Source organism: Copidosoma floridanum, unplaced genomic scaffold, assembly GCF_036245765.1.
Source record: "Copidosoma floridanum isolate Cflo_tuat_1 unplaced genomic scaffold, Cflo_Japanese_pri ptg000001l, whole genome shotgun sequence".
Lineage (NCBI taxonomy): Eukaryota > Metazoa > Arthropoda > Insecta > Hymenoptera > Encyrtidae > Copidosoma > Copidosoma floridanum.
The window spans coordinates 24,789,346-24,861,434 of record NW_028321878.1 but is presented as its reverse complement, the minus strand read 5'-3'; the positions used below and the strand labels follow the sequence as shown (position 1 = coordinate 24,861,434).

General features: G+C 36.0%; 3 protein-coding genes across 3 annotated transcripts; all 3 read left to right on the top strand.

Moving 5' to 3' along the window:
* Nucleotides 1-48,799: 48,799 nt before the first annotated feature.
* Nucleotides 48,800-49,738, top strand: LOC149376110 (uncharacterized). Its single transcript, XM_089593454.1, has one exon. It carries the CDS (start codon nt 48,800-48,802, stop codon nt 49,736-49,738), a length of 939 nt encoding a protein of 312 aa, XP_089449580.1.
* Nucleotides 49,739-49,971: 233 nt separating this feature from the next.
* Nucleotides 49,972-52,255, top strand: LOC149376109 (uncharacterized). Its single transcript, XM_089593447.1, has 3 exons — nt 49,972-50,123; nt 50,305-51,154; nt 51,230-52,255. Exons 1-3 carry the CDS (start codon nt 49,972-49,974, stop codon nt 52,253-52,255), a joined length of 2,028 nt encoding a protein of 675 aa, XP_089449573.1.
* Nucleotides 52,256-52,924: 669 nt separating this feature from the next.
* Nucleotides 52,925-53,896, top strand: LOC149376108 (uncharacterized). The gene has a single exon (XM_089593440.1). The coding sequence runs from the start codon at nt 52,925-52,927 to the stop codon at nt 53,894-53,896; it is 972 nt and encodes a 323-aa protein (XP_089449566.1).
* The last annotated feature ends 18,193 nt before the right edge of the window (nt 53,897-72,089 follow it).

The window sequence follows — 72,089 nt, the reverse complement described above, 5'->3', positions numbered from 1 at the left end:
TAATAACGGTACTAAAAATGATAATAACGATACTAATGTCGATGATAATCATAGTAATAATGTCAATGATCTTAATCATATTGATTATAAACATGGTTATAAATATAATGATGATAGTGATAATAATAATTATAATAATGATGTTAATAATGAAGGTGTTGACGACGTTGACGTTGGCTACGAAGACGATGGTGACAATGTTGACGACGATACATACATAATAATTATGATAATAATCATAACAATTATAGTAACGGCAACGACAACAATGATGACAACGATAATGACAAAGCTGACGACGGACACAATAACGACGACGATGATGATGATGATAATGTTGATACTGATGATAATGATAACGATGATGGTGCTAATAATGACGTTATCGATGATGATGACAATAATTATAGAGATAAGCATGATTATGATGATGACCATGATAATAAATACGATAGTAATAGTAATGATAATAATATGATAATAATAATCATAATATTAACAACGACGACAATGACAACAACGACTTCGACGCTAAAGACGATAGTGACGATCATGACAACTATAATAATAACAGTAATAATAATGACAATCAGAACGTTGATGGTAACGACGAAGACATAACGATGATAACAACGACGACAACAAAGAGAAAAGTGGTACCAATGACAAAGATAGTTAAAATAATGAGAATAATAAAAATAATGACGATAATAGTGATCACGACGACCACGACGACGACAACGGTGACGACAAGGACGACAGCAACGATGACAATTACGACGACGTTGTTGATAATGAGGATGATAATAATAATATGGGCAATGACGACGACAATAATAATAATGATAATGGTGGATTATAATGGTAATAATAATACTAAAGACATTGATGATAATAATAATGTTGACGATGAGAATGGTAATGAGATGATAATGATGACGATGATCATAACAAATTTATAAAAATGATAATAATTATTATGATAATATAAATAATGATAAAAATAATAATGATGTTGATGATAATGATGTCCATAATAATAGCAGAAATGGTAATAATAATAACGATGATTAAAATAATTATGATGATCATAATTATTGTAATAGTGATGATAACGTAGATGAAAAATATAATAATAATAATAATACTGATGTTAATAAAAATTGTTATAATGATGATAATAATAATAATTGAATTATAATGATGATAAAAATGATGAGATGATGATAAAGATTATGACGATTGTGAACATGTTAATGATAATGATGATTATATCGATTTAAATGATTATTATGATGATAATGATGATAATAATGATGATATCGATTGTAATGGTATAGATAATAATGTAAATAATCATGATAATGATGATCAAAATAATCATAATTATAACGATGATAGTGTCAATGATAACAACAATGATAGTATTGTCAATGAATATAATAATAATAATGATAAATTTGATTATGATGGTGCTCATGAGGGTTAAAACGATCATAAAGATAATGATGTTTATACTGATAGTGACAATGACATTGATGACGGCTACGCCAACAAGGATGACGATGACAAAGATCACAACGACGACGCTGACGGCAACGACGCCGACGACAATGACGATGACTACAATGATGATTACAATAATGATGATGATGATGATGATGATGATGATAATGATGATGATGATGATGATGATGATGATGATGATGATGATGATGATGATGATAATAATGATGATAGTGATGATGATGATGATAATGATGATAATCATGACGATAATAATAATAATAATCATAAGAATGACGATAAGGATGATGCTAATAATGCTTATGATGATGAAAATGATGATGATAATTATGACGACAAAGATGACGACCACATCAACGACGACAGCGTAGATGACAGCGACAAGTGTTGACGATAATAACAATGATGATAATGATGATAATTATAACGATAATGGTAACAACGTTGACAACAACGACAACGATGACGACAAAGATGACGAGGACGACAATGACAACGACGACGATGACGATGATGATAATGAGGATAATGAGAACGATGACAACGACAATGACGATGATGACGACAGTCATGATAATTATGATAATGATAATGATGGTAATGATGATGACGGTGATAATGAGAATGATGATTATGATGATGATAATGATAGTGATGATGATGATGTCTGTAATGATAATAATGTTTGTAATGATGATGATGTTTGTAATGATGATGATGTTTATAATGATGATGATGTTGTTAATGATGATGATAGTGATAATGTTAATGATGATAATGATGATAATGATCATAGTGATAATGATTATGATAATGATTATGATAATAATAATGACGATAATAATGATTATGATAATAATGTCAATGATGATGATGACCTTGATAATGATAATGTTGATGATGATAATTATGATGTAGATGATGAAGAACAAGATTGTGATAATTTTTATGATTATGATGATGATAATGTTGATTTCGATGATGATCCTGATAATGATATTGTTGATGATGATGTCAATGATGATAATAATTATGTTTGTGATGCTGAAGATAATGTGAATCATGACGATGATAATTATGCAGATGATGATAATAAAGATGTCAATGATGATAAAGATGATGAGGACGATGATGATGATGACAATGACGATGATGATTATGATGCTGAAGATAATGATAGATTAGTAGGAAATCGTTAGGACTCAGATCTTTGTCTTTTTTTTTAACTATTGTTGCAATTAATACAATAGATGAACACAAGATCGAATTTTATTTATACATATAAAAATATTGGAATTATGTTGTTATTATTAAAAACATCTTTTGTTATAATTAAAAATTAAAAAAAAAAATTTTTTTTTTTAATATCCAAAATGTTTTTTTTTATAGATTTAAACAAAATTTTTTTTGTTATTATTGCATTTTGATAAAGCTTTGTCCAATTGGCTATTAAAAAATAAATATTCATTAGGTATAATTTCACATAAAGAAAACTTCAACCTTGAGTTCTCTTTATAGTCATAGCAAACCATATAACTAACGGGAATCGGTCTTTATAGAAAATTAAATGTCATGACAAATTTTTTTTAATTTTTAATACAATTCTTATAATGAACACTCTATTTTTAATTTTTACGCCAGTTCCTTTTTTTTTACGTTTTACTTCAACAATTTAGTTATTTGCAATCGTGTACCATTACATAATACATTGGATATACTTAACTCTTAAATAAACATCACTAAAGTTCCTTTTTTTAATTCATGTTCATCTAAAAACATTATATTATATAAATAGTTCCGGAAGATCTGGAAAATTTCACTCATATAAGACACTCATTCATAACTTTTTTTTCAGAGGTAACTTTATTTTGTTAATGGTTCCGATAGGAATTTCATCTCTATTACTATGGAAAAGTTTGACTAGTCATACAACTGGCCATTTACTTCTAGACCAAGATAATATTAAGAGTGTATTTTCGAAATTTAAAGCTGAAAAACAAAATTGAGGAAAGTTGATTTAATTATATAGGACGAGGCTTCTATGAGTTTCAAAAAAGCTCTAGAAATTGTTGATTGTACGTTGAGAGACTTGTGTAATACAAAACTTTGCTCTGGTAATTTAATAAGAGTATTAGGAGAAGATTTCTGACAAATTTTTTCAGTGATGAAAAACGAGAATAGAACTATGATAATAAAAGATTGTTTTAAATCGTTATTTATATGAAACTGCTTTAAATTTTTTAGATAACAAAATAATATTTATTCTAGTGTTAAGAAATTGAAAAAATTGTTGTCAAGAATTGTTAAAGGGGACATAGAAACATTTAACGTTTTTTAATTCTGAATAACACATGATGTGTGTACTAAAATATTTGGTAATCGCAGCATTTTTCCTGGTTATATTGTAATACTAACTTTACATAAAAAATATTTTTTCTATTCAGACAATAAGATTTTTAATAAATTAAAATGAAAAACTTAAACTTGTTACAGCATCGATACTGCAACCTATAAAAATGCTTATAAATTAGATGATAATATTTCGATAATTTTTCCTATAGAGATATCAAACATTCATATTATAATAATGTTTATGATCAAAAACATTTATATTATAATAATGTTTATGATAGTACCCTGTTCACTGCCAATTTGAGGCTACACGGAAAGCGTTTTTAACGTCTTAAAGCTCAGAAATATTGCAACTACTAGAGGTGAGAGGCCTTTAAGCTCATCAATGAGTAACTCTGACTTGTCTTGCTTCAAATGCTTAGCTGTAATAGGTAAGATTGAGATTAGCACGCAATTGGTCAAATTTTTGCAGCGCTCACCTCGAAATTGGATATACCACAGCTTGACGTTAGATGAACTGTAGAGCGTTGAGAGTGAAGACGCCACACCTCAGAGTTGGGCACCTGAGAAGCGAAACTTCGGGCTATCGAGTAAAGGCAAGATTTCGAGCTGTAGTATGTTGAACGTTGGATCATTTTAGGTAATAAGTCAATTAGATAATAGGTTTACTGATTTATTTTTATTTTGCATACATTATAATTTAAAATCCAAATCGTGTTTATTAAAAGGGGAGAAAAATTAATTGAGTTTTACGTTGTTCGTAAAATTAAACTATAAAATAAGTCTTAATGCAAAAATTCGTCAAACTCATGTAATAACTATGAAATAATGTTTGTAAAGGTTTTGTAAACCGGTCTTAATGTCGGAAAGTAAAAATTAAAGTAAGTCAATTTTTGTTTTTTTATTTATTTATCTAAATGAACACGTACACGAAACACTTCTAGCGTAATTTTAGCAATAACTATACAGTATATACTATATTTCATACCTCGATACGCTACAATGCTGGCTATTTTTTTTTTAACTAATAGAACTGGGTCTAATCAGGAGAGGTTTTATAAGGAGTACAATGCAGTAGCATTATTGTTCAATAAAACCTTGAAAGCTTGATATTCATGGTCATAATGAATTGTGTTAATTCAATAAAAATTATGTTGACCGACGAGTGACTAATTTTTAATATGTTTCATGTTTGTATTTGGGATGGTAATATTATTAATATGACTGTTGTGTTGATGATAACCTATGGTAGGTTGTTTTTTGGTCAACAATCCGTCATATAAATACTTGCTAGAGTTAAGATAATCAATATTTTAATTAATTCTTTGAACAAAAAATTGATCAGATCGTTTCAAGTGACTTATAAATAGCCGTATAACTTTGACAACACCAGTAGACTGAAAATGAACTAAGAATATTATGTTGATAAAAAAAATTAATTCCATTTCTTGAAACAAGTAAATTTCAGTTAGCATGTTGCTGCAAGATTGTTTATTCATGTTAAATTGGAATGGTATTTAGATGTCAATATCTCAAAAAGTAAATAAGACACAGTGTAAATTATCAAACACACACATAATAAGCTTAACATTAAGTTGTCAATTCAAAACCATTTATATTGAAAATTTTACACTCCATCGTAACAGTCTATTAAAAAATAAAATAATAATTAAAACAAACATAAATTAAATGACACATACCTACTTTTGCATGCTGTTTGCTCATTATTCAAATATGAGTAATTAGGCGTTACTCCAACTAAACAACACTAACGCCATGAGGCATTTGAATTTTGAGTTTTGAAAACACAACTGTAAACAAAAGTATTCAAATACAGTCTCGTGTGTAACCTTATAATACTAAATAATACAAAATTATAAAACGTTTTATTACATAAATACATACAGTAGACGATGGAATTCTATATTTATCGATGGATTTTATTTACGTTGTACTGTAGACCTTACAAAAATAAGTTCACAAAAATTTTTACCTCTGCGAGTCAACTTTCAACACGCTATAGTTCGAAATCTCACCTTCACTCGCTAGCTTGAAGTTTTGCCTCTCAGGTGCCAAACTCTGAGCTGTGGAGTCCCCATTCTTGACGCTTTACAGTCCATCTAGCGTGGAGCTGTAGTATATCCAATTTCGAAGTGAGCGCTGCAAATATTTTACCACTTACGTATTGTTTTTATTTTGACTCGCACAGTACGGTATTCGACAGTTTACATTCTAGAGTGTCCAGATCTGCAAGCGCAGAAAATTTTTGATCCGCAAAGCAACAATATTTCTTTTTGTGTACGGTTATATACAGCAGAAGTAGCCAGTCACAGCAGAAAAATAAAAAAGTCTTCTTACCTCCATTTTAACAAAATACATGTTCACGCTCTCACTTTCGTTATCGAGCAAAAAATTAGTGTTAAATAGTGTTGAGGTGTAATCCACAATGAGAAAAAATCAGAAATCTAATCACCAGAGGGCAGCATGTATTTGTGAAATACTATATCATACCTCTGGCATATATATTTCATTAGATGCCAAGAAATGACTAAAATTAAATTAAATTACAGCATACTGAATAAAAAATTACACACCCATTAGTTGTGTGAGTGATGAACGTCACAATTAAATCTGACGATGTTTTTGACGATTCCAATGACGATAGCATATACGTGCATAGTAACACAACAATGCAGAGCCTTTATATGCACCGTTCGTCAGAATGGTTATAAAATATGAGAAAAATTGTTTTAATTTTCATTTTAATTTTACCAAGTTAATTAGTTTTAAAACTCCTCAGCCACCGTCCGCTACTTCTAAGCTCTACAATATGATTTATTCAATAAAGAATTGTTTAACCGATTTAGAAGTTGGAGAGTTAGTGCACGAAGCGTGCAGGGGAGCAAAGCTCCACTAGTATATATGCATTACATATATATGGATAAGACAAGGTATGGAGGCAAAAGGACGCAGGTGAGTAAATGCACGCGAGACTTTAGGTATAAACGGTAAAATGGCCTTTATTAATACATGACGTCAATGTTAGAGTAACGTGTGTAAACGTTGAGTGCTAGGGCTGGACTGTTGGACAGAGCATGAGTCAGCTCGCGAGACTAGCTGCTGCTTCTGACAGTAGGCGCGCAAGGGCTCTGATGGGAGTCTGGGTGCCACACACACAGAGAGAGGATGGAATGTAAGGCCTGACGTAACCTAATAAGACGTCTGCGTGTATGATGCATCCTTTAACATCCAGGGCTTGTATAGTAGAGAGCAAGTTTATTGATTGCAAGGTCAATGGTCCATGTAGTTGAGTATTTTTGCTCTGCCATCGATAGCTTTCTCGATAAGAATCTGAGTGGTACCTAGGTGCCTATTGGGTGCTCTTGCTTGAGCGCTGCTTTGACGGCTGTGCCGGATGCGTCGGTTCTGGTGGCCAATGCAGCATCGGGACGGAGAAAAGCCATGGTGGCTGCATTGGCGAGTGTGATTTCAGCGCTCGCGAAGGCAGCTTAGGCTTCGAGTGTCCACTTAAGGATGACTTTTTTGCTGCTCTGGGAGGCCCTTGAGCAGATTATTCAGTGGGGTGAGGATACAGAGTATCTCACAGTTTCTGGCTATGACACCAAACCTTACGTGATACCAGCAAAAGTCTACGTCATTGGCGGCTTGCGCCTGGTCAGCCTTGGGTCTCGGCCGAGACTTGAAGTGTTGACGTTGCCAAAGCTGATGGCTACTGTCATTGCTGCGGTTGAGGACTGCCGTACTCAGTTGGCTGACCTGGAGAGAGAGGGCTGTGATGAGTTGTGCCAAGGTGGCGTTAGCTGTCGGTGGTGTGGCCGTTGGGGCTGAGATGACTTTCTGCGTGAGAGAGAAGACGCTGGAATGGAATTTGACCAGTTCATCTGCCGCTGCGCTGAGTTCCACAAGAGTTAATGTTTTGAGGACCTTTAGAAACCTGGCAACGTGAGGGGGCATAAGTTTAAGCCACTTTACTTTTAGCAACTTGTCACTAATTTGGTTGTGGACAGTGGTGCGCATGTACCGCAAGAGCTGCGAGGGCATCTTGTCACGAAGCTCCAGCTTGTTGAAGAGGAGGTCAAGCTATAAGTCCTGTGATAGGGCCATGTGGTTGAGATTGTCCGTCTTAAGGTTCCCGAAGAGGTCCGTGTCTAGCAGGCTGGACAAGATGTCTATCAGGTTGGAGATAGCTGCAGTGTCGAGAGAGGAGACGACAAGGTCATATTTTTCTCTGTCACCTCAGACGCCATGCGCATTGAATGCAGATTCCACAAGAAAAAACCAGGCAGATGGGTTAGACGACCAAAAACGGAGCAGGTTGCAGTGCGTTTTGCTTGCGAGTTGTTGAAGTGCTGTTGACTGGCCACCACCAGCGCCTTCATTGGCCATGGTGGCGAGCGTTTGTTCTTGCTGGTTGATCGGCTAGATCTGTTGTTAGAGGAACCACTCTTTCTTAGCTTGCTCTCGGCGGACGCGCTCTTGTCACACGCTTAGGAGTCCTTTCTTAGGGGTTTGCTCCTCGCTGGAGATGTAGTTGTCACTGTCACTGGCCAGCCTTGACGCCTGGATGCCCGCAATGACAGAGCTGGTGGACTGTGGTGTCAAATGAGATAGAGAGCAACAGCCGATTGATGAAGTGGCCTAACGTGTGCTGGTGACGTGAGAGCGAGCGATAGAGAGTTTTTGCGCAGCACGTGCCATTGCTATCTGTTGGGCACTGCTTTTCATATGATGCTGTCACCTGGCGGCGAAAGTGCGAGATATGATACGCAGTCACTAGTCTGCCGATAAGGTCTCCCGCACTATTGCCACCTTACAAGACAGGCGAGTAAAGTGCTTGGTTACCGGCAGCACCTGGTGCGTGCCAATGCTATTATGCAAGAGAGATAGCGAGAGTTAGAACTGCCAAACGTTAATTTCCAAGAACTGGAGGGGCGGAAGCGGGCATAAACGCGCACGTGGGGAGAGAAAAGTGTCTTAACTAAGGGTTCCAGGCCCTTTTGTTATGAAAGGTTGGCGTAAATACGGCCGATGGCACCAGCTCTAGCGCGAGGTCAAAAATGGGGGACCAAAAGAGACGAAATTTTTGAGCAAGAACGACGAGGCAAGGACGACCTGGGGTGCGGGAAGCACGAAAAAGGTGTTTTGAGACGGATCAAATAGCACTTGTCACATAACACAACGGCTTTTTTTTGTTACCACGCTTTGACACTCAATATAGTTGCTGTCTTTGGCCTTGCTGGCTCATGATGTTGTCACATGCGTGCACTGAAACTCACCTAGGGGTTCTTTTGTTATCTTTTTGATGAATGATTTTGTGGAGGGGTCATTACTTTAAAGAAACCAAGGTATGGAGGGAATAGGATGCACGTAAATACATGCACGTGACACTTTAAGCATAAACGGTAAAATGGCCTTTAATAATACATGACATTAAGGTTGGAGTAACGTGTGTAAGCGTTGAGCGCTGGGGCTAGACTGTTGGACAGAGCATGAGTCAGCTCGCGAGACTAGCTGCTGCTTCCGACGGTAGGCGCGCAAGGGTGCTGATGGGAGTCTGGGTGCCACACACACACACACACGCGTGTGCGCACGGTGTGTGTGTGTGTTTATAAAGAGTGACTCATGCAGACAATTATATGGATGGGGGGGTTATTATGAGGACAAAAGATTAATTATGCGGACATCAACATAGTTTTACCATGTTATTGGTACATATGTTAGGAGCACGTCAAGATGGCATACATCACTTTCGATATATATAACGCATAGACATTTGTCTAATATTGACAAGGGTCCATGCGTTATCCCTTTCTTTCCCTCTCTCTCTCTCTTTCTCTCTCTGAAAATGGATGCTGAAGTGTGTACACGTACTACTGTTGGCTCCGTATTCTTCACGATATTTTTGGCTGTGGTAGTGCCTACTGTTGTTTTAAATGTGACTCTTGTGAGCGTCTTTCTGTGCTGATCCCGTTAGTAGACAAGCTATGCTGGTTCTGGACTCAACCCCCCTAGGGTGGTAGGGGGAAGGAGGAGCTCGTACTGTTGTACGAGTGCTTTTGGCCGTGGTGGTAATGGTGGGGGGAGAGGGATAGTGCGTCAGCTCGCCGACAGTTCACGCTGTTGTACGAGGGCTCCAGGGTACGGTGAAAGGGGACCACGTGAGCAAGGTGTTTCTCTCTCTTGCTTCAATAAAAAATTTGTGGATGGGGACACTGCGTGCATGAACTCTCATTTCTCACTCTTACCTTAGGCAGCATAGATTTATTTATCTTGCTCAGCAAAGTGCTCTCTCTTTCTTCCTCTTACTGTAAGACAAGGGTTCAAGCGCTGCATGTATATGTATGTATGTGTATTTGTTCATCCTCTCATGCACACGCTTACATATACACCTGCACAGTTTCACACTCTTACGGTATATTGTACATGCTCATACGTTACTGTTGTAAAAGTACAAGCGTACAAGCGCAAGCGTGCGCATACATGCGATTGTACACGTACACCACATCTGTGCGTACGCATACATCACGCGTGAGCATATGCGGTCTCACGAAATCATACGCATGCACGACACGTGACCGTACGCCTGCTTGGGCGAGCATATGCGTGCTCACGCGATCGTATGCATGCATCTCGCGCGAGCTTACGCATGCACGCCCAAACATACAAACTGTCACACAAGGATAGATAAGTACATTTATAATCTTACATTATTATACAGAAAGCAACGTAGCTTTGCGTTAAAAAATTTGCATATGTGCATGCCGTTGTTGTGAAAAGTAGATCTCACCCGTGCTCTATAATATGCAAGTCCTCAATAGCTCAGTTGGTTAACTATCTCATTGGTATAAAAGAGTTAATTATATTGATCTTTTAAAGACTTGAGCTTTTCATTTTTATTTATAAATTAACTTCTTTCATATAATTTTTAATTTTTGTTAGCAAGTAATGAGGAAAGGTTGCGTTTAGGTAATTTCAATAAATACATACATAATGTGTTAGTTTATAAAACTTATTGATTATAACTTTACTTTATCGTGTACAAATAAAAATTTTATAGATTATTTCTAACATTTTGCTGCACTATCAAAGACATCTTTACCAATAAACAAGTCTGGATTTTTTATTTTAAATTTATAATGTTTGTATGTACTGTAACACTTTTCACTATCATCCGTCAAGGTTTTTAAAGATAAAGTCTTGATAAACCATTCTTTCAGTGAGTATGCTTTATGTAATGTCCAAAATAGCTGTTTGTTTTCGAAATGCTGTTGTGCATGTGTAAGACATATGGGTGAATAGTTATACTCAATTTCTTCTAAGAAAGGACAAATTGTTGACAAATCATAATCTTCACGTGCTAAGAGTGAACAAATGTACTTAACTTCAACATTGCCGCACACCTAAATTCTTTTGCGATTTGTAGCAAGATAATACTTTAAATCATTTATTGTTATGTCTCCATCATACCACATAATACCATGCACTTCCAGCATCTGACGATTATTATATAATTTCACTTTGTGCAATAATTCATTGTAAGCGCTAGGTGGCTTGATCATCCAATGCCCACATATATTCCCATGTAATGATACCACTGCAACTTCTTTCAGTATATAATTTTTATCTGCACCGCAAAAGCCTTGAATATTTATGATGAAATCCATAATATTAGAACTACTCTCTTATATAACTTTTTTTTATCAGAAAAAAGTTTTTCATTTTGATGAGTATTTATCGGTTGTGATTTTTTTCAAAAATGAGAACAACGATTTATTTTTCTTCTTTTCGTCTTCACCGTTGATGATAGGCTTCTTCTTCTCTTTGCTATCACTTTTACCACTTTTCCACATTGAAAAGCACTGAGGATAATATGTTGAGCAACCATTATTTATAACTTCTTTTTATCAGAGCTAGTGACATCTTCCCATTTCATTTGAAAATGCAATTTTTTTCATTTTCTTAATATTCTGAATGGCATACATGGATTTATACGAACCAATATGATGAGAGGATGCGCTTGCCGAAGCTGGTAGCTCAAATGACGGATAGTCCGCCATATCAGTAACTTGAAAGGTAAATCGCTCGAGCCGTTTTTTTAAATCTCACTGATCACAAAAACATTTGAAGCATCTTTAAGATTCTCTCGAAGCACGTTGCCAATTTCTGTGTCGTTTATACAACCTGATTGTCAATCTATTCCATGATAGTTGAGCTCAAGCCATGAATTTAATCGTTTGTATTTATTACTTACTTAAAGCCAAGAAAATGGTGGCTTGAAGAGAAAAACACATGGCTCAACATTTTTATCAAGCAAAAGAATTGCCAACTCTTTTAACACATAATTATTACCAGGCTTCTTGAAGCCCTGCATGTCTATTACGTACTTCATCACGATAAAGACTAACTTGAATGACTAATGCTGAAGTATTTTAATCTCCAATCAAGTCCAAACGAGTTTTTTTACGTCTCCTCTCACAGGATTATATTTAACTACACGATCGTGTAAAATTAGACAATATGCAGCTGTTCCTTGAGGAAAATTATCTTTTGATTCAAATTGCCACTAGCCACACACATGAAATTCATTCGATTGTCGAGAGGTTGCGAGAAGGTGGTATTATATATAAAGCTGATAATCAATTTTGACTTCAGTATCAGTATGAGTGTTGACGTATTCAGACGTAAGTTGGGTAAAACTGAGGGTAGTAGCGTTCGAAGCCCTCCAGGCATTTGATATGGCCTAACTTCAGATGGCCAGTATGATTTAAATAACAAAAGATCGTGTAATTTAGCAAAACCAATACAGCTTCAGAATACAGTAGGTTACGCTTTTTTTGATGAAAAACTTTGAATTATTGTTGAAAAAATTGACAACATTCGAATTGTCACAGACAACTTGGAAAAAAGATATTTATTTACTTAGGCTTTGATAACAACTATTAATATAGAAACTTAAAACATGGAAGGAGTTGTTGAGGAACTTTACAAGCCCTCTAGACATAGCTATCCTTGCCAGAAATTTAACGTGCGTCGCTTGGATGAAACTTGGCAAGCAGACCTTGTTGAGATGCAACTCTATGCCCATGAGAATAAAGGCTATAGAAATATGCTTACTGTCATCGACATATTTTCGAAGTATGCATGGGCTGTGTCAGTACAGAATGAAACTAGTAAAAATGTAACAGCATCTATGAAATCTATATTAGTTAAAGGACGAGTACCAAAAAATCTTTGAACTAATCGTTAAAAAGAATATGACAACTCAAATTCTTAAAGTCTCATGCAAAAGTATAAAATTAATTTATACTTTATTTATAGTAATCTTAAAGCATCGATATGTGAGAGATTTAATCGTACTCTAAAACATGGTATGTAAAAAAACCTTAGCCTGCGCGGTAGTTATAAGTGAATTGATACTTCACGCAAGTTAATTACAAGATAGAAAAATTACAAACACCGAAAAATTGTGATGAAACCTAAGGATGTGTCAGCTGCTAATCAAGATAAGGTTTCGAAAAAATTTACATCCGTAGCAAAAGTGGAAATGAAGCATGAATTTTAAGTCGGTGATAAAGTTCAAGTGAGTAATAACAAGCAAGTTTTCGAAAAGAGGTAGACACCTAATTGGTCGACAGAGGTATTTAATATTATGACAGTGATACCTACGAAACCACCAACTTACCATTTGAGGGATTACCGAAAGCAGCCAATCTCTGGGGGCTTCTACAAGCAGAAACTGCAGAAGACTAAGTATCCTGATACCTACCTTGTGGAAAACATCCTTTAACGACGAGGAAATAAAATTTTTGTTAAATGACTTGGTTTTGAAATCAGTCATAATAGTTAGATTAACAAAAATAATGTTATATAAATAATATAAGAAAGTAGATAAACGAAATGAATTATATTATGTTAAAAATAAATAATGCAGTTAAAAGTAATATTTACTATATTTTTTTCATAACAAAACTATTATTTTCCACAAAACTATATACTTGAAAAAACGCATCTTTTTATAAAATATTTTATAAGTTTTTCACATGTAATGAATCAATAACAAGAAAGTTTTTTTTAAGAAAGTTTAAGATGTGTACCATTAAACTTGATAAATAACTTAATTTTATTAAATAAATCTTCTAAGCTATTAAATTTTACTTCATTCGTTACTAAATTATCTGAGACACGATCTGGCAAGAATATTTGGAATTTATCCCCCTTAATACTGCTACAACTTTCTCACCGTACTTTGTTTTATTTTTTTTAAGTTTGGTTACCATAAAAGTTTCACCAACCACCATTTTGCTGACTTTTTGTGTTGGAAGAAAACCTTCTCTGGCCAGCTGATTAAGTTCTGGCAAGTCTGCTATCTGTAACTTTAAAAAAAAAAAATTACTAAACGTTTTTTAAAGATTTACTTATTTATTTTTATTTTTCTTTTTTTCTTTTAAAACCACATCATTAAAAAGGATATGACAGTAAAAAAGGAAGTGATAAAAATAACTCATTAACGCAAGGTTTTCTTACCTCAAAGTTGGGTCTGGATTTTTTAAGTAGATTTTCTGCTGATGACTCTAAACTCCTTTTGTAACCCTGATTCAGCAAGCTCTTCACCTTAACAGCTAAAACTGTCGTTGCTTGTGGATGCAGATTGATGTTTCTTATCGAACTGATCTGAGATAGTTTTAGCAGCTCCTTACAAGGAGAGCTCCCCAGCACTTTGCAAATTTTTACTGCTCTTCCATTCATGTCTTCTTCACTTACAATTTTTTTATCATTTCTATTTCCTTCTCCTTCATTTCTATATTATCCTTGACCGTTCATTAATTTGAACAGTTCCCTAGGTAATAATAAGTGAGATGACCTAAATACCTTTATTTGATTGGGCACTTCCATATCATTCGGGTTCAAACTGTGTGGAGATAAAGCGTGTTGTTGCATGTTTTCCTCCCCAATGTCAGATAAATTTTCTGAAACGAACTGGCTTTTATTACTGCCCTTGTGACTATGTATTTCTTGAAAACTTTCTCTCTAATTTTTTCTTCTTCTTCTTTCCTAATTTTTTGTTTTCCTCCGTTATCTTATAATATCCCCAAGGTAATGTATCGGTAAAAGTAGTAAAAATATATCTTTTATCATCATATGAGCTGACAGCTATTTTATTTTGTTTCTCGGTATGGATTTGATGATGGCGGGATCTAATACTTATTTGCTCTCGTATAATACTTTTGTTAAAGTCATGTAGACACCCAATGTAATCGGTAAAATTTATTGTGGTTTTAACAGTATAAGTCTTAACACCTTTTGCTTTTTTTATGATGCTTTGGTCCTGCATGAGAATACTATACATTTTACTTCTCAGACCTGCAAATTTTGTTAAAATGTTACCATTACATTCGTCTTGTATAAGTCCTACAATTTTCTTGTTTTTATGAGGTTTATTGAATTTGTTGTTTTCTGGGTAATTAGAAGTATCAAACTCTTGAATATTCGTTTTTATTAATTCGTAAATGATGTGGTTTGTTATTTTGTATATTAAACCATCTGTAATTTAGAACGCATGTAATCACAATGAAAGCGATATACAAGCGTTTTTGATAAATCTAATACACTAAGCCCAATGTATATGGGCTTTCTCATCATAACTTCTGTTGATTGTAGTTGAACTACTACAAAATAATCATCAAAAATGTCGCTGCTATGCACCATAACACGCTTTCTAATGATTTAGAAGTTTGACATCTCTTTTCTGCGGATTTTTCATGGTCTTGCCAAAAATGGTATTATTAAATAATTTAAAAAGCAATTTTTAAGCTTTTTTCGCTCATTGCTATTTAAATCAATGTACGGTTTGAGCCATGTACTCTGCCAAAATTTTAAAGCTCGATGAATTTTTGTTACTTGTAATCCATGAGCTACTACCTGTTTTAGTGCTCTATGATGCAAAACATATTTATGCGTATTATCTAATGTTGTCATCAACTTCTTGTGTTTTGATCCTGGAGCTGAAATGTGCTCAGAGCAGAATGGTAGATCATTATGGAGATCGTGAAGATCTATGGAATATTCTCAATCTACCTCTAAAATATAACCATAGGCACTATTTTTGCCAAATTTATAAAAGTTATGTAGTAGTTGTTCAATACTTTCACCTTCAATCCACCTGAACCCATCATACGGTTATGGTTGAGTCATAGCCCAACTATACGCATTATTAACATCATAGTAAATAATATATTTTTTAGCTCTATCTTTTTCATGATTATCCATGTAATGATTATTCGTCTCTGAGTATCTGTTACAACGTTGACTTATTCCTCCTCTTTTACTTTTTTCAAGAAACATAAGCATATCAACGTCTGTTATAAGTTCAAGCAAAATCTGTAAAGTAAAAAAATTAAAAATAAAAAATTTTAATGTAAGTCATAAGTTTATTATAATTTGTTGTAAAATAAGTTGTATGTATTTGTATAAGAACTTGCGTTTGTTTTTTTTAACATAGCATTCTACGTAAAGCCCGGTGTAGTATAGTAGTGGGCAGGATCGAATTAATATACTTTGAGACAATTAATCCCAAGGTTTTCAAAAACTGCACATAACAGGAGAACATTGGTTTTAGGGTATAAATCAGAATATTGTCCAAGATTTGCAATATTAAAAGTTTTCCACATAGTTTTTGCATAAACATAATCCTCATTACTTATGTGTAAGTGTTACTCATTATTAAATAATTTACTATAAAAGTGATCTTTTGGCGGAAGCATTGTTTCTTGGAGTTTTTTTAGTGATGTTACATAATTGTATGGGAATACACCTTTTCTCTTAAGCAGCTGGATTTGTTCTACAGAGTAGCAATCATCTTAATTAAAAACATTTCCTAAAATAATATGCTGCTCCAAGTGAAATGCTAACTTTTCTAGAGATGATGGTAGGAATTTGAACGAGTCAATAAAGCGTTAGCTAATACTTGTTCCTTTGACATACTTTGTAAAAGAAGTATACTTTTCTTTTATTTGAGATATGACGTTTACTTAACCCGGAAAACAACTGACGAGTTCTTTGATAATTAAATGAGCATCATCGTTACTGAGATATTAAAATACTAGTGGTAAAGATCGGAAATCTTGATATTTTATATTGCAATCGTTATGAGCAGGTCCTCTGTACCTCAATAGAAAAATTATATTTAAGTTGGTAACAAAGTTTTATCTTCAGAGAAAAGTATATAATACTCACTGTCTTGTTAAATGACAATGGTCATGAACTTTTTCAACATTCCTAATGGTTTTTTCACATATGTGACATCTATCAGCATTAAAAAAGTCTAATCTTCCTCATTAGTTCGTGGCCTTATAGGCACTAGATTTTCATATAGGTTTTGTAATTCTAAGGCACTGTTGATTATTTTTTTCACAAACCAAGTCGACGAATCTTCGTTGTCTTTACACGTTTGTCTATAGCACATATATTTTGATTTAGTATCATCAAAACAACACTTTATATAAAATCCCTAGTGATTTTCAAATTTTAACATATTGTTATCGTTTCTCGGTAAAGTTACTTAACATTTATTTACTTGAACACATTTAACTGCATGAGATATTAACTTTTCATTAGTTAAAAAATAATGTAGACAGTGATTACAGATAAATTTCTTATGATTGTGATTACTTAGAGAGCTACTTACATGCCTAGATAAATCCTTAATCCAAACGTGATGATAAAAGTATACATCAGTCTCATCATCGTTATTATCAATACAAATAAGATCACCAGCTTGACTCTCCTCTGATTCATCATCTTGTTCTCCTTGTTCATCCTTGTCAATAATGAAATTTTCTCTTGAGACATACTTTTCGTCTTCTTTTGTATTCTCCTCTTTTTCTTCTGATCTTCCTTCTACCTCTTCAACTTCAGGGTGCAAATAACTATCATTTTCTTCATTAATACCTGCTTTCATTTTTTTATTTTTTATCTCACTATGCATATCATGGTAATATTTTTGTATAAGAAGCAAATTTATGTGCTTATGTTGTTTTTTTGCTGTTAACTGAAGAGTTAAAGTGGTTTATTTATTTTTTCTATTTCTAAAAAAAAAATTTTAATTAAAATATTGTTATTTTTTTCAAATTTTGGTACTTCCTAAGGTTGTACCAGAACTTCCACTAAAATCATAATTACATAATTACTCTCATAATTTTTGTAACTAGAAACTCAATTTACATAATAACGCACACTGTTAAGAGCGGATAAAATTGCCCACATGAAACATTTTTGATCAGTATTTTTTACATTTACACAAGCTTTTTTTCATGATAAAAGGAGGAAGTTAAATATATTGACTACCATTCATTGCGTTACATTTAATAATATTCACTACTAAATTCAATATTGCACGGAAACTCCAACTAGAATCTTGCTGTTAAAATTTCTCTATACTAACATTAAGTGGTTGTTTTACATTAATTTTGAACCATTCATGTAATTTTGTCATACTAATTACGCTCTCAGATTTAGTATTAAAATATTTAACTTCAATCGTCTTAGTATCATTTTTTACTATTTCAAATTCTGTTATAAGTATAGAAATGATTTTTAAAGAATTTAGTATTTTTATGATTTCTCGCACTTTTAAAACGAGTCGTTTTTCAGCAAACTTAAGAAATTTTACTATATCCAATGTTAATTATTCACAATCACAGCGGTCTGAATACGATTTTTAAATGCGCTATTGATCTCTTCTCACGTCACACTTTGATCATCTTGCGTAACAGATGCAGAAATACTTGATCCGTGCACTTCTGATTTTTTATGAAATGTTGCTAAAAAAGTTGATGTTAGACATTTAACATTCAATAACTTTCGTTTGACATATGATGATAATTGTATGGTTTTTTTTTAGCCTAAAATACTTTTAAGCACAGTTTTACAGTTATCAATAAGATCTTGAATACTAGTAATATTTTCTCCATTTAGGAAACGTTGATGTTCAAGTCGCACTATATCACAAAAAATGACATAACGTTCAACAACATTGGCATTGATGAAATTCTCAAAAATTTGATTCATGTTGTTAACTGCGGGCTCTTCGTTCTTAAATTCTGGAAATGTCTACTTTACTCCCATTTATAGTAGTGTGTGTGTGCTATATTTATAAGAGAGAGACAACTACCAGAAACGCTGTGGGACTAAATTGAAATAAATAAATAAAATTTTGTTTGAAAAAGCCAGAACAACTTCTTGTGTGAGCACTCATACGCTCGCGCGAGCATACGTGCGTTCGCGCGTGGTGCACGCGTACATTCGTACGAGTATGCGTATGATCGTGCATGATGTATGCGTACGCAAGCGCGTGGCCTGACCTCAAGCTTAACCCAAAGATGATATTGCATGATATTCCAAGTAACTTGAAAGAAAACGAAATTGTCAATTTAATACTGGACCAGAACCTTAATGGCTTTTCTACTGCTGACGTCAGGATCGTTCACGTGTACCCAATACGCAAAGGAAAAAAAGCAAGATCCTGTGTGATCGAGGTCAGGCCAGCTGTAACGATTGCCCTGCGTTAGCGCCCAAGAATCAGTATAGGATAGTCTTCGTGCCGTTATGACGATCACGTCTCGCTTGCTCAATGCTGCAAAATTGTTAAAGACTGCAAGAACATGCCTTGATGTGATCACTGCTTGGGGGCCCATAAAGCTAAAAGCAGTACTACGAAAATTACTACATGCTGCGTAAATTGCACTGCAAATAAATTTTCAGCTGTTTCGCATTCTGCCACCGAATGTTTCCACTGCTGCGTAAGCGAACTAAGTGAATTATTTCACTGATTTACTATGGCTCAGTGTAGTGCTTCAACTTCTAAGATTGGCCATATCAATGCGCAATTGGTCGAGTCCCATTTTATTGATATAAGACAGATAATCCTCAACCGTGCTCTTCACGTTTTGGCAATGAGTGAGTCGTCGCTGAAGCCAAAAAGGCACTCTAATCTACTAAACATTGATGGTTACCAGCTGCTGCATGTGGACCGTTCAGACAGGACTAGTAGAGGAGTGGCGGCATAAGATACTGCTTATCAAGGAGAAATTGTTGGATGCTCAATTTATCGGCCAGGTGGCCCAGTCAGACCCAAATTTATGTTTGTTGAATTATACATAGTAAATACATGGATATTGTTAGGGATTGTTTACAGCCTCCCTAAAAGTGGATGCTGGTCTGACGTAGAGGATGGACTACTCAATTTTAGTCTCTCGTGTGACCATTCGCTGCTTGTAGGTAATTTCAACATTGATTGGGCCGTTGACTCTACTCCAAGAAGAACTATTAGCAGCTGCTCTGATGCAGTTGGCCTTGAGTCTCTGCCCATTTATCCTACATACCACACCTGCTTATCACACACTACCATCGACAACGTATGTGTCAGTAATCGTTCTCGAATGCTCTCAAGTGATCAATTTCGTTTTTCGTATATCCCTAGGCACAACGTATTATTGGCCGAATTTTATTTCTTGGTGCCTGCGCCTTTAACTGCTAGTAATGTGCGCCGATGCTTCACGTCATTCGACGAGGAAGAGTTAAATGTGATCTCTGTGCCATCCGATAAGACGTGTTTGCACTTTTTCAACACCATAGACAAAAAGGTTGACTGGCTGACGTAGGCCATTATGGGGCTCTACGACCACGAAGCCCCTTATGGAAGCGTAACGACTAGAAGGCGATACGCCCCATGGTTCTGCTTGGAGCTCAAGACCTTAATTGCTCGATGCAATAAATCATGAACGGTATATAGAAGGACAGGTATACCCGAACACCACCAGATTTAAAAGCTGCTACGCAATCAGGCAAAAAACAAGATCCTTAATGCAAAATTCGCTTATTACCGTGATAGGCTCTCGAGGTGCGTCAATGCTAGGAGGCTTTGGCGCTGCATTGATAAAATAAGCAATTTGTCTTCGTGGACGGTCCAGGGTCGAAGAGACGTTCCGAAATGGACCTAGTTATTCCCCACGCACACACTGAGTGCTTCAATCACTCCTTCACGGTCTACACCTCCAGGGTATGGAATAACTCGCCCGTCGTTTTGAGGAAGTGGGCTGGACGCCCTTAAATCAGGATACACTTACGGGAGCATTTCCTCTCAGCTTTTTTTCTCAGTGTTAATAGACCTACATTGTACATCCAGTGCTCTGTTCTTTGTATTTATACGTTTGATCGTTTTATCTGTTTATTATGATAATAATTTTACAATTTTTTAGCTTGATACGTTTCACTTTTTTTGTTATTTATTATTCATAATTTATTTGTATATTTGTGTTTATTTTTTGTTTTCTTTTTATTTTTTCGTTTTTCTGTGTTACTTCACTTTTGGTCTGTGTATGCGTTTTCATCAATTTGTTATCTATGTGTATTTTATGTGTTATTGCTTTTTATTTACTGATTTTATTATTTATTTATTCATGTTTCAATCTTCGTATCTGATCTGTGCTCCTGCCTACAGCTATGCTAGTGCTTCAAGTTACCTGTACTGATTGTAAAACAATATTTCTTGAGGTTTTGTGCATAAGCACACGATCAGTAAGAGCTAATTTAGGAGTGAGAATAAAAACTCCAAAGTCAGGTGTTAGTTTGAGCAACGTTTCGTTGGTCTTAACGCCAATCTCATCAGGCTCAGTCTATATCGTTAAGACGATCGTTACAGAAACAATTGGGAGCAGAACGGCACGTTCAACAAACACCGTAGTAAAACAATATTGTCTTGTACTATATAGGGCCCATGAGCCCTTTGTACTGAATAAATAATTCAATGATTTAATTTAATTCTCTCTATAACATTCCCAGCATGGTAGTGGGGATTGTGCAATACTGCGTCAGTGGTAAAGCCTTGTGCTGTAAGATAGGGCCCATACGTTATATACATGTTACTCTGCAGAGAGCTTTTTCTTTCTTTCTCCTGCTATTAGACAAGGGTTCCAGTGCTCTATGTATGTGTATGTATGTATGTATATATAAATGTTTGACCTCTCATGTACACGCGCAGTCGTACGCGTGCACCACGTTCAAGCTTACATGGGCACCATACTTGAGCGTACAAATCTACGCAAGACCACGCGAGCTCTCGCCCGTGGTTGGATTAGTATAGATATAATTCTAAATTATTGTACAGACAGCAACATAGCTTGGTGCTCAGAAAATTTGCATGTGTACATACAAATAGATGAGGATTATTTTAATAATTCGATGGTTTTTGCAAATCTGTATGAAATTCAATTTTCTGTCTATTTTTTACAAAATTTCATTTTCATAAGCATCCTGTCACTGCATGATAAAATAAAATACGATCAAACGTAACATTTGAGATTTGCTATATATTTTTAAAAAATTTTTTTATAAAAACTGTTTTTTTAACAGCCAGTTGGATCACACATCATTCTTGCACACGGGTGTTGCTAGCTGGTATCCATTAAATCAATATTTTTTATACTAATTGTAATTTAAAAAACTTGTACGTTCATTACTAAATAATGGTGTTTGCGATGGTACAGTGACGTAGCTGATACTTACACGTATACATGTATACTCACAAATATAGATATACATCGAGACATGAGTTGGTTCAATGTGCATGCGTCAGCTGATTTGTTTCTATGTATACATCAAACGCCACTCTCTCCTTTTCTCAACTTCTCTCTTGGGTAAATAGAACGAGCATGCAGCAGAAAAACATTACTGACATGGTATCCTACTACAGAAATGATCGACTCGTACATTTTTATTACTTACGAAGTTGTTGTAGTACCTTATTCGGATTTTTGAAAATACAAGTCCTGAATATCTTAGTTGGTTAATGATTTTATTAGCGTGCAATGTTAATTCAACTCGATCTCTTCAGGATTTTCAAACTATTTTTTTATTCATATATTTTTTATTCCTAATTTTTATAAGTATGGAATTTTTTAAAGTATGATTGTGTGTAAGAAATCCCTCTAGAAAAAAGCATAAACATTAATTACAACGTTTTTTACAATATCTTTTTAAAAAAATACAGTAAATATTCATTGGTTATTTTTTTAACTATCACTGATACTATTCACCACGACTTGACAACTAGAAAATGGTGGTTTTGGGCTTTTACTTCTAAAGTTCCGAAAGGTGTCATAATATGCATAACTATCCTGCGATAATACTTTTAGAGCAGAAATCTTGATGATCCATTCTTTTAACAAGCATGTTCTATGCAGTGCACAAAACAACTGTTTGTCTTCGAAATGTTTTTGCACATTTATTAGATATATTGAAGAAGCAATTTTTTTTATGTTCATGTATTCATGCATTGTAAATAAAGTATGAATTTGCGATAAGTCTTGAATGAACTTTGCGTTCTAATAACGAACTTATGAATTCAGCTCCATTATTACCATACATGTGAATTCTCTTGAGATTTTTAGCAAGTGTACTAAGGCAATATTTTAAATCACTTATCGTAATATTACCTTCAAAACACTCTATCTCATAAACTTCTAGCATACGGTAATTATTATGTTTTTTTATATTGTAAGGTAAATCTTTAAATTGGTGGGGTAGTTTCATTAACCAATGGCCGACGACGTTTGCATGTATCGATACCACTGCAACTTATTTGGTATAAAATGCCTGTCAGAGTCGTAAAACCTTGGATGTCTATGATGAAATCCATGATAGTAAACCACTGCACTCTCTCGTAATATTTATTCTCTAGACAAGATTTTTTGAATCATTTCGTTTAACGCACTGCCAAGCACTTTCTGCCAGAATTTTGTCTGCTACGTTTCTAGACGGAACATCTTCAACATTCTGGAAATACGCTATATCATGCTGCTTACAAGCTTCAACAAGAGAATTAATATCAGGATCTTCACGAGCAAGTCTTTTAGACAACTTGGTTCGTGGTCCGCAGTATCGATAACCTGGTATATGTAGTTCTACAGGTAAACTATTGATTATTCTAGAATTCACTCCACGATCTTTTTTTCGGTGAAAGATCGTCACTGTTCAAGAGCTGAACTGCAAATGATGTTAAAATTATACAAACACTCTATTTATAATTTAAACAATCAGTTGTACGTGAATCATTGTGCAGTCAACATGAGTTTTATTGAGCACAAAATAAAACTTCCCATTAAAAATTTTGATACACTTTTAAAGCAAGGTAAAAAAGTAAAACGTCATGGAGATCTCCTCCCCGAGACAAGGAGGGATGTTTTTTGTGGCCCTTTAAACTGTGGAAAAACAAGCAGCTTACTAAGTTTAATAACTTATCCTAATAGATAAGGATTTGAAAATGTATACTTTTCTTAAAATCACTGAATAAAACAAAATATAAGTTTTTTGAGAAGCTATTAGAACCTATTAAAGATATTCAAGTTTTTTCATTGAGTCAGCATAAAGTCATAATAGCACCAGACAAAGCACTCCCAAATTCTATCATGATTTTCGATTATATAGCGTGTGATAAGCAAGACAATGTTAAAGCATTTTTTGTATGGGGCGACACAGAAACGTCGATTGATTCTATCTATGTCAATCCTACGTGCAAGTTCCAAAAAATTTGGTTCAAGATAATGTTAATCTGTTGAAAATATTTAGACAGGATAATATGAATTTAAAACACATTTATCACGACTATGTAAATACAGACATGATTTTTTCAGAGTTTAAAAACTTATGCATAAAATGTTGGAAAGATGGAAAACATGAATTTGTGGTGATAGATAAGGATAGAGATGTTAAGAAGAGTACGTATTAAACAGGCTTAAATTGTTTTGCTATAAATATAACACACAAACGTTAAGATTATTTTAGTCTTTTAATATTCAGCAAAAAGTCAACATGTCTGAATTTCGTCGAGAAAAAGAAGTTCTTTAATAGATTTAGAAGTCTAGAGAAGCTATAAGGCATAAGCATAAATTGTTGAAAAATAAAAAATCAAATTTTGTCAAAGCCATTGGTGAAACATTTAAACCAATCATCAATCTTTTTAAGGAAATCAAAAGGGAAAGCAAGAGAAGCATTACTTCTCAAGTGTCTATACCCATAGTTGATCAAAAGAAGTTAGATAAACACATGCAGAAAAAAAAACGGTATGCTCATAAATCTCCACTGTAACAGTCATCCATTAATTATGATAGTGACGCTAATGTTTCTAGTAATGATGCTACCAATATAGCCAAGTACGCTTCCCAAACTGAAACGTTTCAAGCACCTGTAAGTCATAAAACTGATGACGTCAATGTTTCTTTAGATAGTACTTCACGACGCTACGCCAAAGTAGTTGAGTATGATGACACCAAACATGATTAATTTGATAATATTAAGTTGTATCTTCAAATATTAGATCAAAATAATTTGGATCACTTAGATCAAATTTATGGTGTACAAAAAGAGGATGTAGTTTGTATGCTAGGTAATTTAAAAATAAGTTTTGATATTATACAAATTTAAATAAATAGTAAAAAATATTGAATAACTGTTAGATAAATGGAGCTGCTTATTAAGAAACATTTTGATAAAAATCCTATTACGAATGGGAGTGAAATAAATTATTATCTTTTTTTCAAAACTTTGAGCGTTCATAGAAAAACATTTTATAAAAATGCAAGTGTACAAAATCGAAATAGTATGAAATTCAAGAAAGTAATCTGACCAATGTTTGATACAATTATTGGGAAAAAAGGTGGTGCATTAACACAATGAAAAATTGTACCTTTAAATATGCAGACAGGCTATATGTATTGAATTAATTCCAATGAGCTAGTTCATCGCCTTTAAATGTTAATTGCTAAGAGATTGGCTGGTAAACCAAGCTACATAAATAAAATTTATTTAATTGTCGAGAAGTTGCCAAAAAGTGGTATTATATATTAAGCTGATAATCAATCTTGACTCGAGTATCCGTATGAATGTTGACGTATTTAGAAGTAACTTCAGTAAAACTGAGGGTGGTAGCGTTCGGGGCCCTCCAGGCATTGCATATGGACTTACTTTATTTAGCCAGTATAATTTGAAGAACAAAAGATTGTGCAATGTGGCAAATTATGCTTTAGAATGCAGTAAATTGTGCTTATTTTGATAAAAAATTGTAAATTATTGTTGAAACAATTGCCAATAACCCAATATTCGAATTGTTGCAGACAACTTGGAAAAAATTTTTTTATCTATTCGGGCTTTGACAACAACTGTTAATTTAGAAACTTAAAATATGCAAGGAGTTGTTGAAAAATTTTACAAGCCTGCTAGCCGTAACTCTTCTTACCGGAAATTTAACGTGCGTGGCTTAGATAAGCCTCGGCAAGCAGATCTTGTTGAGATGCAACCTAATTTCCATGAGAATAAAGGTTATAGATAAATGCTTACTGTCAGTGACATATTTTATGAATATGCATGGGCTGGGCTAGTAAGGAATATTACTGGTGAAAATGAAATGGTAGCTATGAAATCTATATTAGTTAAAGGACAAGTACTAAAAAATCCACAAACTGATCGTGGAAAAAAATTTTATAACTCAAATTTTCAAAGTCTCATGCAAAAGTATAAAATAAATTTATACTCTCCTTATAGTAATCTGAAAGCATAAATATGTCAGAGATTTAATTCTCTCAAACATGCTATGTGAAAAAAGCTTGGCTTGCGTGGTAGCTGTAAGTGGATCGATGTCTTACCCGAGTTAATTACAGCATATAATAAATAATCAGTTAGTTGATTTTGTACAATGATAACTGTGAGATTTGCTTCATAAATTTGATTGATAATTTATTTTGGGACAAATCTCTGAAATCTTTTTTTCAATTTAGTTCTTAGACGAGCCTCGAACCTGGTTTTAGGACGAACGTCCAGACCAGATTTGAGACAAGCTTTGGAATGTATTTTAGAACCATTGTTGATACATGCGTAGAGATCTAGTCAGTGACCTGTAATATACGTGCTAACACTTTTGAGATTAGTTTCTTACATATACTCTGTGACCTTCTTTGAAACCTGTCATGAGACAAACTTTAAGACTTGTTTCGTAACTAGTTTTAAGACAAAAATTGAGACTGAGTTAGAGACTCATTTTGAAACCATTTTTTCCGCACACTTTAAGACTTATTCTATTACCTGTTTTGAGACTTACTTTGAGATTCGTTTGGAGACTAGCTTTGAGACGTATTTAAGACCTGCTTTTTACACACTTCGAAATCTATTTTACCACTTATTATAATTTGGTTGAACTTCAAGACATTCTCTGGACTGGTTTCGAGACAATCATTGAGACTGTGTTTCACGAATTTTTAGTCCTTCTTCAGTATCTGATTTAAAATCTACTTTAAGACTTACTAGGGGGCTCGTTTTGAGACAAAAATAAAAACTATCTTTAAGAATTATTTAGGATCAGGTTTTTTTACTCTCCTGGGATGTATTGAACTTTGCAACAGTTTTTGACAAAAGTTTAACAACTAATTTTCAGACCATTCTGAGGACGAGATTTTAGACATATTGTAAAATCATGAGATCTATTTTAATAACCGTTTTTCGTCAAACATCTGAATTTGGTCTGGGCTACTTATAAGAAAAATATTGATACTAGTTTTGGAGCCTGTTTGAGGACTATTTTCTTACGTACTTAAGAACCGTTCTTACTAACCGTTTCAAGACAAACTTTAATAGTTGTTTCAGGACTAGTTTTAAGACGGACTTTGAGACTAGCTTCGAAAATAATTGTACGGCCACTACTTTCACGTTCTCAAAAATGTAATCTGTTATTTGTTTTGAGACTAAATTCAAAAAGCATTTGTAAAATATTTTTAAGACAACCATCTAACGTTTATGTAATTTTTATTTTAATTTTTATTTTTTGTCGAGTTACTTTTTTGTCCTGACGTTAAGTCGATATGCTACATAATTTTATGTTTATTGTACAACCAAAGCGATATGTTTTTGAGATATTTACACGATCGTATCAAATTGCACTCAAGGACTTGAGATGTATAGATTGTGTCAAATTCAATGAAGTAGAGATCAAAAGCTGGAAGTTAATACAAGGAGAGTCCCAGGTGGGGTTTTCGCTAGTTTCTCCATACCGGGCGCTTCCCCGGGTGACGGATAGGGGCATCCTCTTAAAATATGAGGTGACAATGGGCAGCTGGGGTGGCTCTCTGTGGTGGTGATTGGGGGCGTGTATCGGGAGGCGTGTGTGGCGTTGTCGTGTGTATCTGCGGTGGTGTGGACGGGGGACTAGTGCCCCATGTCTCCATTGGTGTGAATGCATGGGCCAGCTCTGCTTGTGCTCCTTGTTCTTCGCTTTTTGCTGCTTCCGTGGGTGGCACTCCATTGCTTGATGCGGGCCAACAAAAACTAGCATCCATCGTGTATAGAAGTAAGCGGTGGTTAAAACATTCTTCTCAGATACATGCATCACACTCTCACTAAACAAACACAGGGACACTTACGGATTGTTCTGGATTGCGTGTGGTGGGTCCTTTTCCGGGCTTGCGTTGGAGGCCTGGCAGCGGGTGAAGCTGAACGATGAGGCATTACGCCAGCCCGTTTTGTTGGGTTGTCTGCGTGGTCGTGGGACTGTACACCTGCCGCTCGTCTCGCTGGGATGACCGTTGTGTACCAACTTATACATACATTACAAACGAACACCATTCTTACACTAGTTACTCAACGCCAGGGCAGTCTCCATGGGTGGGACTGAGGGAGAATGACCACTCTCGGCCGGCCCGAGCAAGTAGCGGTTTTCTCTGGTAACAGAGAGGGCTGCTGCCCTGGTTTTAACCCTTTCCAAATACTTATTTCTAGAAAAAAAGGGTAGTGCTGGTCTTCGCGGGTCAGTACGACACTCAAAAAGATGCCAAAATGAAAAACGTCGATGCAAAACTAGTACCCCAGGTGGTAACCTCTATGAGGGAATTAGCCGGCAGTTCCGATCCGGTGAAAGCCTGGGTGACTGTCACAGGCCCCACGGATTCTGGGGGGGGGGCAAAAATACGTGTCTCATGGCCAACAGGGACTGCTAAATATTCCATGGCCTTTTCTTACAGACAAAGGACGAAGAGGAAGCCTGTCGAGTATAGGCACTAACGACACCGAGGACAGCAACGTGTCAGTATTTAGCAACCAGACCCAGGAAGAGCTTGCGTCTTTAGAATAAAGTATCGCTATGCTCAGAGTAAAGAGACAGCAAGTTTCTGATAAAGTCTAATCAGCAATGAAAGACATTACAGAGACGCTACAAATAATTAACGATAAGTACGGCAACACAGCAAACGCTGTTAAAAATGGGCTCAAAGCCGGGCTTAAGCATCTTCAAGAGGCAGAGGTGCTGAGAAAAGGCTGTCTTACTGAAGAAGATGTGTAAATTAAATCCCTGCAGTGGAGGGAACAAAGGTGAGATAATTTTTGACGGCATGTACAGAAAAAAACCCTGAATACTGCCCTAAAAGAAATAAAACGAAGTAAAAGAAACAGGAGCCCATCGGACAGCCCTGAAAAACGCCAGCAGACTATGTCTTCAAAGAAAAAGAAAACAGGCAGTATGTATATACTATATATATATAATAAACAATATATATATATGTAAACACATAGATACATATGTGCATGGCAGCGTTTATTCGCTCGCTTGTTTCACGGGTTAACTTTCCATGTAAAGTGTGCTTAAGAAAGTTTCACTTTAAAATGCTTATCCATACAGAGCATACATTAAAACTCTTTTAAATTACGGCTCTGCTGCAAAAAAAAAAAAATATATATATATATATATATATATTATCCGTACTTGTACCAGCTGTGCCATAGACAGGGGATCTGTTCTGTCTGTCTCCATTCCTCTCTCTCCCTCCATCTCGCATGTGCAAAATAGTGCGCCGCAATAACTGTATCTATATATATAATATGGCTTCTCTCTATCTCTATATATAAAGAAGACAGTTAACCGATCCAAAAAATCACCAGTGCAAGCGAACTGATTAAAAGTCGAGCGGCCACCCATCCAACTACCAACGGCAGCCAACTCTGTTTAACTTTTCAGATCGACGAGACTGCAACTCTACTGCTGTGCCACCGTCTTAATAGTAAATATATCTACTGCTGCATAGTGGATACCGTAACGTAGCTGTAATACAGACGAAACTGGTCCTCTGTTAAAGCTAAAATACTGTCAGGTATACAACAACTTTAGTTTTAAAAACAGAGAAAAGTGCTGTATCTCGAAAAGGAAGGAAAATTGGCTAAAAATAACAATTTCTACGGGTTTCCTTCAGAGGATCTACACAATCAAGGTGCACAAATAAAGAAGAGTTAGAATACAAACAAACATGACTTCAATGTTTTAATTTTTTGAATGTATCTTGATAACAACAAGTCAACAAAATTTTATTTTTTAGTATGGCATGTTTAAAAAATTAATAGGGACGCTGACAAAAACTCCAAAAAATCAATGTTACAACATAACCTACCAGAAGATCCCGCACAAATGCAAAGGATTGTGGGTCCCAATGAAATCTTTTGAAATTTTGATATGTTGTTGTTTGTTATTTACTATGCAAATGTTGTCATAGGTTCAAGTCTCAATAATGGACAGATTATGAGAAATTAAATATTTAAGTTGTCCATTTTAATCACGGTTAGTTTGACATGAGACGGTGTACAGTCAACATACGCGTCTGATTCCATTTACAGACAAATGAGATAGTAGGGTTATGTCGTTCGCGTGCACTACCCATGGCTGTGATGAAGCATAAATTAAATTGATATCAATGAATTTGCATGCTCAACTAAATGATTTATTATTGTGTTTAAATAATAGTAGTCACTGTTGTATTATTGTAACCTCACCTGGGATGCTACATGATTCTTTCAAAAAAGACTAACTGTAACGACTGCAGAGATTAGTTATCAATGTTTAATTCTGAAGGTATATTTTAAGGACATAAAATATCTAATGATATTTACTAATAATATTTTCAGTGATTAGATTATTTTATGTACTTATCAAATAACTATAAGCTCCTTTGTTCCTTAATAATGTTTTTCTACTTCGGCAGTTTTTGAGCACTTGCTGTGCCCACGGTACTGAGTATTGCGTCGGCCACATGCGCATCTATCAAGAGTGATCACAAAGATCCCATTCCTTAGAGATTTACCTTATAAGATATTCCATGTTCTCAATAACAAATACTCATGGTAATACTTATTCACGAAGAAAATTTTTTATTGATCATCTTAAAGTAACATCCGTTGATTTTTTTTGGTTTGTATAATTTTTAGGAGCATACTGTATCTTCCCAGAGTCAATTTCCTTAATCTGTATTCACGCTTCACCTTGACTCTTTTGTCCATGTCCCAGTGGCAGATTCCTTCTACTAACAACGTGAAGAATGCATGGGGGTGCCGTTTATTTTCACATGTTTCTGTACATTTTAAAATCTATTTGAAGCCATACGTTTGAAATCTTTTTTAAGATCGGTTTTAAGATCTATTCTGATTCATAATTCGAGACTTCTGATATCTGCTCTTATGCCTCTTATGTTATCTTGTTTATACTTTTAAGTTTTGTTTTTAAATATATTTTTCTGCTCTTATGCTTCTTATGTTATCATGTTAATACTTTTTAGTTTTGTTTTTAAATACATCTTTATTTATGTATTTTTTTAAATCTCTTTGACTTATACATTTTTAATGATTTTTTAAAGATACTTTGTGATATGCACCAAGGCCTCTTTCATAATCTGTATACGAACATGCTATAAAATCTGCTTTACAACTGTATTAATATTTGATTCAGAACCCATTCAAAACTACAAAATTTTTCATTGTTTTCAATAATAATTATAGAACCCCTTTGACACACATTTTAGTTATTTTTTAATGAATTGTTCATACTTATTTTATTTTTAAACAAGAAGTCTTTTCTAATGTTCTCTTTTTGATACCGCTTAAAGTCCTATTCCCAGCCCTCAACTTAGAAGCAGTTGAAGTCCTTGAATCCCTATTGGATCCTTCACAGCAGTTATTGATTTGACAATGCACCTAATCAGATAAGTACAATTATTTATGACTTAAATAATGATCAAAGTAGAGATGCGTCACTTTGTTTTAATATTTTTATTAGACAAACCGGTTCTTGCTTCATCTCCTGTCTACTTAACAAGTTTTAAGGCAAACATTCAACGTTCATTTTATTTTTATTTAAATTTTTATTTTTGTCAAGTTATTTTTTTGCCTTGACGTAAAGTCGATGTTGTACCCAATTAAATAGCTTATTTTGCAACTAAAGTGATATCTTTTTTAAATATCTACAAGATCCTATTTAATTGCACTGAAGGGCTTGAGATGTATAGATTGCAAAAAATTCAATGTAGTGGAGATAATAAGCTGGAGGTCAAGAGTAGAATAAAAGCCGGTGGTTGAGGTTTAGCAAGTGGAAGCTGGAGGTCGAGCCATGCAAAGCAAAAGCGATAGTTTTGAGGTGTTCAAATTGTGTTAAATTCAATGTAGTAGAGTCTAAAAGCTGGAGTCTGAGTCCTGTCAAATGAAAGCCAGAGTTTGAGATATACTGGGTTGAAGCCGAAGGTTGAGCCATGCAAAGTGAAAGCAACGGTTCAGAGATTTCTTGATTCTTTCAAATTCAGTGTAGTAAAAGTAAGTAGCCGGTGGTCAAGCCAAGTGAAAGCCGGAGGTTGAGACATACGAAGACGGAGGTCAAGCCGTGTAGAGCGATAGAGCAGATTTACAAGTTCCTATATGTCGTTTTTAGACATGGATCTAAATTCCTCCTCAATGGTCAATTTATATTTGGCCTTGTCATACGTATTCATGGCTTCACTGAAGTTCGATAAATCCATGTAGATCTTCGCCAGCAGAGTAGTTGATCTTGAGCCCTGATGGTTACACAATAGTGCGCCGTCACATTTTCTGCAAGATCCTCATGGCCAAAAGCAATTTGTTTGTTAAGTTCTGTTGCAACTTGCATTCCAGAAAAACTTGAATCAAGCACCGGTAAATTAATTTTTGCACTTTCTTTGTTTGAAGTGGTCTCAGCTATTTCTTTATTCTTCCGGGGTCTTCCTCTTCCTGTTTTTGTTCATTTTTTTCCCTCCGTTCTCTTGAACTCTTCTGTCTTAGCTTCAGTAAATTTTATCAGCCATTTATAATGGTCAATGAATTTGGAAATATCTTGCCAACCTTTAATGCTGTTTACCTTGTACACGTCTTTGTACACCAGTCTCACGTTAAATATTACGTCTCTGATTGTATAGAATTTATCAGTCTCAGGTTTTAGGACTATGAGCCCCGTGAGCATATATCTCACGAGTATAGTTCGTCGTCAAGTTAATCTAAATTTTGGTCCCATCCTTTTCTGCACTGTCACGTAGGCTAAGCATCCACATCTTTTTAATTGCTCTATATAAGACTTTCGATTTAGGGCAAACCTTTGAAGTTGAACTTCTATATCAATTGATATATGTAGTGGTTTGTTGTATGCATAAACTGCAGCTGTTAAAGAAAGGTTCCACACGTTTTCTGGTAAGCCAGAGTCATACTCATAAGTTCTGGTTTTCTTTTGGATGGTTTAATTTTGTCGCTCGAATTTGCCATTCAGTTCTGGCGCATCGGGACTGGCCAATTGCAAGTCGGCCCCCAGAGCACACAGAACCTTTTGAGTTTATCCTCCTGTGAATTCAGTACCTTAGTCTGTTCTTAAATAACATACCTCTGCATCATAACCTAAAAGGATGCGGGCTGTTCTCACAAATTTTTGTAGACTTGATCCAGTGTACCTTTTAGATTTCATGGGGTACGCTAGAGTCAGTCTTGAATGATCGTCTACGAAGACAGCTATAAATCTGTAGTCTTTTGGAAAAGTCTGCGGGCTTGTTGGTCCCATAAAATCGGAGTTAATGATTCCCAACGGGCTCGTTGATCTTGTTCTTATTGTTTTAAAGTGAAGTTTATTAGTTTTTAAAATCAAACATATTTCACATGTCAGGAAAAAGTCGTCAAATTTTACATCTCTGATATATTGAATGTCTGGAGATTGCTTTTAAAATTTCTTTAGATAGTTCAGTGAAGCATGGCCCAGTCTCATATGCTACAACATGGCTTTGTTGCTTTTATCAAATTTCTTATAGATACTCGTAGATGGACTCGTAGATACTCATTCACTGATATTTCCGAGAAATAAAGTTCATTTATGCCATATCTCTGACCTCCTTTTATAGTATCGCTCAGTCAATCTATCAACTTTTTCATTGAGCTTATCATATTTCATGCTCAGAACTGGAATATTAGGAACATTTTGATCGACTGGATTGTTTTTGTTTTGCGACAATTATTTATTTATCACTGTTGAAATTCTTATGTATTTGTCCTTATTAGATAAGTATTTAAAAATAAAAGGAGGCTTCCTCACCTGGTTTGACTTGACATGTAATTGGTTTTATAGGGAGTGCGCGTACCTTTGAAAACTATTGAGTCTAACAGTCTTTGTTGTTCGGGCTCTCTCTGTCTCAGAACATTCTTGGCCGGTTTTTGGTTGACTTTTTATCCCATGTTTACTATTTTATCACTAGATATGCTAGCAGTCGCATCAACAGTCTCAGCAGCAGTCACTCCCACAGTCCCAGCAAACTTTTTATTAGCAGTCTTTCCAACAGTCTCACCGACGGTTTCAAAAATCGTTTTATCATTGGTCATGCTAACAGTCCCAGCAATCGCCTCAGCAGTTGCCCTGACGGTCCCATCTTAATAGATTTAATGAAATTTTCTAAAAATACATGAGGTTCCAAAGATCTGGTCTTAGTCAAGCTTTTATTTTCAACCTTAAGAAAGTCAAAGGTGAACTTTATTCTACCCAGTTTCGAAAAAAATTTTCACCACCTCACTGAATTTCTGAATCTTAAAAGCATTCTTCTCTGAGAGAAATTATAAATTTTATAGTATACATCTCCAGGATCTGCTCGGTTTAACCAAATACAAGTCAAAACAAGCAGAGCGAGGCAGAAGTCTGGCAAAACAAGCACAAATTTTACAAAACTTCCACCTCACTTATCGTGTTGATCAGACACAACAGCCAGACATTTAGGAAGAACCCACCCATTATAGCGAGGATGTTGTATTGAGCTCGCCTTGAAGTTTAGCCATGACTTCGCCTTTTGCATGCTCTCTGCCCATTTTGAGCGCTTTCACATTCAATTTTGACATTACATCGAAGTGTTGTTCGTCCAGGCGTTTGTCACCTAAAATTTTGGTATGCAGTCACCAGGTGATAATATGCACATGTTTCAAAAAATAACGCCATGCACGTGCCCCCCGTATCTAACCAAACACAGGCATCGAGCAGTGCACACACATACACAGTGAAGTCTCAGAGACGGACAGATAGAGACCAAAAGAGAGAGAGAGAGAGAGAGAGAGAGGGAAAGCCAGGGCCCACGATGACGATACGAGCCACGGGCCCTGCCAGCCGAGTGCATGTAACAAAGCAGAACGTCTCCCGCTCTACACATGTCCACCGTGCAAAGCCCGCAGCCAGCGTGTTAAAAAACAAGCAAAATCACTCCCTCTGCCCTCCCCCTCCTGACCGCGTCTTCAATTGTTGCCACCAATTTTCGGTAAATTCCTCAAATATAACACGTGTTGTCACGAAAAAGTGGCAAAAATAGTAAAGACAATGAAGACTTACTCTTGGCTTTTTCACTAGTCGCTTCTTCTGGCATCTGTAGCCCAGACGACAGGTTTAATGGCACCCCGTCCACTTCGATGTCCTCACCATTCCGCACACCTCCAGCTTGATCGCCCATCATATCCACCTTCGGGTCGCTCAGCTCCTCATAACCAGCCTTCTTACTCATGACCTTGGTTTAGCCCTTCACGTGCATCCGCAGTCCCACCAGTCACATATCAGCACCGTCACATGCGAAAAAAATTGAAGAGAAAAAAGAAAAATACTACAACTATCGTTCGCGCAGTGGTAGCCTCCCTGGGCCCATAGTCTGATGGAAAAAAATGCAGGGCAGGGTGATTATAATTGTAGTGCTATTACATTTTGTTAGGTTAAAGAGATTTTTATTCTAGCGATCAATACAAAGGACTGTTAGACACTAGTTGTCACAGCCACAAAGCTGACGCAGCAACCAGTAATGCAAAGCAACGCCACTTACAACAAGTACCTACGGGGTGTGCGCGTAATTCTAATAATTATGACTCTAACAAATATAGCTCTTTATTTTAAAATATTGTTTTGACATCAATTTTAAGCAATAATCACCGAAGCCTTTATGTCCTCATAATAAGTGTAGGTTATAATATTTCTCCGACCTCAGGCGATTTTGAGGGTTGGGTGTGCCCTTATTAGTGCCCTATAAAAGTACTTTTTACTTTTGATCGTGGTATGTAATAATCTTAAACGATAAAAATAATAGCATTGCAATACATACAATGAGAATCAGCTAATATGTTTAAAAATGTAGTTATTTGTGTTAAAGTGCAGCGCAATAAGAACACATACGTGCCATTGTATTGAATGGAATTGAATTGAATTTATTGTTTAAAGAGAGATAAGGGCTGGGAGCCCTTTGTAGCTTGGCTCGTTACAACGGTGAAATACATTACGTACACTTCTCACAACGTAACAACGCATAACAGGGGTCATATCCACCGGTAATCTGTGTATAGTGAAGTGTATTTATATGTTAATAACTAATTATTAAAAATGATTGTAAAAGTAGTAACAATAATATTCATACAAACTTATAAGCAAGAAAGTCAATAAAAAACAGTGATACAAAAAATAATAAAAATTAAATACTAAAAAAAAAAAAAAAAATGAAAAAGTAAGAAATGGAAATAAGAATAAAAACAAAACAAAAACAAAGATGATTCTCTTTATGGAAGGATCTGTGAGTAGCCTTAAAAATGTCCAGTATAATAATATCACTGTATTTTAACACAGTCAATTTTTCTTAGGCAGATCATAGTAAACTTGCAATAGAAATTCTGCAAGTTTTTTCTTACAGCACGGCCTGTCAAACTTTTCACGGATTTTCTCCGGTAGGACATTCCGCAGTCTCGCCACGCAGATTCTGAAAGAGTCCATATAAACATCAGTCCTTGCTCCAAGTATTTTATAGTCACGTAGTGACGCTCTTTTGGAGCCCGGCCTGTCCACAGACTTGTAACTAAATTTATTTGTCAGATATGCTGGCTTATCAGATTTCAACACCGAACACAGCAAATAAATATACATTAAATCACGTTAAACAGTGTAAGGCATAACTCCCGAGTGCATGTATGTGGGCGTTACATGATTACTCTACGTGAGTCCAGGAACAAATTGAATGGCAGCGTTTATACTGCACTGCATACTTGTCACTACTTCGTATGTGAGGCCGAGGAACAGGCCCACTCCATAGTCGTAGCAAGGCAGTATTAATGACAACCAGAAGCAAGCGCATTTAGGGCTCTAGCGAGTCGCCATATCAACGTTAAGGTGAAAGTGCCACGTAACTATTCCTTCCCGTTTCGATCGTCTGCAGATTAAAGGTCAAAGCACTATCCAGCATCACACCAAGTATTTTAACTAAGTTACTGTATTCAACCTCGCAGTTACCCATACGCACTCTAAGCATATTCTCCCAATGGATGTGGCAGATAAAATTACGAGAACCGAACCATGCTACTTGAATTTTTTCTGGATTTATCTTCAGTCCATTCATCAAAGCCCAACGGCTAAGTCTAGCAAGGTCAGAGCTCATCCGAGATACCACGTAAGGCAACTCATCATAATGGTCATGCATATATATAGCGCAGTCGTTGGCATACATGTGGTGTTTGCAGTGCTGAAGGACCAACGGCAAGTTATTCACACAAAGTGAAAACAAAAGTAAGCCCAAGATACTCCCTTACAGTACTCCAGATCTTCTATCCAAAGGCGCAGATCTATTACCCCAGTCGTCCACTACCACCTGTCACCAACCTGACGAATACGACCGGACCCAGCCACACGATGAATCGGAAGAATCCATTCTCGACTGTTTATCAGTCATGAGACCTATATTGATCCAATCGAACGCCTGGGAGAAATCAACTGCCACCAGCAAAGTGATCTGCAGATGGCGCCCCGTCTGCTTTGATAACCTCAACATTTTGCACACCTCCAGACCGATCGCCCAACATATCCACCTCCAGGTTACTCAGTTGTCACCTTTGTTTTGCCTTTTACGTGCAGTCACAGAACCGTCCACGAATATCGTCCACTACTTGCAACAGTACCGTATGTATGCTGAAACATCTCCCGAAACCAGACTGATTGGGGGTCCAAAAACCCAATCTGTTGGGTGTAATCCAACATCTGCTCTGCCACTACGGACTTTAAGATTTTGGGAGTGGCTGAGAGAATGTTAATGAGTCTAAGATGATCAATTTTTATAGGCGTTCGACGCTTAGGGATCGGCTGCACGAGTACACCCTTCCATTTCTCAGAAAAAGACCCCGACTGCAGTGAAGAGTCAAAAATGTGCATCAAGCCCAGAAGTATGACAGGGATACACCTTTTAATGTAGTCAACCGGAGTACCATCAGGTCCAGGTGCATTTAACTTAGCAGAGCTAATCGTCCCCAGGACATTCTCCGATGCAACGTGAGAGAAGTAAGAGCGACCATCTGGAGAGATCTGCAGCGTTGGACGCAAATCCCGTAGTTTGACTGGACGATCACCTCCTACAAAGTGCTCGTTGATCTCGTCACAAGTCGCAGGGAGGGCAAATGTCTCCCTGCTACGGGAAGAACCACTCATCTCTCTCACGCACCTCCACATCTCCCTCGCACTTCTTAAATCTCTAAGCCTTGATACATAATAGAAAGACGTAGCACCGCACATAGCAACCTGGGCTCTATTCCACAATTGCTTGAATGTTATATGATCCGAGAGTCTTTTATATCTTTTTTAGGCTCTCCAGACATTGTTTCAAGCCCTAAGTAAATCACGTAGTTTATCCCGGATCCAGGGTGTATGTCTCTTCTTCGGGGTAAACGAACAGTAAGGGGCATACTTGTTGTAGAGCTCTTCAATTTTTGCAGTGACGATCTCCACTTTCTTATCCACGTGCTATTCGACGTGGATGACTCTCCAGTCCAGTTGTTGTAAATCGTTGTAAAATTTTTTTGAGTGGAAGCCACGAAATGAGCGTCAAGTAATCAGTTGTGGACTACACTGTGGGGCCTTTATTGATATAGAGGCGAAAAAAAGTCATGTCGTAAGACACTTGAATACTGCACCTGTGTGTTACGGTGCATCCTATCTAATAAGCTAACACATACGTAGTCTATTGTAGTGTGTGGATTTTCCACATGGTGCGTCAGCGAAAAGGGCAGTGGCTCGAGACCACAGGTAGTTAAAGAAGTACGAAGTATGCACCGGTTGGTGGCATCATTAGCTCCCCGTATGTAGTACGGCAGCTAAGGAAGTTTTCGTGGCTGATTGACTTCCACGAGAACAAGTGCTTTCCATGAATTTTTGACAGCAGAATCCGAATCTTCAACTTTTTTTTTCGTAAAGTTGCCTTAAAAAACTGTTATTAATAATTTAAATGCTTATAACACTACTAAAAACAGTAGGAAATGCCTTTAAATGAATGAACTTAGAAAGTTGATTACTACAATTATAAGAATTGTGCATAAGCAAGAATTTTTTAAAAATTTTTATTTGAGCCTAAGATATTGCAAAGTAAATGTTAAATGATTGAAAAACGGTAGTTATTCCAAGCTGTTTCGCTCCATCGGCTTCTTATTGATGTATAGAGCTTCAACATCCCTTACTTTAAAGCTAAGGATCCAAACTTTTAAATTGATTGTAGTAGGATATACAAAAATGCTTTATCACTTTAAAACCACACTTTTGCATGAAATTGGTATAATTAATTTGTTTATAAGAATTTTAATTAACAATGTATAAAAAAATATTAGCATGATAATCTTGCACGGTTATAGTACGGTTAAAAAGAAAGATTTAGGCATGTAAAGGATGTAATTAAGCTAATTTTTCTCGGACATATGACAATTTTCAGGCGCGTCTATGGGATGTACGCGATATCTGCTCCTCGCACTAATAGACTTAAGAGAGCGGCCTGCTTCAAATGTCTCTAGCTCTTTTTTAAGACTAAATATAATGAGTTTAATTGGCAAACACATGAATATGAATAATAATCCTCTACTGCGATATATTTACTCTGCAAAATAATTGTTATACATCTTTTATGTGATAATTATAAAATAAAATGATTATAATTTTGCGTACACACATGTGTTTTAGCATGTGCAGGAAAGTGTTACGAAAATTTTATTCTAAAAATCAAAAATTTTTTTACCCCCACCCACCGTCAATTTTTTTTGTGTTCTGTTAATTAGAAATATTTCAATATTTTCTATGACTAATGACTTACGTTTTTTTTAATTTCAATAACTTTTGGGTCACATTGTTGTTCTCGAATCTTTAAATTTAAAATGTTTAGATGTACGGTAGTCTTATAAATAGTTAAAATTTTGGTGTATCACACAGTTTTTTGCAATTTGTACATGAATATGGATTTGCACCATTTAATGTTAGCACTTCCATATCAGCCAAAAGAGATTGTTCCCTAAACATATTTTTACTACTCAAATGATATGTTTAGAATCGTAATGTTTGTAGTTAAAAATATTACACTAAAATATCGGTAGTTTCATCATTAGGTGAACAGTTTACCGATCGTTAAATGCTTAAGAATACATTTTTTGTATATTGAGTTATCTCACATTCTAAGCCAGTAATGAAATCCACTTTTCTCCAGAAACATGTATAGAAATTGTAAAAAAATCTCACTCACAACAAAAGTTAACAATCCACAATAAATATATCGCAATGATCAATCAATTTTAGCAAAAATTAATTTTATGAACTACTTTAAAAATAAAGCCAATAAAATAATGGTATAAAATTAATTTAAAATGCAAAATAACCTTTAAAAAATCACTGCCTGATAATTACTCATACGCACCTTCATACAATTCGTTGATTATTTCTTCATAAGTTGTATTAATTAATGCAGCTTGCAGCGAGTAAAAAATTTTTCTAAAAAATTCGTCTATATCTTCCTGCTCATTGGAATACCAGTCAAAACTGTTTGTCATGACACTGATTTAACATGTAAAACTATTACAAAAATTTAGATGTATGTTATTCGATTATGACACCTAAAGTTTTGTGAATAGCTTTTTCAGTTGCAATGCAACATTTTTTTTTGCCTTACCGTGTTTAAATTATTCAATTCAAGACTGAACATGGCATTGCAAAATTCAGGAGTCACAAAGAGTGATTATAATGCAGTTTTAATATAACATGAATTATCGTGATTAACAAGCCCAGTGTATTCTACAAAAGAATAAACAATAGAAGTTATAATATTTTGAAATATATTTTTGATTTAGTTACTTGATCGTATTATTTGATAAGCACTATTTATAAATAGTACGTTATTGTTGTGTAAGAATTATTTATATAAAGTACATCTTACCGTAAGTTTCCATGATCATCGTATTTTTCATTTACTCGCCCATTATTAATCTTTAATTCAAAGAAGTGTAGATTTTCTAACATTTCACTTGATACAATTTTATGTATCATTCTTATGTTATCATTTGTCTGTTTCTCCATTTGTGCTCTGAAAATCCTTATCACATTTGGTTCGTTAGTTTGTACACTAAAGATTTTTAAAATCTGAAACAAATTATATATAATTCATTAAAATGCATGCGTAAACTTCTTTTTGTGTATAATGCTTGAATGAATTGCGAAGAGTTAGGTTGTAGTACATGAGAAATATTTCATAATTGAGAACATTTGGACATCGTCTTATTATCAGTATTCTTGTGTAGTATAGGCATACTAAAAAAAAAATGAATTTTTTCTTACGAAAAAATCATTTCTACGCTTGTCTTTATGTACAAGTATTATAAAATTTATCAAAAGTAGGGGTGAATCTAAATACGAATCCTTCACAAATCTCATTGGTACCTGTAATTATTTAACACACAAGAATAGTTTTTTTTTAAAAGCTATTTGAAAGAAATTTCCTGCAAGAACTACTACTAATAGATCATTTTGTTGATTGTCCGGGCGTTTAAGGCTTTCCCAGTATCTGAAAAATTTTGAAATAACTCATGCTACTGTAAAACTTGTTGTCTCCAACTGCACAAAAATTTTGAGCGAGTATAGCTATATTTAATGAAGCGTCAGTAGGGCAATAACATTATACATATACAAATTTTATAAATTTTTTACAATTGTTAAGTTTTTCTACATCTTGAAAAATTCTGAAATACGTAGTAAGGTCCAAAATGAACTATAACGTATAGGAAAAACTCAAGTCACTTATATTATTTTTCAACATAATCACCCTTTATTTCAATACATTTTTTTCAGCGCTTAATCAACTTTTCTATACCCTTGAAAAAATAGTCTGAATTTTTCTCTTGAAAATGTGACGAAACCGCTGACTTCACTTCTTCATCAGAGTTAAATTTTTTTTCTCGTAAGTCCAATTTTAATTTTAAAAATTAATAATAGTCACTTGGGGCTAAGTCAGAAATATATGGTGGTTGCTCGAGCTCAGTGCAACCACATTCTTTCATGGCAGCTTTTGAAACACCTGATGTGTGAGCCGGCGCGTTGTCATGAAGCAACAACACTCCTCGTGACAGTTTTTCTCGACGTTTTTTTTTTAGTAGCATCTCGCATCTGATGCAACAAGGAAGCATAGTATTCACCTGTCATTGCTACTAATTCTTTAGTCTTAAGCCGTCTGTCTTCCAGTACTTTCTGCTCTACAAATTCGATGATTACACCAGTAATGGTCTCTGATAGGCATCCTGGACGAGGTTTATCTTTAATTGATGGTCTTCCCAAACAAAATTGTTTGGCCTATTTTTTGATAGTAAAATACGGAGGAGAAGATCTTCCGTAGAGCTTCTAAACGGTGTTTGATTTTAGTGGGCGTGTTGTCTTCTTTCGTTAAGAATTTTATCACAGCTCGATACTTAATTTTATCCATTTCGAATTTTTAATTGACTATCTGACTTAAAAATGCGATATCTTTCTAATAAAATAAAATGACCTTATATCTTATATTATGAGTGGTTAACTAAAAATCTAATATTTTAATGATAGGTTAGTTTTATGTCTCCGATTAATGTAAGGGTGAATTTCATACGCCGTTTATATTAGCTAAAAGTCACGTTACCCCTATAACAAAGGTTTAGTCAATAACGCGTCTTGAGTTACTAGCTGCTGTGCTTGCGACGAGAACAGCTAAAGTAATAAAGGAAGAAAATAATTTCGTCGTTATAAGGCAAGTATTTTGGTCAGATTCAAAGGTTGTTTTATGTTGGTTGAAAAAAGATCCACATAATTTGGAAACCTTTGTAGCAAATAAATTAAGTGAGATAATCAAAAATTCTGAGCCTTCTTTTTGGAAGTAGGTACCAACGAAAAATAATCCTGCCAAAGATGGAACAAGATACACACCTGATTCTCTCGTAAGTCAAAGTTGATGGCTTGTAAGACTAGCCTTTCTAAGAAAGGGTAAATCATTTTGGCCGAAAAATCATTCAAGCGAGACTTTTGAGGATAACAATGAGACACAAAAAGAGTCAAAGGGGTGCGTTTTACATATTTAAATTCAACCACAAATGATACAATTTTATTATATTGAAACGCCGGGGATTGCGACTAACGTGTGTGGTGATTATTTCTTTACCTTTAATACTTTTAATTACCTTATGCCATACAACATTTAGTTAATCGGGATTGGGAAAGGACCGGGTACAGCTAGTATTGTGCAGCACTGATTGCAGCAACAGGTAGTGCGGTACAGTAATCGCAATTGGATAGTCCTTTTATTTTATTCAGAAGCTCTTATTAATCGAGCACTGAGGCACCACTTTATCTCAGCTGCTCTTGGCACCGCTCAAGACAAGACACGACAACACGATTCACTTGACTATTAACTACTTATTAATTCGTATCGATAACTGTTATGGAAATTACAACTATGGCGCAGCACACCACAAAGGCAACGATTCCTGAGTTGGGGCTTGCTGTTGTCACTAATTAATATCTAGTGATATCGTTTACCTGGTAATTAGTGGTAGGGAACTCGGGCTGACTCTAAATGGCATCCGGGAAGGGTAATTAGGCACGACCACTTTCATGCACTTGATACACAGCACCAACTCTATATGTATTCACCTACCAGGATATTGCTCCAGTGAAATATTCGGTGATGCTCCAGGCGATACTACGGGCGTTGAGGGCACTGGGAAACCTGGGTGACCGTGTGAGGGCTGGCTTGTGTGTGTGTGTATGAGGCACTAAGGCTTCTGCTACGCTATTTCACGGTAACTTGGCAGGCGAGAGTCTGCTGAGGCCGCGCCGTGATGCTCTGGTGCCAGCCTCCCAGCGAGCTCAAGTGTCTGTCCTTGTCTCGCCGTGGAGACACACCGTATACTATGCGGCCCAACATACACTGTCAGCCAGCACAGCACTACGTCCGATCACGGGATACCAACACACCGATAGCTGCCATTCACAGATACATTCTCTTACCATTGCACACACACACACATTCTCATGGCACGGGTATAGGACGAACGGAAAGAGAGTCAGACCGAGCTCTATAGTTACTCTTACTGCTATGGCCTCTGGGCTGGATACCGGGATTTCGTACTTTTCAGCAAGCCACATGCAGGAGAGAGAGAGAGAGCTACCTACAAGACTCTCGCTACGTATTACCGGTGACAAGAGCTCTGTGACGTATTTGGATGTATCTCCAATTCACTACGTCACGCGCTGTACCATACGTAAAGATTGATGTTACATAGGTAGCAGCTAATTAGATTAGACTATAAAGCTAAAACTATAGCTGCTTCTCCCAGCCACGATAGGATGGTCTGCTATGCCGTCTTTTTTTAAATATAATGTTTATACTGTACCGTATCTGAGCTCTCATGAGTTATTGTCAGTACACGCTCTGTTGATATCAAGATACGTTACAAAATAATTGTATTAGTTTCATCTGAATTCCTCTAAATACCATAAACAAGAGTAAATATATGTATACGTGTGTTTACGTAAAGTAATATTCTGTTTGCTCTGCTACTTAACTACAAATCTGTTTATGGTATTTCACAGGAGCGAACAACAATGAGTAAGTATACAACATGCATCCATTTATTAGTAACCTTTTGTTTCGGTGGTAACGTATTTGTTTAATGTATGTTATGAAAAATTAGTAAAGTTAAAAAATATTTGCATGCAGAAGAGAGAGAGCTACCTACGAGACTTTCGCCACTTATTACTGGTGACAAGGGCTCTGTGACGTGTTTGGATGTATCTCCAATTCACCACGTCACAAATCCCCCCTCAAAAACCCTACATTTACCTGGTACAGTTTTTAACTAATCTGCAGGCGTAGGACCTAATGCCGGAAACTACAAAAACTTGACGAAAGTGTACGCTGGTGTGAGTGTGTAACGCATAGTTATTTGTGTAGTGTCGTGTATCGTCTTCTTCTTCTAGATCTTTGCAGGAATTACTGGTCGGCACTATGTAGCCTTGTTCTATGTATCTGTGAAGTATGTCACGCTGTTGTAGTGTCCTTTACTATTAGTGTTATTACTGTTACTGTCCCAACCGGCTTGTGGTGTGCCCATACATTTACAAAAAAATAATCATTATATTTAATAATAAAAATTACACGTTATCTATCGCTTGGAGATTTCCAGACTTTTGTATTCAAAGATTTTTCTGCCCTGCATAAAGTACAAATGTGGGTATTGGTTTGTGTCGCATTACAACAATATAACAAAAAAATTGTTTTCTATTATTATTAGAACAACAATTTATGATATTTATGGTAATAAAAGTTATTAAAGAAAAAACAAAAAATTATACTCGCGTAGTGAAAGTAAAGAGCTATATTCGAAAAATTTATTTCATTAATCTTATTGTGACCACCGCTTTACTTTCACCTCGAGCCCCAGCTTAGTAGTGTATAACATTGTTTTTTCTCACCTGGCCACACAGCCTCCCCGTGCTCAAACTCAGCCAATACCTTTGATGTTAAATGTCAGTTAACGGTCACACTTTACCAGACCAAAGCCAGAGCTTGGCGCTATGATTTGGCAGCCATTGTGAAATAGAAGAGTTGTGTTTGTATTGACTGTATGTAAGTAAAAGAATTTGACTAATAACTACCATGAGTCTTAGTAAAAAAAACGTTTAATTTATTGTAATTAGCTACACTAGTTTTAGCTACGAAATTTTCAATTTAATTTGATAAAGCACCTAACATGTATGAGGTAAATTGTTGAGTCGAAACGACTAAAATTCGTAGACCGCCTCGTGAGCGGTGGAGGATCAACCTCGCAGCACGCCGAAGGTGGCAGCACACCAAGTTCATACAAAATTCATCACATATTCACATATGCAAGCGCCGGTCAATTTCTCTCTTACCTTCATCCTTTTTCTCCTTTTGTTTCAGTCGGTACAATTAATCGCTCTTGCGACAACTCTCATTATGTCTCTCTCTATACTCTCATTAGCTAGACATTTTCTCTCCTTCTCTATCATGCGCCTACATCTCCATCTCCTTTGCTCTTATTAAGTGTCCTCGGGTCATAGGTCTCTCCCCCTCTCTTAATTGCTTACATCATTCTCTCTCTCTCTCCTTTCCTGGCTTTCCACATAAGGTGTAAGGGATTGATGGGTCCTGATGACTGCAGCGGGTGGGAGAATTAAAAAGGGGAAGGGGGGTCTTGCGGCTACTTTGGGTGGGCGCGCCGGGTCAGTTCCGAACTATCTGTCTATACAGAGCGGTCTACAGTTGTCAACCGCGATCTCGAGTATCTGGCATAGTTGGGTATTATATTCGTCTTACTGGTCTCTACATCTTTTCTCATCATCATCACGCACACGTGTATATGGGGGTCACCTTTTTGGGGTTAATTTCTCTCACGCTTTTTTTTTTTATCATCATCGTCATCTGCATCATCTTCGAGAAGCTCGGCGTGCTGCGAGTAAAGCACGGCGAAAATCCGCTTCACGGACCGTGCGACGTTTGTCGATTCGTGAGTTTTTCGAGACACGTGCGGACGCGCACGTATACGTTTTCTACACACAATACACAAGTACACACTCTTCATTGCAGGAAGTTAATCTTAAATTTATTGTTCAACCTCACTCGTTTATATTTTCATTAAGTTTTCTTCTCTTGGGTTATTCTCTTCGGAGTTTTTCCCTTGAGCCACGAAATATATCTTCGTTCGTGGCTCATAATCAGTGCATTTTAAATTTATTTCACCTAGTTCATTCCCATCCTCCGTTCCGATAAATTCAGCAAAATTGTCCTTTTTTTAGGTGGATTTTAATTAATTATTTGTAAATTGAGTAGTATTTTTTGTGCCGCGATCCCTCCTAAATTTTAAGTAACAAATTAGTTGACTTCGTCAAAATAGACGCAGCCAACAGGGCAGCAACACTCTTGCTACAATTCATGGTGCCTCCTTTGAGGTAGAACTTTTTCTTGTCGTATCACGAACTCGATTTTTTCGCGTGTCATCGTCGAATTGTTGATCGTGTTTCTGAGGATTGACGCTTTGCCACGAGGACCACAAGGAGTTGGAGAAAATTTAACGAGGCCGTTGCCATCGGCGCCAGCAACGGGGGATCTCACCGCCAGTCGTCACGTGCATCTTCGTCGAGCAAAGATAAGTCCTAGAGTCGATAATTTTTCACCACCCGTTATATTTAAATATTTACTGTTCAGTTTTCATTTTTCTTTTATTTTATTGATTCTTGCCCTTCCTTGTGCATTTACCGTACAAACCAATTTTTTCTGTACCTTTTTTCTTTGTTTGTTCGTATTAAAAATATTAATTGAATGAAAATTTCCCTTTTTCATTTTTTATTTTTATTTCGCATTCATTTAGCCTTTTTCTATTTTTTAGAGTCAATTTTTAATTTTTGAAAAATAGCATTAATTCCACATTTTACCCCACCTAATTTAACGTTTTTGTCGGTTAGTGTCCCGTTATAATTAAAAATTCTTTATACTTTTTATTTTATTAATAAACAATTATAGTTTATAAGAAGTGCGCGAGTGTTGTTTTTATAATACGCGAGTGTCGGTTCGTGCAAGCGAGAAATTTAGTGCGAACATCAAATTTGAATTTAGAGAATTTCTAGACAAACAAAGATTCGTTGGGAGACGTGATCAGGCGTCGTTAATGAGTGGGAACACGCGCGCGCGGGAAAGCTAGGCGTAGTAGAAGAGAATCGAGAGTCTGACAATAACAAGGGGGGCGATAGGACGCGCTTGATCTTGCACGCCAAGGGCTGCGGTCGCGTGGCTCTTAAATATCTGGTCGCACGGGATCTTTCAGCATTCTAACCTTTCGATTCTATAGCATTTCACAATATTGTTCTATTTGCATTAACTACAATTGATTCGTCAAGGATACTCAATTCGGTTTTTCGTTATATTTCATATTATCTTAGTATATTTAATTTCGAGTACAGTTAAGTTCATTAATTAGCTTCATTAATAAATTTCTTCCGTAGTTTTTTCGTATATTTCAATACAATATTTAGAAAATTTAACAATAGTCGATTTTTTGTTTTTATTTTTTGTAACAAGTTTAATTTTTTTTCTTCAAGCTCATTTTTTATCAAGTTATTATTTTTTTTTTGTTCTGTTTTTTTTTAAGTTTGTATTTTTTTATTAAGTTTTTATCGTTTTGCTCTGAGAATTAGTTTTACCTTTGACAGGGTTACATCCGTTAAGTAAGGATGGCGCAAAATAGAGCCGTCCTTTCGAAACGTGCCGCCCTGAAGGGGCAGCTTACGTCGATTGTGAACGCTCTTGAACAAAAAGCGATCGACAAAACCAATGCGATGCTGCGACTCGAGCGGTTAAAAACTAGTTCCATTGCGTATGAAGAGTTGCACTACGAAGCCTTCGAGGAGCTTGCCGAGCCTGATCCGGATGATGAAAATCACATCGCGATCGAGGATATTAGGGACCGTTATTATTCACTTGCGGCACGTATCACGTCCATGCCAGGTGGGGCCGTAAACAATCCCATGAACGGCACACAACCTCTCGGCTCGTCAACTTTTTTCGAGAAGCAAAAGCTTTTAAAACTTCCAGTTGCTGAACTACCCAAGTTTGACGGTCAGCACAAAAAATGGATCACGTTTAAAAACGCGTTCAGAACCATGGTAGACGCGCGTACGGATATCGATGACCTAGTTAAATTTTTTTATTTACAAAACGCATTACAGGGAGAGGCTTTAAACAAAATTTTATTTTTCGACGCGACCGCAGAAAATTACAAAAATGCGTGGAAGGTTCTCGTTGATTCATATAATCAGAAGAAAGTTCTCGCGTCAAAACATTTAGATGCTTTGATGAATGTTATCATCAAACCGTTAGAGGTTGCCAACGCACAGGCGTTGTCAAGATTAGTCGATGACACCCGTCAGCATCTGAATGTTTTGCATTCGTTAGGCATAAAACCGGATGAATCGATGATCGTGCGTTTTTTGGAGTGGGCCATTCCAATCCCCATCAGACATAAATGGGAAGAGTCGTTGGATTTAAATGTTCTTCCAACGCTTGACCAGTTTTTTAAATTCATCCACACAACAACTTTCCATTTGTCTACGATGGAGGACAAAATCAGGCGGGTGAATCAGGAAAAGGAGGCGAAGCGTCAAGGGGACTGAGAATTCGAGACAGCTGCGAAAAGGGCGAAGAACACGGGACAGGCGCGCGCGATGGTCACTAGCACGAACGCGTTTAAATGTTCGAGCTGCGGAGAGGAGCACCGCATCTACTCTCGCCCAGAATACTATAAGTTGAGCGTCGAAGAGCGATGGAAAGTTATTCAACTTAAAAAATTGTGCCAAAATTGCGTAGGAGTACACTCAGGGAACTGTAGAGCGGGGTCCTGTAAAACATGCGGCGAGCGGCATCACACGTCTCTCCATCGGGACTCGAAGAATGCGAAGCCAAGCGCGTGACTTGGAGTGGGCGTGCTGGAGACGATCACCCAAGCCGCACAGTCACAGCTAATGATGAGCGCAGTTATTCGAGTCAAAAATGCGCAGGGTAATTTCGTCGAAGCACGCGCACTTCTTGACACATGTGCTACGGCCCATTTTATAACCGAAAAATTCGCGCGTGAATTAAAACTTCCGTTAAATGCGTGTTATATCCCCGTGGGCGCGATAAACGCATTAAACACGACTACGAAGTATCGGGTTGAGATTAATTTCCGGTCACGTACAAGCGATTTCGCGAAAACTTTAACTTTTCTCACCATCCCTAAAATAGCCGATTTCGTACCCGATGAGCCTTTTCCGCGGTCTTCAATAGCTATCCCACCAAATTTAAAACTTGCCGATCCCCGTTTTCATATTCCGCGTCCAGTAGATATGCTTATTGGCTCCGGAGCCACGTTATCACTTCTATCAGTCGGTCAAATACGCGTTTCGAACGGGAGCGATTTAACGTTGCAAAAAACACAATTAGGTTGGGTGATCGCGGGCGGTATTGCGAATGACAACCTCGAAACATCAGCAGTGACGTGTAACTTAAGTGCTTTAACCGAACAGTTAGCGAAATTTTGGGAAATCGAAGAGGTTAAGAACGTAGTGGGCGTATCAGATCCGGAGTCTCTATGCGAGCGGCATTATGTAAAAAATACAACACGCGATCGAACCGGGCGGTATATTGTGCGTCTTCCATTTAACGAAGAAGTAGTGGATTTAGGAAACTCTCGCGCGCAAGCTCTTCGTCGGTTTCATGCGATGCGCCGAAAATTGCAAGCAGACGATGAACTCAATCGCGAATATACGAAGGTACTTGACGAATACATAGCACTCGGACATATGACGTTGTTGCAAAACGAAACACCAGACGGATACTACATGCCACATCATGCGGTCGTAAAATCGTCGAGTAATACGACAAAGGTGCGTGTAGTATTCGACGCGTCCGCGAAAACTGACAGAGGCGTCTCGTTGAATCAAAAACTACTTGTAGGCCCCACCATTCAACCAAAACTTTTTGAATATTTGATGCGATTTCGATCTTATGCGTTCGTCTTAACCGCAGACATAGAGAAAATGTATCGGCAGGTATTAGTGCATCCCGACGACAGGCGATATCAGCGTATTTTTTGAAATCACGGGAAAGAGATTGCGGTATACGAGCTAAACACGGTCACGTACGGAGTCGCCTCTGCTCCCTATCTCGCGATACGAACGCTTCACCAGTTGGCGGACGATGAGGGGCGCGATTTTCCGCGAGCAGCAAAAATTTTGAAACGCGACTTATACGTTGATGACCTGTTAACAGGTGCAAATTCAATCGAAGAACTTGCGATACTTCGCGACGAAATTATCGGTATCTTGGGGCGCGGAAAATTCAATATTCGACAATGGGCATCTAACCATCAATACGCGTTCGATACGCTAGATCAGAAAATTTTTGAGAGTGATTGTGCGGTAAAGACGAAAGCAGTTTCGAAAACACTCGGGGTAACTTGGGATTTGCGAGCGGATACGTTTATTTATACCGTCAAGAAAATTACAATTCCGAATAAAATCACGAAGCGCCATATACTTTCCGAAATTGCAAAGATTTTTGATCCACCAGGCTTATTGGGGCCGGTAGTTCTGTACGCAAAATTAATCATTCAGGAGTGTTGGAAACAAAAGTGTGTTTGGGACGAATCGGTACCGCAGGAGTTGTATTCGCGATGGGTGGAGTTTGCGAACCAGCTGTCTCTCATCCGCAATTTTGCAGTAGACCGGAAAATCCTTATCGATAGGCCTACGAAAATCGAGTTACATGGATTTTGCGATGCGAGTCTATTAGGTTATGGTGCATGTTTTTATTTGCGTTCAGTAGATCGGAATGGAAATTGCGTTGTGCGTTTGGTATGTGCGAAGTCTCGAGTAGCTCCAGTTAAGTCAAAAATGATCCCGCAACTGGAGCTATGCGGTGCCCTGCTCCTCGTGGAATTATACAGTGAATTGCGTCCATCTCTAGAATTTGAAATTCATAAAGTAGTACTCTGGTCGGATTCAACGATCGTAATGCATTGGCTTAGAAAATCACCGGAAACTCTTAAAGTTTTCGAAGCAAACAGAGTTAGCAAAATTCGAGCGCTGGACGTCGTTCACGAATGGATGCATGTGCGAACGAAAGATAATCCGGCTGATGCACTGTCCTGAGGTCAATTACCTATCGAGTTTTTAAAAAATCGAATGTGGCTGAATGGACCTGAGTGGTTGAAAAAATCCGAAAGCGAGTGGCCGAGAATGGCGTTAACGTCACCAAGCGAATTACCAGGTCTTAAGAGCAAAACGTGTCTTTTAGTAAATTCAGGGGTAGAAATTTTTTCGCGATTTTCCTCATATTCCAAGTTAGTCAACGTGATTGCGTATTGTCTTCGTATGCGTCGTTCAAATAAGTTCAAAGGGAAATCGATCAGCGTGGAAGAATAACTTGAAGCGGAGCGTCGGGTGTTAAAATTAATTCAAGCAGAGCAATTGGCTGAAGAAATCGCGCGTCTGTCTGCATCTAAAAGGGTAAAAAGTGCACGGTTAGCAGCATTCGATCCATTTGTTGATGAGCATGGTATTTTACGAGTTGGCGGACGGTTGAAAAACGCGAAAATTTCCTTCGACCAAAGGTATCAAATTTTATTACCATCGCACCATCATGTTTCTGATTTGATAATCCGAGATGCGCACTATCGTACTTTGCATGCGGGAATCCAAACTACATTACACACTATAAGACAGCGTTTTTGGTTGTTCGACGGAAAGCAACAAGTTCGAAAAATCGTACGAAGATGCGTAGAATGCGTGCGCCATCGCTCCAATCCGATTCATAGTAAAATGGAAAATTTGCCATCAGCACGCGTTACCGAGTCAGGCGCGTTTACTCACGTGGGAATAGATTTTTTCGGGCCAATGTACATCAAAGGGAAAAAACTGTGGAATCGTAATCGCGTTAAGGTTTATGGTTGTGTGTTTGTATGTATGGCATCGAAAGCAGTGCATATCGAAATAGTGAGCGATTTAACCACCGAAGGATTTTTAGGCGCGTTTAAGCGTTTTTGCGGCCGACGCGGCATTCCCAAACACGTGTTTTTGGACAACGGCACGAATTTTGTCGGAGCAAGTAATGAATTACAAGAAATGTACGCTCTGTTTAACTCCGACCAGTTTCGTGACGATGTTGATCATTTCGCAGTCCAGAGAAACATCATCTGGCATTTTAATCCGCCGCTTTTACCACACTTTGGTGGGATTTGGGAGTCAGCAGTAAAATCGTTTGAACACCATCTTAAGCGAGTGATCGGCGAACAACTCTTAACCTTTGAAGTACTTAATACCCTCGTTATCGAAATCGAAGCCATTCTCAATTCTAGACCACTTTATAGTATATCGAATGACCTTAATGATATAGCGGCCATCACGCCGGCACATTTATTAATTGGAAGACCGTTAAATTTTTTGCCGGAAGCTGACCTTTCTTGTGTTCCAGGTAACCGATTGTCAGCATGGCGTTTCATCACAAGAGCACGACATGATTTTTGGAAGCGATGGCACCTGGAATATTTGCACGAACTTCAACGTCGACAAAAGTGGAGCAAGTCCAATCACGAGATCGGTATCAGTTCCGTCGTCCTCCTCATCGATAAAAATCAACCCTGCATGCGATGGCGGCTGGGGGTTGTCGTCGAGATTCACCCGGGCGCTGATGGCATCGTACGAGTCGTCATCGTTAAAACTGCGCAAGGGAGCTTCAAACGCAACGTCACATCGTTGTGTCCACTACCGATCTCAGCGTCACAAGAAGACTGAATTTTCGATCGTGTTGTCTGTCTTGTATTAAACCGATTTGTGTAAACATTGCTCGAATTGTAGACACACTTCCACATCACTACACTCTCACACCATCGTACGATTCGCACAGTAAGCATTTTTTCGAGTACGCTACACACATACGATGTTTTCGATTTTGCTCGCCTTCTCTCGCAACGGGGGGAGCATGTTTAGTCGAAACGACTAAAATTCGTAGACCGCCTCGTGAGCGGTGGAGGATCAACCTCGCAGCACGCCGAAGGTGGCAGCACACCGAGTTCATACAAAATTCATTACATATTCACATATGCAAGCGCCGGTCAATTTCTCTCGTACCTTCATCCTTTTTCTCCTTTTGTTTCAGTCGGTACAATTAATCGCTCTCGCGCCAACTCTCATTATGTCTCTCTCTATACTCTCATTAGCTAGACATTTTCTCTCCTTCTCTATCATGCGCCTACATCTCCATCTTCTTTGCTCTTATTAAGTGTCCTCGGGTCATAGGTCTCTCCCCCTCTTTTAATTGCTTACATCATTCTCTCTCTATCCTTTCCTGGCTTTCCACATAAGGTGTAAGGGATTGATGGGTCCTGACGACTGCAGCGGGTGGGAGAATTAAAAAGGGGAAGGGGGGTCTTGCGGCTACTTTGGGTGGGCGCGCCGGGTCAGTTCCGAACTATCTGTCTATACAGAGCGGTCTACAGTTGTCAACCGCGATCTCGAGTATCTGTCATAGTTGGGTATTATATTCGTCTTACTGGTCTCTACATCTTTCCTCATCATCATCACGCACACGTGTATCTGGGGGTCACCTTTTTGGGGTTAATTTCTCTCACGCTTTTTTTTTTTATCATCATTGTCATCTGCATCATCTTCGAGAAGCTTGGCGTGCTGCGAGTAAAGCACGGCGAAAATCCGCTTCACGGACCGTGCGACGTTTGTCGATTCGTGAGTTTTTCGAGACACGTGCGGACGCGCACGTATACGTTTTCTACACACAATACACAAGTACACACTCTTCATTGCAGGAAGTTAATCTTAAATTTATTGTTCAACCTCACTCGTTTGTATTTTCATTAAGTTTTCTTCTCTTGGGTTATTCTCTTCGGAGTTTTTCCCTTGAGCCACGAAATATATCTTCGTTCGTGGCTCATAATCAGTGCATTTTAAATTTATTTCACCTAGTTCATTCCCATCCTCCGTTCCGATAAATTCAGCAAAATTGTCCTTTTTTTAGGTGGATTTTAATTAATTATTTGTAAATTGAGTAGTATTTTTTGTGCCGCAATCCCTCCTAAATTTTAAGAAACAAATCAGTTGACTTCGTCAAAATAGACGCAGCCAACAGGGCAGCAACACTCTTGCTACAGTTCATAAATAATAAACTAAAGAAAAGAAAAACAACTAGGAAAGAGAAATAATAATAGTTATGAAGAGGAAAAAAAAAAAAAAAAAAAAAAAAAATCTTTGGAAGCAGTAGGGCTGGTGGTGAATTATTGTTTGACAACTAGGAGCTGTCTCAATTCTATTTTCATTTAAATATTGTTTTATTGGGTCAAAACGTAAACTCATGATAGTAATTTCTTTTAATTTTTTACGATGTTTACTGTAACGCAGTTTCATCTTTGATGTAGTCAACAAATTCATTGACTAATACGTTTTAAGAAAAATCAGACAAATGATAAAAAGATATTACTTCTTAGCGTAAAGTCATGATAGCGAAGTAAAGAGCGATCAACACCATTTCGTGGTCCGGACGATATGTTGGTCATAAGGAACCGATAATACTTCGCAACACATCAAATATAGCTTGATGCACTCTTTGTTACAAATTGAAAGTAGTTTCCGTGAACAAGTAGTCATTCTGATGCTGATGAGTAACGTTACTATCAGTACCCGGATGTATAACCAAAGCAATGGAAATTATTTTGTACAAAGCTAAATATAAACAATGTTAGGCTTCTGTACTGTCGGCCGTGAATTATATACTATTTTTTGTCTTTTTGTAGCTGAGAAGAAATAATATATGGTTTTTTTGGATGAACTCTATCGTTACCAGGGCTATTTCACGGCCCGAGAGACTTAAAAGGTAGCCTTGGTCTGTTAGCGCTAACTTACGTGGCAAATTTTATTTTTACTACCGAGGACGGGTCACACGCTCAAAAACAAGTGAGATAGAAAAAATCTATTTTCTTGTATTGTACCATTTGCCTATCGTTGTTTTGTATAAGCTTAATGCTATTGTTTAAAAGGTAAGATTCACTAATTACAGTATTGCTTCATGACAAATTGCTTATGCTCCATACGCACTGCGGGCCTGTAATGAAACTTATGCATCATGGTATACAAAATAGATCATGAGAAGTTTATCAGTGTTCCATACAATTTTCACAAAAGCAGATATAAATATGTGACTCCTCTATATGATTTGTATGCCATTTTAACATACTATTTTACATGAGTACAACATAAGTGTTTTAAATCATTTTGCAGGTGAGAATGGAACAGCTGTGTCAAGAATACACAAATTAAATAATATTAGACATTGGTAGTGAAATTGTAAGCCATTGATGACATTAAAGCACATTGTAGGTATACTAAAAAACTGAAGTATTCGTACTTTTTCAGATGAACTTTGATAATCCCTCTGTCATTAGATGCAAGCAAAAGAAAATCTGGCCCTTGAAGAGTAGAAGAATATGGTTGAGGGTGAAAGCTTTCAAAAAATGGATAGTCCTATACAAGGAAAATCGCTCGCACATTCACTAGTCAGTGTGCAACGTGGATCTCAATGCCAAGTTGTGGACCTTAAAATGTCATGCGATTAAAAAAAAAATATTTTAAAAACGCTGGTCTTGCAGAATCATCACTCCCCGAAGATTTTTTATTGCCTACGGAGGAAAATGCGATGGATTTGGCAAAAGTAGATTTTATATTTGCTGCCATGTCAGCTAAATTTAATATTCCGATTAAGACGATGCCGTAAATACTAAAATGGTCATGCACAATGGATGAAAATAGCATTTTCAATGAAATGCGCTGTAGAGCGACAAAAACTAAAGCTCTGCTCACCAATGCCATTGCAGTAGTTGGTAAAGACGAAGTTACTGATATTTTACGCCATCAGCCTTTTTTAATTTGTATACATAAATCGACTAGTGGTACTAAAGATAAGGTGTTGGCCATCATTGTTTAATTCAAATGGTCAAATTAAGAAAATCTTATCGAGTCTAGCATTAACATTTGTTAAAGGTGTTAAGGTCAAAGCAGGCTTCAAACGTCTATTTTAATGCATAACCTACTCTTTTAAGGAGTACATGGATCCAGTTGCAAATATTTTTTCATACTGCGTCGATGGCTCAGTACAAAAAAACAGGAGTTAAATCGCGCCTAATAGCAGCTGTTCCTGGTATAATATTTGTTGTATGTCCTGCACATGCAACCAATCTTTGCGCTGAACATGCAATTGAACAATTACCTCCAGAATATTAAATGCTTGTGCAAAACATATTAGAGTGAAAACAAGAGTTATAACATAGTAAAGTGAAAACAAGAACAATTTTAAAAAAAACGTGGAAGAAATCACTTTACGTGCAATTTCAGAATGAACTGGATAAAATGGGAGTTGGTGATTTTTGGATAAATGTTAAAAGTATGAAAACGGTAGAGGGCGAACTATTATTTCCAAATCTAAAAGAAACCGCCTTACACGCACTCGTGCCAAAGATGTAATTCGTGAACAAAAATGAAACGATATTTTTTCGCCATCTGTAAAAATGGCAAAAATAGCAAGAAAAAAAAATTTTATGTAGAAAAAAAAGTGTGAGATTAAAAGAATAACGTACTTGCTAACTTTATTTAAAAAACAGTTTTTTCGATGAACTTTTTATGCTTAAATACATTATTTAGTAAATTGTACCACAATAGCAACCATAATTGAGTATATCAGAGAACAAAAGAGAAATTCTATTTTAGTACTGTATATGAAACAGATCAGTCCAACGAAACCCAAAATAACAATGACTATTAGTACTTATTGTGATTTATTTCATTACTTTATCTTAAGACTAGTGGGCCCCCATTTCGGCTTTGCCCGAGAATTACTAAATGGAACACCGCAGTGGTTGACATGTAATGTGAAACGTTTTTCTGACACTTTTCAGAACAAAAATCGTATGATTTACGAAAAAGGCTATTTTTTAAAGCTGTTAAGATTTTAAACTCCCAAAAAATATATATTAAAAAATACTTTTTTTCTCTTATCCCACAACTTTGTTACCAGAGAAACAAAATCTTGGAGCTTAATATTTATATTTTTTTTTTGACCCAAAAATACAAATACATCTTCTACTTATTTGAAAATCTGAATTTAGATCTTTAAAGATTTAAGAGATTACTGTGAGGGTACAATAAAAAGCTGATCTCTCATGTGATGGATTCTTTATTTGTAGATTTTGATACTACAGTTCCAATCTCAATAAATTCTCCGCGTTAGTTTCTTGACACCTGAAATTGTATTTATTAGATACATTTAAGGTTTTTTTTCCAATTCATCCTCTTGTGACTTTTGGCATGCTTGAGACTTTTTTGACTCCTAAAGGCTGTTTTCTGTCAACTTTGTTAAGTTCTAGTATATTTTTTGGCAAGGTTGTTCGACGTCCAATGGCCCTGAAAAAGATCGGTGAGCTTTTTAAGTAAACTCTTTCTTGACTGAAGTTTATAGCAATTGTGAATGCTTGAAAACCTCAGGGTGATCTTCTCTGGCCTGTTGTTGAAGCCCCAGACTGATCGGGAGAATAATTACAAAGTCCGAAGCTTTGGAGCTAGTTGTAGTGCTCTTTCCCAACGTCTCCTGGTATAACGTCTAAGACGTTGGTGTCTAAAGCACCTTTTTTGGCAGACTCAGTTGTTTTGATGATCTAAGATAGAGAGATTGATTCGTGATGCTTGCCCGTTGAAGACTCCCGTTGGCTCAAGTTTTTTTTCTCTTCATAGCTGTTAGGTTCACCCAGCGCAGACTTTGGAGAGGATCGGTGATTCCTGGTTGGATGCTTAGAGTCGAGAGGGTAATATAGGGTCGTCACTGGGGTTTCTAGCCTTGCGACGAATAACTTCGCTCATGACGTCTGCCAGTGAATGACTGACTTTGTTTAATAGTGGTCGGCTTTACATAGTATTGTAGTCGACTAATAACGTTTCCGGAAATGGTAGTAAAACTGTATTTGTTGGCAAGGTAGTTTAAACTTAGGTGGCCCTTAAAAGAACCGATGGGATTAACGGTTAAGTAGGGAACGTAAATACTTATATTTGCCCTGAAAAAGGCCAGTGGTAAAATTTTTAACTATACCTTATTATTATTCTTGATGATGAACTCTTAATCTCAGAGTCTCTGTGTACGGAGACTATACATGAGGAAGATACGCTGCTGAACAAAGAATATTTGGTCTTCAGGTTCTTCCCCGGATAACCAACCGCTCATAGTTAGTCGGGAAAGTGGGCCTGGAGAATACCCTCTCTGTAGGTATACCGTTAGAACAACCACTAAGAAGTCAGCCGTTGTGTATGCCCGTACTCTTTAGGGCTGTCTTCCTTGGCTTATATTTGTAGTAAAAAATTCTCTGACGGTACCAGGCCAGATTGTGGTATGGCCACACAACTCTGAAGTGTTGGAGCAGGTTGTGCTCTGGCCAAACACGTCTCCTGGTATCCTCCACCACAGACGTTATCAGTTAGAATAAATTTTTTATTGGTGGTACTCGTCAATCCTGGAGGTTCAGGGTGAAAGTAGACTTAGGTCACTTGCCCATTGAAAAAGAGCATTGCCAGTAACCGAGATACCCAGCTGCACGACTGTCATCTACATTGTAGATACAGCTCGGTGACTTGCCAGTAAACAATGGCAGAAATTGTTGAGACGCTCCAGCGTATTATAACCACACTTATTTAATTCCGTTGCAGGTAGCTTCGGTTTTATGTCAACGCCACCTAGTGGATCCAACTGAACCAACATGAAAAACTGGCGTATTTTTGCAAAACTTTGAATTTATTTACTGTGATTGTTATTAAATTTTTTAAGATAAAAACTATACTAAAACCATCTAGGAAGTGTCAAGAATTGGTATGCAAAATTTCAGCAACATCGGTTCAGTAGTTTTCGCGGTTATTGATTATAACGGTTTTAGCGACTTTGCTTTATATATTAGTAAGATTTTACCAAGTATTATAATGTCACTGTAGACTTAAAACAAAGAAAAGATGCAATATAACCACAGCATCGTATTTAATAGCATATTAAAAAGTTTCTGCTTCTCCCTGTGAATATTCAAAAAATAATGATTGATAGTAAGCACATGTGAGCTATGTTTATTTTAAATTTTTAATTTTTCATTGTACTATACGTTTTAAGAAAAACTTATATTTTTTTCTTCTATGTGCACTTTTTTTTAAGCTGCATAAACCTTACACACCTTATTACATCATCAGTCTGATGAATCTACGTGTTACATTGAAACATCTAGTTTTAAAACTTGAAAGATTTTATATCCACTTCTCAGCTTTTGCAATCTGACGAGTACCTTAGACACACCTGCAGCAGTCGTGTGATATCGATAATAGAATAGAAAGCCTGCGAAGAAAATTTTTTAAAATTTGGTCAGTTCAAAAGTCAGCCAGTTAGTTGTTAAAATTGCTTAAGAAACATGTTTATCCACTTAATGGACTTTTACTAATAATTATCGTTATTGCTTGACAATAACAAAGAAGCTGAAAAATGATTCTTGTACACTATTTTTTGGTACCTTAGAGTCAGACGCAAAACATTTGGCCCTCATGTGTACACCTGAAGTAAGGATTACTACCTTACAATGATCAAAATAACTAAATTTGTTTCATGATGAAAATTGTTGGGTATAAAAGCGAAACAAGATGACCATGATGTACTGATTGGCACTGTCTATAAACTTTTGAAGAAAATACATTTCTCCGACAGCAGTCAAAAAGTTGTTTGATGCACTGAATGCAAGTTTAAGTAAAACTCAAAATAGCAGTAAACAATAGAATTCTGTCACAACTGGTAATAGATTGATAATGAATACTGAAATTTAATAATAAATAATGCAAGTTTATGATTTGAAAAGGATATTTATACACAATACTAATCTGATGGTTCGTTGGTGAAGTAAATAACTATTTTTCAAACTCTTCTATCACAATGTATACTTAAGCAAAGGGTGTTCTTCGTATTAAACTTATTAAAAATAAAATATTTGCAGAATGCTCATCTAGCTATGTACTTTTGACAAGGTTATGCTGCTTCTCCACTTTATTGATATTAATCGAGGCTCTGTAGATATTGCAGTGACATTGTAACTAATATTGTGCTCAAGTAGCCCTACAAATTTTTAAGATCTAATTTTTCAAACAATTACTCATATTACGAAATAATGAACAAGCATTTTGGTACACATATGTTACTTATTAATGTTATTATTAATACTCAAATATTATTAATTATAGTTAAATGACACCACATACAGCGGATATAGCTCGAATATAGCTCGCTTAACGTCATAGACATGGTCAAAAAGGGTTATATCAAGTGCATCTACTATCATTACTGACTATCAATGGGCACGATATAAGATTATTCTAGTTTATTCAGGAGTAGTGCAGCTCATTGGCATTATTGTCACGTATGGTAGATCTACGTCCAGTAATAAAAAATAGCCTCCAGTATTAGAAAGCGCGTATTGTCATTAACCGATAAATAATTGGCTTTATAATTTTTTAACTATAGATTGCAAAAAAAAAATACTCAACCAGTACATCACCCATATTTAACAACATTATTATTAGCAGAATCCATGCTGTAATTAAGCATTTGCTAATAAAGAATAGATTTTATGCTTAAACTTCTCTAACTATTTTATTTCTGCTATTGTTTACAGGTACAGTGAGCTTGAATCTTGACTCCACCACAACTTTCTCGTCCAGTTTCCACAACCTACTGTTTGTAATTCTACGTTATCCTACACCTTTTTCTATGGGAATGATTGCTGTTTCTCAGACACAAGATCAAGTTCTTCTAAGACAAATAACTATGTCTTGCGACACATAATACTTTTGTCTTCACAACTTTTCTTTTAAATAATAGTTTCAAAACTAAAAAACTCGCTTTAAGCATTAAAAATTACAAAATAATTCGGACATTTAGTTTGATGACTCAAGAGTTTACCTGTTGCACAAATCTTCATTACATCGCAGGTAAACATAAACAATTTCAGTTAGTGATAAACGATAAATAATTACCTATGCGAAATAGTTATGAGTTTGTCATTATCTTTATTTATTATTTACTATGATTTATTATGAAAGAAAGCATGGAACGTTTATGTAATCTTTTTTTTTTGGACAAAATGTTCTACGTTCTTTTACATAACAAATCATAGTAAATATTTAATAAAGATGATTACTTACTTATAAGCATTTTGCATAGGTAATTATTTATCGTTCATCATGAACTAAAGTTGTTTATGTTTACCTGCGATCTAATGAAGATATGACGAAGGAAAGACTCTTGAGTCATTGAACTATATCTCCGAATTATTTTTTAATTCTGAGTGCATGCTAAAAGAACATTTTTTAGTTTTTTGAACTATTATTTTTATTTTAAACTCCTTAGTCTTATAGACGATAGATCCCCCCAGAGATCTATGTAGGGGGGCAAGGCTAATTACAATAGGGTTGCGCTCAGTACTTCCAGGTGACGCTAGCGACATAATATTTTTTACCATTCTTAAACCAATTAGCCCTCGACGTGTATCCTACCTCGGCTTAGGTGGGATTTCATAGACTCAAAGTCCAATATTCGTATTTCTCTAGTCAAACCTTATTAATTAATACCCATGACATGATAATTTGGTAAGAAAATGTCATTTTGCATTATTTTCAGTAAAACCTTTCATTTAATACCCATGTATTGGGGGTGCATTTTAAATAGCCAATCCACCACCCTAGGACAGCTGCCACGTTGGATTTAAGTCACGTAATAATTATTTTCGTATCCCATTCAGCAAACCCTTTTATTTAATACCTATATTATGGGGGTGCACTTCAAATGGCCTGTCCACCATCTTTGACGTCCACCATATTGGATTTGTAATGACGTTTCTTAGATAGTCATGTATTGTTATCAGAACTCAGAGCGTGTGCAAAATTCCGTCCTAATCGAAGACCGGGAAATGGATTAAATGAAGATTCCAAAATTTTTTTACATACATAGTTAGTTAAACGTAAAGCTAATAAAAGCATGTCAATTAAAAATAATAAAAACATATTATTTTTATAGTATAAGGATATTATTAAGATTTATTAGTATTACAACTATTGGGATTTAATGCATAATAACGTGATGATACTTCCTGTCAAATTCTAACTCCCATCGACTTATTTTAATATATTTAGGTAGCTTATAACTTTGTTTTATTTTTTAACTGTCATTTCTATGTAAGAATGTCAATTGTGTAAAACATTATGATTCAGTAACATTGAGTATCAGTTTTCTTTCACCTGCTAGTCATGGTGCCGTTGGCCCCTCAATATTATTTTCCAAATGTAATAGGCAGTATACTACTCTTTTAATAGATAGATTGTAGACCTAAAGTGTATGTACTGGTCACTAATTTTAACGTGGAAATTTCATTGCGGTATACGTAACCCAAGATCAACCAACAATGTCCCCAAGTTTTTCACGTGTTACTTCGCAAAATGCCTGTCGTCACAGTTTTCCACGGTGATCTTTGATAACGTGTTCTTTTGGGGGACAGACTGCTTTATAAAATTTTTAACAGTGCCTAGCTGATATGTTTGATGAATTTCACTCAAGGCCCATCCTCAATCTTTCCCTGGCAAAGATCTTCGATAACTCGTAACTTTGCGATAAACACTGTAATAAAGTTGACTCGTGGTTTATCGTTAAAATTTCCCGTGACGATCTTTGATAGCGTGTTTTTTTGTGAAAAAAGCTGTCTGATGTTTTTATCATGATTGTCACTAAGATTGCTTTATTTATAAATAAATTAAAGATAAGGAAGCATTTCAAATGTCTGATGCTACACAAAAAATTTTAGAAAAAATTTTAAATTGTATGAGTTGGGCTACAGTACAAGTATTTCTTAAACGTCATTGCTAATAGTTCAATCGTGAGCCACAAGTATCATATATATTTGTGAACACCAAAAGCTTTATTACCTGTGTCATTTGTAAGAAAACAAAAAAAGGAAGCCGGAGGTTAAAAGCCGAAAGGTAATATAAATATTTAATAATAAATGTTAAACGTAATAAGTATAATAATAATTCTTGAAATATTGCATCACTTGTTTTAATACAAGAAGCCGCTTTTTTTTAAATTTGTATCTTCCATTAGAATAAAACTATCGTGACACTCTTTTGCGATAAACCCTGTCAAATTAAACCAGAGACGATATCTAAGATAAGATCGACTTGTTGTTTCAAGTCAAAGTTTTCCGTGCCGAAATCTTCAAAAAGTGTGAGGCAACGTTAGTTCGTGCAAAGTTTTAGCAGAGCTATGGCTGATATCTCTTATAAGTTTGTCTCAAAGACCAACGTCAAAGTTTCCTGTGCAGCAATGTTTCAAAAATTTTTTAATAATTTTTCTTCTTTGCAGGAAAAGTTGTCATATAGAATCTGTTCTATAAGCAGAGCTCTATGCCTACTGTCAAAGTTTTTCTTACAGGGATCTTTAACAACGTGTTACTTTGCCATAATCACTGTCAGATAAAACCTGTTGGTGCAAATTTTTAGCTGTGTCTAGCTTATGTCTTTGACAAGTTCGACTCGTGGTCTGAAGCCAAAGATTTCCAAGCAGGGATCTTTAACTTTTAATCAAAAATCACAGTCTAATAAGTCAAGTTGTTGCAGATTTTCAGCACAACCTAGCTCACACCCCTGTAAGTGTGACTCATGATTTTAAGTCGTAGATTTTTGAGCGCAGATCTTTAATAGTGTATATTTTTCCAAGAAATCCTGTCAAATAAGATTTTCAGCAGTGTCCAGCTAATATGGTTAATGAGCTCAACTCAAGGTCAATCGTCAACGTTTCCTGGTTGAAGATTCTCGATAGGAGTGAGGCAACTCTAGTTTGTAATAAGTTTTAGCAGAGCTTCATCTGATATCGCAAAAAAATTTGTCTCAAAGCCCAACATCTAAGTTTTCTGTGCAGCAACGTTTTGTATCTTTTTTTATACTTTCTTTTCTTTGCAGTAAAAGTTATCAGATAACATATGTTCTATAAGAAGAGGTAATGGCCCATTGTAAAAGTTTTGCGTGTGGATTTCTTTGACAGTGTGCTTTCTTTGCAAATAATCACTGTCTGATAAAACCAGTTCCTGCTGATTTTCAGCAGGACCTAGCTTATACGCCTGTAATTTTTGACTCGTGGTTTAAAGTTAAAGTTCTCAGTGCAGAGACAGCTTTTAGTGCCAAGAAACTTATGTGAATCAGCACGGAAAGTTTTTCTTTGCTACGAAAAATAATTATATTATCATTAGGTACAATTTTACGCTTAGCCTGTACAAAAAAAAGTAAATGACAAAGTTTGAGGTCCCAGGTCCAGCATCGTATTTAATAATATATTTTTTACTATTGAACACACATATACATTTTTCAAATGCACTGTTCTGATTAAGTATACAGTTGTGTATATTAACTGCATAAGTCCAGACCTAAAGCCAGACAATATGTCACTCATGTAGCCAGACACTTAGCCATACTGTTAGCTGTATTCAGCCATAAATTCATCCACACATTAAGTCATACTTTGTGCTATACTTTAAGCCACATTTTAAGCCATACATTTAGCCTTACTTTGAACCATACGTTTAGCCACACATCGTGCCATACTTTGAGTTATTTTTTTTTGCCATTTTTTGTAGACATAGTTGGAGCCACACTTTAAGCCATATTCTTAGCCATATACTAAGCCATACATTAAGCTACTATTATGCCAGAGTTTGGGTCAGATTTTGGCTATACTTGAAGCCATATAGTTAGCCAGACATCATGTAATACCAGGAGCTGTTCTTTTAGCCACATTCTTAGGCTTACTTTTATAGCCGTAGTTTGAGCCATACTTTATGCTGTACTGTTAGCCGTACAGTAACCCATACTTTGAGCCATATTTTTACCGATACATTCAGCCAGACTTTGAGCCAGACTTCCAGCCAGACATTAAGCCATACATCTAGCCAGATATTAGGCTATACTGTAAGCCATCCTTTAATCCATAGCTTTAGCAGTACTTTAAGCCAGTCTCTTAGCAAATTGAGCACTGAAAATTAATTTTTTGAATACTATAGTTTAACCACTAAATGATATGTAGTACGATTAACCTTTTGTTTTTGAGGTGTGATGACCGAAGCATTACTTTTTGATTGAATTCAGATCAACAAATTCCTAAGTTTTAACGTGTACCTGCAGTTAAAATATCCAATCACAGTGCTCGTAGTGTGAGGGCCAAAAAATAAGAAAATGAAAAGGCGACACAGGTTGAAAACGGCTTTTAATTCTGGCTTCAATCATTTAAGGAAAAAAAATTTTATCATGAACATAAATATGGACTATTTTATTACTGCATTTTGATTATGTATGAGTACCTATACATTTGCAAGGCATTGTTTAAGTCAGTTACGTTGAAATTACCCATACACATATGGGCATATTTACGAAACCAACTCTGATCATTCGCGTACCAGTTAAGGAAATCGTTTTAAATTTCCAATACACATTTTTAAGTGCCTGCAAACTTGTGCTAATTAGCACGGAAAGTTTTTCTTGGCTAGGAAAAATAATTATTTCATCATAAGGTACAATTTTACTGTGTTCGTAATGTGTACGAAAAAAAACAAATGACGAAGCTTAAAGTCCGAGGTCCAGCAAACCATTTAATGAAATATTTTTTAACATAAAATGAACATAGTTGTTACCTTAATTTACTGTGTGGATTAAGAATAGAGGTAAGGTCATAGAGTTCTGTATTATAATCTACTCTATTTTATTTAGTACCTAGAGCGGCGTATCATCGAGATACACTGATTATATTGTGTTCTTTTTAGATTTTATTATTATTCATATCACTTGACATGATGTGAATCGCCACAATTCCGTACTTTAAATAGGTGCGCGTAAGATGAAAAGCAATTAATGATTCATGCGGGAGGCGCATGACGATGGCAACGTAATCAAAGGCATGTTTCATCACAGGGCGTCATCATTACCATTTAGCTTGAATCGGCTCATGGCCTCCCGCACCTCCCCCCCCCTTCCCAACCTAACGAAAAAAACAGCGCCTACCGCTGAGATCGTACTAGTATCTTTGAGGTCTAGAGAGATGGGGACTCTGGCATTCTAGGCTCGGATCTGGCTTGACTGAGTTCCTCAGTTTTTCTGGTTTTTGAGCTTAGGATCCGCTGGGCCGTGCACTTTGTCACGAGCTATCTTGGCATATTTTCAGAAATTGTTTCAAGACACCATTATATTTCGCTTAAATGCACTACTGATTATTGCTTGAATGCACAATTATATTTGATTAAATGTACCATCGATTATTGCTTAAATGCATAATTGTATTTGCTTAAGTGCGCCAATGGTTATTGCTTAAATGCATAATTATGTTTATTTGAACGCTTTTTCTTAGTTTGCTTTTGTTTAAGTGCTTATTCGTTTATACTTACTGATATACTAATTATTATATACATCTGAAAAATAAATGTGGTTTGATTTCGTTTTCTTTTTGTTGTTCGTATGAACTCTTGTAACATTTTTTTGATTGCTGACATAAAGCTGTCCACTTAATTCTACTGCTTAATTTATTTTAGATTCCCGGTGATTAATGCATGCTTCCTTCGTTTGTTTGCTTATTTTCAGCATCAGGATCATTGTCCTTGCGTCTTCAGGGAGAAGAGCTTTCGTCGTTCGAAGGCACGTGTTTAAAAAGAAGACCATAAGTAATGATTGGTTTCCGTACCTTCTCCGAACCTCTTTGATCTCTTGCTTAGTAAGAGTGACAAACGTTCGCTCTTTTCCTTTACCTTCCCCACATATTTCCTTGAGGCATCGTAAGCTTTTTGTTGCTAGACATTCGTCTAACTTATTGCTTGTGTAATTACGAGCAAATAAAGAAATAGGCGAACATTGCTCTGTACAAGCTTCTTTTCTTCACATGAAGCGCTGCCATGCATCCACGTAGGATTCATTAAAATTAATTTTACCGTACTACCATATCTGGTGATGAACTCATGAAAGAGAAAAATGAAAACGTTACAGTATATTAACTGTATAAGTCCAGACATTCAGCCAGACAATATGCCATCATGAAGCCACACATTGAGCCATACTTTTAGCTATACATTCAGCCGTGAATTCAGCCACACATACTTTTAGCCATGGATTGACCCATAATTTAAGTAAACTTTGACAAATTATAACAGTTAATAATAAGTAAATAAATAAATTGTGGTATGCATAGTTAATTCAGTAAATCGGGATATGTAGAGTTTAAAAAAAACCAGGTGTGGGTCTCGGGACCACCAACAGATGTGAAACATCAAAGAATATGTGATTAATATCGATAATATTTAATTGTCTATGATAAAAAAGTGTTTTTTTCCTTTAATAATTTTAATTTTATATTAAAAAGACAGTTTGTTCTCGATTATGCGTTTTAATCAGTAAATATTGTAGGTTACGAAAAAGCGAATAAAAAATTATGTTAAATTTTTTTTTATTAATTATCAGTACACGGCAAAGAGTATCAAAACTACCTACTGACGAACACGTATATACATATGTTTAACAGTACGTTCATATGTATTTCTTTCTCTATCTCTCTCCTCTCTGTCTTTTTTTAGATACCTGTACGTAATTGTGCACGTGCGCGAGCTTTGTTGGCTCTTTACTGAAAATGGGTTAACATGCATAAATTGAGTGAACTGAATTGAAAGATCCCAGAAAAACTTTGAGTTATGGTGAAATTTTCACATTTTAATAAAGTTATGGTCACTAAAAAGCTATTTTTAGAAAGTGATAAAGAAATAATAATAATTTTATGATTAATTCATCGTTTTCTACAAGTGCAAGTTTTAAAAAGCAATGAAAAGGGATTATAGGCATACTTGTATGAGTACAACAGAGATGACGACGATAGAGAGAGAGAGAGAAAGAGAGAGAGAGAGAGATCCCGCTATAGGAAACGGTAAATGACTCTTTCTATTTCTCTTACAGGTACTGCCAAAATGCATTTTTCGTTTTTTTTTCGATATTACTCCTTACGAGGCTGTTTACTGCCCTCTGTTAGATGTTTTACATCAAAAAAATGTAACGATATAAAAATGTACAAATATATATGTAAAACAGTATGAGTAGGACGACACAATTGAAAACTTTACATTTAGATTGAAGTTTAGTTTAAGTTTCAACTTGGTCTGCTGCTTGCGACACAGGCAGGTGGATAAATTGCACCTTGATAATTGATACTGTACTGCCGCACGAGAGCAGACATGTGTACATATACAAAGTGACCATTTGACTTTGCACCCCCCCCCCCCGCCACTATGTAAAAATTTTCAGGGCTATTATCGGCGATGAACATTATTTACCTTTAAAATTAGATGATTTTTTTAAACTGTCATATGCCAGTTACAAGGTATAAATATTAAAAGCAGTGGGCAGTCATGGGACTGCCAACAGAAGTAAAAACTTGAAACTATGAATTATATTTTTACTTAAGTTCTGAAATAAATGAGTAGCTATCCAAATTATTTACTGGTTTTAAAATAAGTAATCTAAAATTATGGCATTTATTTAATTATGTGGGTCATGATAATACATATAATAACATGCATATCTCTTCATTATACATAATACAGGTACTTCGTAAGTTGAAAATTCTGAAAATTACGCGTGAATTTGTCGTGAAAATGTTCGTTTTAAATTTTACTACAACAGATGCTGAGGAGTGAGAAAAAATTTATTGAAGAACTTAGACAATTCACGTCCAATGTAGGCTTATTATCACTTTTTAATAAATTCATTTGGAGTCTTCAACATGCAGTTTGTAAATGATCGAATTAATTTTCCGGCAGGAACCCTAAATACTTACGTAAAAGAAGATGTTTTTTTGATTTTTTTTTTTATAAACAATTGAGTCTTCTGAGAAGGCTATTAAGTAATTTGTAGAATAATTAGAAGTTTGATACGACCAATAGGTATACAAGCGAATGTTGGTACATCTTAACGATTGTATCATGAGGTGCATGTATATAAACGGTGGCCCTTTTTAAACGAGCACTCTATATCCCCCATACATGCCCTTTTCTCAATTTCCAATATACTAAAGATTCATAATACTAAATCACGTAATTTCTGTTTTCGAAGAAATTTTTCTTCAAGTAATAAATAAGAATGAGAAAAATATTATCCCTGGGTGCGGATCAATCACACAACCTCTTGTTTACTAGACAGTTGTTTTACTATTTAAGCTACCGAGGAGCTGTACATTCAGATTAGAGTCATACACCTATTTTATCGAGCCTAGGTAAAAGACAGCTGTAAAAATTAAGAATGAGAACTTATCTAAACTTACCATGCGAGTGAATGTACAGCTCCTCGGTAGCACAAATGGTAGAGCAACTGTCTAGTAAACAGGAGGTTGTGTGCTCGATCCGCACCTGGGGAGGATATTTTTTCTATTCTTATTTATTACTTGAAGAAAAATTTCTTGACGAAAGATATTATGGGGTTTAGTATTATAAATCTTTAATATATTGGAAATTGAGAAAAGGTCTTTCAAGGTGTTTCAAGATCGACAGACGATATCCCCAAGTCTTTTACGTGTAACTTTACAAAATGCCCGTCGTCAGGGTTTTCCGCTTGGGAATCTTTAATAACGTGCTTCTTTAGGAGACAGACTGTCAAATAAGATTCTTAGCAGTGTCTAGTTGATATATTTCATGAGCTTTTCTCAAGGTCCATCGTCAACGTTTCGCGGGCCAAGATCTTTGATAACTCGTTACTTTGCGATAAACACTGTAATAAGATCAACTCGTGTTTTAAAGTCAAAGTTTCACGCACGAGAATCTTCGATAGCGTGTTTTTTAAAGAAAAACACTGTCTGATATGATTGTCAGCAGTGCCCAACTCATATCTTTGATAAGCTTTACTCGAAACTCATCGTCGAACTTTCTTGTAATTAAGTTGTTTTATTTATAATTAAATTCAATACAAAAAAACATTTGAAATGTCTGATACTGCTTGGAAATTTTAGAGAAACTTTTAAATTGTCTGAGTTAAACTATAGTGAAAGTGTTTCTCGAACGTCATTTTTGATAGTCCAATTGTAAGGCACAAGTATCACGTATATTAATGAACACTAAAAGCTTAATGACCCATGTCATACGTGAGAAAACAAAAGACGTTAGGCGGAGGTGGAAGGCCAGAGGCTCAATATTTAATGATCAATGATAAACGTTATAAGTATAATAATAATGCTTGAAATAAAACATAACTTCTTCTACTGCGAAAAACCAATTTTTTAAAAAATGTGTATCTTCCATAAGAATGAGACAATCGTGGCACTGTTTTGCGGTAAACGCTGTCAAATAAAACCAGATATCATATCTAAGATAAGATCGACTCTTCATTCCAAGTCAAAGTTTTCTGTGTGATAATCTTCGAAAAGCGTAAGGCAAATCTAGTTCGTGCAAGGTTTTAGAAAAGCTATAACTGATTTCTCTGATAAGTTTGTCTCAATGACCAACGTCAAAGTTTCCTGTGCAGCAACGTTTCAAAACTTTTTTCATAATTTTTCTTTTTTGCAGGAAAAGTTGTCAAATAAAATCTGTTCTGTAAGCAAAGTTCGAGGGCTATTGACAAAGTTTTCCGTGCAGGGATCTTCGACAACCTGTTACTTTGCTATACTGCCTGTCAGATAAAACCTGTTGGTGCAGATTTTTAGCTGTGCCTAGCTTATATCTTTGATAAACTTGACTCGTGGTCTAAAGTCATGGCGAATTAAATAATCTGATACCAGAATTTAATAATGGAGTCTTACCGATTTCTAATTTTGTTAAGAAATGTTGAGCCCTCGAAAAATACGTTAAGCCTGAGAAAATAGATCTCT

Excerpts from the sequence above, each read along its gene's own strand:
- LOC149376110 (XM_089593454.1), top strand. The coding sequence starts at position 48,800 with ATGGCGCAAAATAGAGCCGTCCTTTCGAAACGTGCCGCCCTGAAGGGG.
- LOC149376109 (XM_089593447.1), top strand. The coding sequence starts at position 49,972 with ATGCGGCGAGCGGCATCACACGTCTCTCCATCGGGACTCGAAGAATGC. Across the intron at positions 50,124-50,304 it reads TCGAGTCAAAAATGCGCAGG|CGATTTCGCGAAAACTTTAA; the intron begins GTAATTTCGTCG and ends GTCACGTACAAG. Across the intron at positions 51,155-51,229 it reads TAGAGAAAATGTATCGGCAG|CTAAACACGGTCACGTACGG; the intron begins GTATTAGTGCAT and ends GCGGTATACGAG.
- LOC149376108 (XM_089593440.1), top strand. The coding sequence starts at position 52,925 with ATGGAAAATTTGCCATCAGCACGCGTTACCGAGTCAGGCGCGTTTACT.